The following is a 72,089-nucleotide window of genomic DNA, read 5'->3' on the forward strand; positions in this document are numbered from 1 at the left end:
GAAACATAAAGAAAAGCTTATCAATGTACAAAGGAGGCAGAAACCCTAGATCTATGGAAAGTGAGAAGTGCAAGAGCTTACCCAAGCTTGTGGGCAAAGATGAATGGATGTACGATGGCGTAGATGTAAAACACCAGCAATGTACACTAAGCTTCACCGCTTCAAAGACTAATGGCAAGGAGCTAATGGCTCTACAGCCAAGCTCTAAAACCAACTCTCAAAATCCAATAAGTGGCCATGCCAATGAGAAGAGAATCAAGGCTATTGGCAAGAAGTCGAGGCGAAAGGAGGCACGAATGTCAATGGCAAGTGCCGATAGTTAAATGCATGTAGGCACTAAAACTGAGGCCGTAAACCTCAGCTCTAATACCAATGTTGGATGAGGAAGAAGATGTTATGCACACACACACACACACAAGCTTAGAGAGCGAGAGAGACAAAGCTCGCTGCTGGAAAGTACTCGATGATAATGATGATAAGAAATGAGTAGAATATAAGAGTACTAATAGAATCCCTAGGGGGCTGATGTGGCTAACACACGAGTGTGTTCACACATGCTAGCACAGGGTAAAAAGTGCTTGTGTGTAGGGTTGTTCACACCAGGGACTTCTAGGCTGACTAGGCTAACATTACTTTGATTAAAGAAGGATTAGAGTAAACATAATGTAAAGATTTTGAACAATAGTTGGTCCACGAAGGACAGGGAGGAGTTCTACCTCGTCCCCTAGTCCCCCCCTTTTTTCTCATTCTCCTCTCCATTCTCTCAATTTTTGATATTCGTGTGTGTTTCAACACTAATTTCCCACCTTTACACTCTACTCTCACCTCATATGTGTTTTTCAACACTAACTTCCCGCCTCCACTCTCACTACTCTATACTTTTCGGTACCAAGCTCCACCAAAACGAAGCCTTAGGGGGGATATGGGCTCAAAAAGATCCTCATATGAATGGATTAAGGGGCTTAAAAAAGATATTAGTGTAGAGATAGACCCATGAAGAGAGTTTTAACTCTCAAGGTAATCTTATCCCCCTACTCCTCCCTACTTTTCCAATGGGCCCATGGCTAGAAAAAGTAGAACTTTACTACTTTCTTTCCTAGCTTCACCCCCACTTTTCTAGTGGACCCCTAGTCTTTTTCTCTACCCCCCTCCTACTTTTTCACCACTTCTCTCTCCCCCCTCCCACCATTGAGTCCCATCCTCCATGCCACCTCATCAAGGTACCCAAAAAGTAACCCATTTTTTAAAAACATCCCACCAAAAAGTAGCACATGTCATGCTACAAACCTCCCAAATACTATGTATAAACCGAAATCACATTTTTCACCTCAAAATCCACATCAAAATCCACACTAGATGCTCAAATCTTTTACATCTTCAAAATTTTCCCCCTTTTTCTATCTACAAGATCCAAAACATACAAAAAAATAGAGAAAATCTAGCATTCCAATTTTTAATCTCATAATCCTCATTTGAACCATCTAAATCACACCATTACAAGATTTCTAACCATCCGCTCCACTCATTATATATTTTACTATCAATTCTTTCTACATCTTCAATCAATAAACTCGTGTTTTTGCATAGCTTCTCTTGATGGCCTTTTGAAATGACAAAATCCTTAATTTTCTTTGCATTCCTCTATTTTTCATTTATAATCTATTCCTCATTCATGTCCTTTGTTATAGTGTTTAACTTCTAATTGTTGCCTATTTATTTGATTACTTAAATTAGTAAGCGATTGGAAGAAGACACCCAAGTCCATGATTCATGTCTTACAAAAGAGCAAGAGTTATTTGTTAGTTTGCAACAAGACTATGAAAGTATCAAAGCAAAATAAGAAAAACTTCAAGAACAGAACAAAAAGGTGAAATCTAAGCTACCTCATGTAAAATGCACTCTAATGGGATACAAACAAAGAAAGCGACAATTGCTTCCCATTGCAAGGAGGTGTACAAAGGAGGTGTGTTGTGGGCCTTCAAGTGAGAACATTTGTTTATGAATATTATTTGGTTTTCCCTACTGTTATATATGTTTACAATGTTATATTCATCATATCTTCATGAATAATATTTTAATGTGGTTTGTTATAGGAATTGCTTTCATGATACCAGTGGAGAAGATGGGTATACGATTCTAGAGTTGCTAAAGGCATATTCAATCCAGGCTAGTTGCTTTGAATCTTAAGAGATCCTAATCACAAGAAACTTCATCAACTTCATCAAGAAACACTAAATGAACTTATAGGTAATGTCTTGTCATGTTTGGAAGTGGATGAAGTGTATACAACATGTGAGAATGCCGATGTTAGCCACCATCAAGGCTATGAAGCAATTTTTGCAGTGATAAAGATTCCCTTGTTCAAAATAATATAAAGTGTAAAGTTCTTTCAATTCAACATAGATTGAGGGTTGCAAGGAGGAGACAGAATATTTAACAATTTCAAGTTTCATTGGAGAATATTTTTCTATTGAATACCATATGGAGATTATAGGATCAAAAGCATAGAAGTAAATTAATTATGATTATGATAGGTTCAATAATATTTTTTTTAATCTGATCAAGTTACAATCTTCCATGGCTTACTTTTATAAAGTGTGGCTTTCAGCAGGCAGGCAGGTAAGATGCTTGTCATATATTATTGGCAGGTAAGATGCTTGTCATATATTATTGGCAGGTAAGATGCTTGTCATATATTATTGGCTTCAATTCACGTGCTTGCCATAAAAGTTCTATTAAATTGTGTCTTTTTCTTTGCATTTGTAAGGTTTAAAAGTCATCTTGAGTTTGTATTGAAGCTAGATAAATGTTAGATTATAAAAGGTCGTAAGATAGAAAGAGTTAGTTTGACATTGATGAACTCTACAATGAACTTTACAAAAGGAAATATGATGGTTGTTTGGCAGCTTTCAAAGTCCCTAAAGAAACCCACAATGTATTGCAATGGGTTTTTGAAAATGCTTGAACCTTAGGAATCACAAACATGCAACCAGAACCATTTGCAATTAAGATAGCGGATCAACAGAGGGAGAGACACTAGCCAAAATTATCGATGGTCACATTGTCACTTTCCAGTATCTTCTATGGCCTTGCAGTTTTCTAATCCATATTCAATGCTTTTGGGCCATCCCTAGGTGTGCCATGAAAAAATACGACATAAGTAGAAAATTGACTAGACCACATTACACTGTGGGGCAAGTAGAAAGTTAGAGTATCATTACTTTCAAAAGGAAAGGTAGATACTCTTCATGTTGAAGGTGTAAATTGGCTAGAAGAAGTGGAGGATGATAAAGAACAACTGATTTTAAAGGAAAACCTAGATTTTATTTCCCTGTTTGATGTGGATGTCCGGATTGTCTTCCATTATGAGTCGAAAGTCATGTCCACATAACCGATCTTGTTTTAAGAAAATCACAATATATGGGAGAATGGTATTGACCAATCTACTGTGCAAGCTCTCCAATGCAGAAAATAACTACTCCAAACTAAGAGGGAGGCCTTAGGAATAGAGTACTTAGTTTAATAAGTTCTAACATTATTTTATGGGCAATCATTTTGTGGATCATTAAGCCTTCTTGTGTTTGGTGAATGAGCCAAATTTGAAAGGAAAGTTGGCAACAAGAATGTTACTCTTACAAGAATTTGCACAATCCCCTCCTATAGGCCCAGTAATGAACCTATTTTTACTGATTTTTTGTCTCGAATAAGTTTCAGTGAACCTCCACATGGTGTGCCATATCGATTTTTGAATGTAGATTTATTTGCCCCTGTAACTTCCTCGAACGGATTGGTTCAATGAGATGATGATGATCTTGTATATACTGATAGAGAATTTCCAACAAGAACGTAGATCACAAGAAGAGATTGGATCTCCCTATAGATAGCAAGACATTTATGGTGGTTTTGAGTAGTTGTACAAGATGGGGATAGACAAGGTATTCCACACAATAAGTAACCTGCAATTCTTTGCAAGGAGGCACATCAAGGAGTGAACGGAGGTCACTTTTTGAAGACATCACATGTCAAAATTTTTTAAAGGAAGATTATCGACAATCCTGATAAAAGATGTATGGTAGCACACTAAAGCATGTGATTTTTATATGAGGTTGGGTTAACCTAATTATTATCGACAGGATGCTACATAATCTAATATTGCGCTTAGAACCCTTTTAGAAATAGGGACTAGAATTTGTTTAAATAGAGAATTGGCAAAACATATGTATTGGCTTACAGATTTGGGTAGAAGCCAATGCCCTCAGAGACAATACATCCATGGCAAAGTTTTTACATGAGATCATTATGACCAGAGTTGGGTGTCCGATCAAGTTAGTCATCTCAATGTTTAGGGTGGAGACTTTCTTAATGAAGTGATTTGAAATCTTACTCTTTAGCATATATATGTTGAGATATCGAGCTCATCTAGTGAAGCGGTGATGACCCGCCTAGGGGATAGGCCCCACACTTACACCACTGGCATGGTTGGTGAGATCATGGGTGATATGTGGCCAGTGGGATGACAGGCTGTGTGACAGCCATTCTAGAGACTGGCATAGTTATAGCGCCAGCTCATTTAGTTGGGTTAGAGAACCCTAGTATGTATTTGGTTGAGTACCTTTTCATATAGTGTGTATTCTTATCTTTGTATATGGTGTGTTGAGTGTTGTCTGAAGAAGAAGAAGATTTTCAGCCTCTCACCTTGTGTGTTCTCTTTTAGGGTTTTGTGAGTGTGTGTGCTTGCAAGAGCTCAAGCTCTCTTCTCCCCTACATCTTTTCATGGTATCAGAGCCTGGTTCATGCTAAGGGCTGAGCTACAAGCAAGAGAAGCACAGGAAGCGGTACGAGGGTAAGAGCTTCAACTACTCTTCCTCCCTATTTGTGTTGGTGGGCGATGACGACTACACCCTTCGGTAAACGATCTGTGATTGAGGAGCTTTCTTCACGGGAGTAAAGCTATAGGGCAACTATATTATCCTATCGAACGGAATTTTTCGGGCTAAAAATGCGTTTCGGGCGCGTTAGGACCTCTGTTTTTTGGAAAGCAGGCGATTTCGAGCACTACGGGTAAGTCATCGATTCTTTGCAGAACTCTGTTTTAAGAATTGCAGGAAGACTGATTGTTTGTGCAGACATTGTGTGTGCTGCAAGGAGGTCAACAGTTGCCATTGGGTGTATGTATGCACATTGAGGTCACTGGTTGTTGTGACACTTGAGTGTAATACAGTACCGCTGCAGAAAATACAGCAGTTTATGCAGGACAAACCAGAGTGTTGTTTCTGGTAAATTTGTGTGTCTAGAAAGATGTCAAATGATAGCATAAACCAGATTGTTGCTGAGAAGCTTGATAAAAACAACTTCCATGCTTGGAGGTTTAGGTTGACAAATTTCCTGATGGGAAAGGGTTACTGGACTACATAGAAGGTGAGCATGAAGAGGCACTGGAGATACCGGAGATCAATCCGACTGCTGCTGCAGATGTGAGAAGAGTTCAAGGATTGGGACCAAGGAGCCAGAAAAGTTATGTATTGGCTCTTTATTAGACAGGACACCATGATTGGGCACATACAGGATGCCAAGTCCCCCAAGGAGGCGTGGGACACCTTGGTAAAACTCTATGAAGCGAATACCAAGGCACGAAAGATATAGTTGAAGAATGAACTTCATACCATGGAGAAAAAGAGTATGTCTATAAATGACTATGCATTGAAGATCAAGGGTATTGTGGAATCCCTTGCATCTATTGGCGTTTCAATAGATGATGATGATAAGGTGGAAGTTTGTCTACGTGGTCTCGGGCCACAATACAAGGCGTTCAAGACATCTATTCAGACTCGGGAAAACATTCCCAATTTCACAGATTTGGTGTCTATGTTGATTATAGAAGAGAAGAGCTTGGGTGAAGACCAACAGTCTTCACAAAATAAAAACAGTTCAGAGCAACAGGCCTTCTACACAAGTTTAGGAAGAGGACGAGGTAGAGGAGGCCATGGGGACGCGGCCAAGGAGGTGGCCAAACAGGTAATCAGAATTATGGCCAACACAGCAACAACAAAAGTCCCAGAATTATGGCCAGTACAGCAACAACAACAAAAGTCCCAGAATTCACAACAACAACAACACGCAGGTGGAAGAAGCCAATTCAGAGGCAAGGGGAGTCAAAGAGGTCATGGAAATCAGCAAAGGCAGTATAATGATACACGTGGATGCTTTTATTATGGTAAGCCTAGACATGTGCAGGCAGATTGTTATAAGAAGCAGGCTAACATGCAAAATGGAAAATTACAGCAAAACAACTATGCATCCTCGAGCAAAAACAATGAGAATAATGAAAGGTTGTTTGTTATGCAGCATGTCGTTAATGATATGTTTGAAAATGTTGAAGCAGCACATAAAGATGATGTATGGTACATTGATTCAGATGCTTCGAACCACATGACAAGTCATGGGGAGTGGTTCAAGGAGATGAAAAACCTTGAGAGACCAGGTTTTGTGGAAACAGGGGATGACACTGCTCATCCAATTGCCCATGTTGGAGATGTTCCATTATCTATGCAGGATGGCAAAGTGAAGTACCTTGCAGATGTACTTCATGTTCCGAATATAACAAAGAATCTGGTTTCAGTTGGTCAAATGATTGAGCAGGGTTTGCAGGTTCACTTTAACCCTGATGGTTGTTATGTTGAAGACTTTAAAGACAAGTACAGGTTGGTTGCAAAAGACAACAGAGTGGGCAGAATGTTTACATTGAATGTAAACATGCCTCAAGTGAGTGCTGTGATGTTTGCAAATGGTTCAGGAATTGTTGCAGACACAGACATTTGGCATAAAAGAATTGGACATGTGAATGTGCAAAGAATGAAGTCTATGCAGACTAAAGGAATTGTGATAGGCTGCCAAAGTTTAAAGTTGAAGGTATGCAGAAAATATATGAAGCATGCCAATTTGGAAAGCAAACAAAGCATGTATTTCCACGTGATAGAAATGTGAGTAGAAATGCAATAGATGTTATGCATTCACATGTATGGGGTCCTACGAAGACCATGTCTATGGGAGACTGCGGGTATTATGTGACATTTATATGACCACACAAGGAAAGTGTGGGTATACTTCATGAAGGAGAAGAGTAAGGTGTTCACTCATTTTCAGAATTTCAGAGTTATGGTTGAAAAGCAAACAGGGAAATATGTAAAGGGCCTAAGGTCAGATGGAGGGGGAGAGTACTTCTCCAATGAGTTCTCTGATTTTTTGAAGAAGAATGGTATTCGGAGACAGTTTACATGCAGATACACTCCCCAGCAAAATGGAGTTGCTGAGCAGAAAAACAGGCACATTGCTGAGATTGCGTGAGCATTGATGTGGGAGAGAAGAATATGCCGCATAGCTATTGGGCTCTAAGGCTGTTTTTACAGCAGTTTACATCATGAACAGGACTCCAATTGCAGCCATACATGATGTAACTCCAGAGGAGATGTTTACTAGCACAAAACCTGATTTGTCTCATCTGAAAGTCTTTGGATGCATTGCATATGTGCATGTGCCAGATGAGCTGAGAACTAAGCTGGATCCAAAAGCTGAAAATGTGTGTTTATTAGATATTCCCTTGAGCAAAAGGGATATAGGTGTTATAACCCTGCTACACGTGAGTTGCGGGTAAACAGGGATGTTGTTTTTTATGAGATGAGCAGCTGGTATGCTGCTGAAAAAGAAGCTGTTGGGGCTGATGTGAGTGGAAGTGTGGCTGCACAGAATGCAAGTCAGCAATCACAGTCTTTGAGTGGACCAGGGGAGTCCTCATCTAGTGGTTCAATTGATAGACCATGGAGTGGCAAGCTACGTCGTAATACCAATCCTGCAAATGTGATTAGTACATCACATAAAGGTAAAGAGAAAGTGGTTGAGCCCCTTAGTATGCTTGATATTTCTGCAGGGCATTCTCATGTTGATGTTGGAGAGTCTAGTGGCTCAGAGATGAGCCTTGATGAGGATCTTGGGATACCAGCCTATGAGAACACCTGGTGTAAAGAAGGCTATGGAAGCCATGAATGCAAAGCTGCGAAGATCTGGAAGAGTGAAGAATCCTGTGTAGAGGTTTGGTTTACCTATGATGGTTATGTGGCACATCACTATGCATACATGGTAAAAGTTGTACAGGTTGTAGAGCCCACATGCATTGATGAGGCTGTTGGAAATGTGTGTTGGGAGAAGAAAGCTATGGATGAGGAGATGGATGCACTATATGGAAATGAGACTTGGGATTTAGTGCAATTTCCTAAAGGCAAGAAAGCCATTGGATGCAAGTGGGTGTACAAAGTAAAACATACCAGTGATGGAAGCATAAGCAGGTACAAGGCTAGATTGGTAGCTAAAGGATATGTGCAGACATATGGCATTGATTATGAGGAAACTTTCAGCCCAGTTGCCAAGATGGCAACAGTGAGAGTTGTGATAGTAGTGGCTGCATCAAAGCAATGGTCTTTACATCAGATGGATGTAAAGAATGCATTCTTGCATGGGGATTTACAGGAAGAGGTGTATATGTTGCAGCCACCTGGTTATGAGGATGTGAGTCACCCCGAGCATGTTTGCAGGTTGAAGAAAGCCTTGTATGGCTTAAAACAAGCACCAAGAGCATGGTCTGACAAGATTTTTTAATATCTTGTCACTATTGGCTTTCATGTAGCCAATGCAAATTTCTTGCTATATGTGAGAAACAGTGATAGAGGGGTTGTGCTTGTTGTCATCTATGTAGATGACCTGATCATTACGGGGGACCATGATGCAGAGATCTTTGATGTAAAAATCTTGCTTAGATAGAAGTTTGAGATGAAGGATCTGGGGGAGCTCAGATATTTCTTGGGCATTGAGGTGATTAGGTCACCACATGGTATTGGATTACTCTAGAGACAGTATGGCTTAGACATGTTGTCCAAGTATGGTATGACAGGTTGTAAGCCTATCTCAGTGCCATTGGATCAGAATGGCAAGTTGAGTGCAGATTCAGGAGAGACTGTGGAGGATCCTACTATGTATAGGTGCATAGTAGGAAGCTTGATCTACATGACGATCACCAAGCTAGATTTGAGCTATGCAATTGGGTTGGTGAGTCAGTTTATGCAGGTTCCTCGGAAGCCACATTTGGATGCATTGAGACGCATACTGAGATATGAGAGGTCTACTTTGCATTGTGGACTATTTTATGTGTACTTGGGTACACCAATGTGGTGATTGGGCTGGTAGTATCTCCTCAGAGAGAAGATCTACTAGTGGCTTCATGTTTTCTTTGGGGAGGAGTACTGCTGTGACTTGGAGCAGCAAGAAGCAGCCTACGGTTGCTCTATTCAGTACTACAGAGGCCGAGTACAGAGGTGCTGCTATGGCAGCATGTGAGGTAGCTTGGTTGAGAAAGCTACTTGCAGATTTGGGTCTATCAGTGGATAGACAAGCTGTCATTTTCTGTGACAACATTAGCAGTATACAGTTGGCCAGGAACCCAGTTTTTCATGCTCGCACGAAGCATATAGAGGTCCACTACCATTTTGTCAGAGAGAAGGTTTTGGTAGGAGACATTGACCTTGTTTATGTCAGCACCACACAGGATCAGGTTGCTAACATCTTCACCAAAGCATTGGGTACAGAGAAGCTTCGTAGATTCAGGGCTTCGCTTGGTGTACATGAGATGGAGTTGAGTTCGAGGGGGAGTGTTGAGATATCGAGCTCATCTAGTGAGGCGGTGGACACTGATGACCCACCCCTGGGGGATAGGCCCCACACTTACACCACTGGCATGGTTGGTGATAACATGGGTGATATGCAACCAATGGGATGACAGGCTGTGTGACAACCATCTAGCATAGTTATAGCGCCAGCTCATTCAGTTGGGTTCACACTATAGAGAACCCTAGTATGTATTTGGTTGAGTACCTTTTCATATAGTGTGTACTCTTATCTTTGTATATGGTGTGTTGAGTGTTGTGTGAAGAAGAAGAAGATTTTCAGCCTCTCACCTTGTGTGTTCTCTTTTAGGGTTTTGTGAGTGTATGTGTGCTTGCAAGAGCTCAAGCTCTCTTCTCCCCTGCATCTTTTCAATATATGTCCCCATAAGAAGTCCATAGTGTATTATCCGTAAGCCAATGGTCAAGTAGAGTCTACTAATCATAGGTGTTGCAAAAAATCTTGAAGAAGATAGTCAAGGAAACTTATACAAATTGGGATAAGAAGTTGTACTCTACACTTTGGGCACTCTAAATAGCTTATAAGGTAGCAACAAATCCCTTTTTCACTAGTATATGGTCTAAAGGTTGTTCTACTAATGGAATTTGTCGTTCCAAGCTTTAGAGTGGAAATTTTTACTCAAATTTCTCTAGAGGAATTAATATAAAATTGTTTCAATACCTTAGGGTCAAAGTACATACACCTGAACTTTTAAATAAATCATTGCCCAATCAGTAGGATAAAGGAAAGCAAACTATTTCAGATCTGGATGAGCTTATTACTAAACATGAGCATGAGAATCTTCTTATTTGAGAGCAAACCAAATCTTTTGCTTACAATGCGAAAATGCTCAATGATAAGGTGCTTGCATTGAAAATTGCTAATTAGAAGCTAAAAAAGAATAATACAAAGATGCTAGAACAACAAGCTGATTAAACTCTTATAGAAGAAGCTAAAATACAACAATGCAAAGATGCTAGAACAACAAGCTAACAAGATTAAACTCTAATTAGGAGCCAAAAAAGAATAATGCAAAGCTGCTGAACAACAAGCTGACAAGATTAAACTCCCATAAAAGAAGTCCACTACATCGAATTAACTGCATGTAGCAATGAATAAGTTGGATGATATGAAAATCTACTCAGAGATCTTCAAAATGCTCATACATAAAATTTAAAGCACATAAGGGAGGTATAGCACATTAAACCTTACAAAGAATTTGTAAAAATGCTACATTTTTTAGATGGAATGTTACACCTCTCAATCATTGAAGCCCCACTTGTAAAAATTATGGAGAGACCCTTAAGATCTCGACGGCCACTTTTTCTCAGCAAGAATTTATCCCAACCAGTAGTCCTTCATTCTGTACATGTGCACATAGCTGTGGTGATATTACTTGGCTACATGGTCAAACTATTGATCCAGAGTGGATTCATTATACTAAGCAATCTAACAATATAGAGTCAAAATTTTTTGGAGTGGATAAAATTTCATTCATAAGTTATTCATCATTAGCTTAGTCTAGGGGTAGCTTAGGAACCTTAAGAGTCATTCCGAATAGACATGCTACAAATAAAAGGTGACTCTCTCTATTTTCAGGTCCTATAATGATGTATTTATTGTGCACTAAGCACTAATGGGGGGATGATTATGTAGAATGCTCAATTATAATGATGTTCATTAATTAGTTGTTAATCCCATTTTGGATAAACAAACATGATCCTCCAATTGAGGACATTAATAAGTGTCATGAAACGATACTATAAAAGTTGTACATTATGAGATATTGGCCACCCAAGGCCTAGTAAGTAAGTTTTGGGTGCCCAAGTGTGAATAAGGGTCAAATGTATATAAGGCATTTTCTCATAATGAAAAGACACAACCCCCTCTTTGTGCTATAGAGAGCTCTCCCTTGTGTCTTGAGAGAGATTGAAGGAGAGAGAGAGCATTCTAGCATTGTTCCTCTTTTATGCTTGTGTGATTCATGCTTGTGTGAGAGAGTGAGAGAGAGTGAGAGAGAGTGATTGCCTTATGCGACGGTGTGAGCAACTCTAGGTGACAGCGTGGAGGTGGAGCTTGGAGGTTGGACCTTAACAAGCGAGCTTGGAGGTCTCAAGGGACTCAAGTTAGAAGCATTGGTAAGTGCCCTACGACAGTTGTGATCTATTGCTCATCCTTAAGGTGAATGTGTTGAGTTCCCTCTTGGCGGTGTGGTAGCCCATAACATTTTTGGCACCACTACCAGGAAAACACCTTTGTTTCTTCCATCCTCTTGGAGTTTCAGCTCCCATTGCATAAGATTCACAGAACTATACGCAAAGTGCCTCAAGCCCTACGACAAGGGGACCAAAAGAGGAACAATCACCAAAGCAAACGGCACTACCGAACAACTCCTGATCACAGAGGAACTCATTCAAGAGGCACTGCAACTTCTAGCCACCGTCAGGGTCCACGGACACACCATTGACAAGATGCCTCTGGATACCATGCTCAAGAAAAGTTCATACAATTCGAATGGGGCCAAGTATGAAAATATCCAAGATGAGGCTATAGAGAAAGTTTGCAGGAGCCCCTGCAACAAGTCACTCCTCTAACAAGCCCATCACAACTCATATTTACAGATCTCTCTCCTCTCAAAGAATCAAATCTCTCTCCTATTTACAGATCTCTCTCCTCTCAAAGAATCAAATCTGGCAGACACGCCAACAGAGACAGCTCTCAAACAAGCAACACCAATACAGGTTGAGGAAAGACAAGGTGTTGAGCAGGCCACAACTCCAGTACAAGAACAAGAGGCCCCAATGGACACAAGAAAAAGACAAAGAACTCCAGAGCCATCCAGTCCAAGCAAGAGAAGACGATTAGAAGATGAAGAAAGACTACCCCACCTGGCCTCCCTGTTGCAGAACATAGACTATCAACAATTCTTGCAGGAGACCATGGAAGGACTTGACGAGCTACTCAACCAACCACAGACTAGGCTGGAAGCCGAATCAAGCACAAATGCAATGTGGGAACAAGAACAAAAGGTTTGGCGATGTCACCGCTTGACAATACATATATATGCTCCACAACTGTAACACCGCCCTCTGGAAGCAATAAAAGATGCATCCACACAGGTACAAAGGATATAAGCCAACTTGGAAGTAGATAAGGCTACCCACAAAGATGTCATCTCATGAAGAGTTTGAAAGCTATAGAGGAGCAGGAGAAAAGGCACAATGCCCTGGAAAATAATAGCATGGTCTTAAGCCAAACAATAGTGCAAAGAATCAAGGAGAATGTTGACCTCAATGCCAAATTGGAACAAGCAAAGGAGCAGCTCCAAAAAGAAGTCACCCACACAAAGGAGCTCACTACACTTCATGCACAACAAATACAGGAATTCCAAGCTAATGCCAGGGCCAACAAAGAAGAAATGTAATGCCAAATCCAACAGCTAACAGCACAGCTCAAATTAGAGGAGGAAAGGGCAAACCATTTACAACATGAAAGGGAACAAACAAACAAGGCTCATGCAGAGAAGATCATAGCACTTAATGAAACAATAAGTGCAAGCCAGGACGAAGCACAAAGAAAAGAGTTGGCACACCAAGAGGCAGTGATGCGGCTTACACAACAACTACACGACACTCAAAGGCTAGCTACCCAAAGGCTCCAATAGATTACCCAAGCTCAGGACAGGGAAGCAACGGCCCGACGGGCCCAAGAAGACGCAACAAGAAGATTCGAAGAATTAGATGCTACAAGGATGGTCATAGAAACATCAATTTCAAACCTCCTTAGCAACATAGACTGCCACCTCCAAGTGTTAAAGCATCAGCTGTGGCAGTCCAAGAAAGAAGTCAGCGGCCGGATCCTAGTGATGATCTCCGTCTCCTCCTTGAGCGCGCCTCCGAGTTCGGTCAGCTGTGCCAGTAACTCCTCGGGCCCCTCCTCAAACTCTTTCCTTGTTTTTGTCTACGCTAACACTCTCTCTACTTCAATATAACATAAATCTATCTAAAGATATAGGCCTAGGAGAACTAACATTAATCAAACAAAATACTGAAAGAGATGCTGATCCAACCATAATAATGGGAATTTTGAGGGGAGACTTAATATTAACTAATTCTCAAGACATCTTTTTCTACCCTCTACATCCTATAGTGCTAAACCTTCATAGTTGGTGTCGCGCTCTCCAAAATTCAGAAATTTTGGACAACAGTGTCAAAAAATTAGACCTGTTTGTCCCAGATGACATTCCAGAGACGCTCGCCAGCTATGACGTAGTAGCACATAGTTACCAATGGGTTATAAGTCATGGGTGGCTAGAGGTCTATAACACTCACCAACATCTAAATTTATGTGAGTCCACTCTATATCATCCTTTTGGCATTCTAAAACTCTACTCTAATATTTACAAACATTTAGAAGCAATGCTAACAAATGTACATACAATTTTGATGCTACCCACATAGAATATCCCACTATCAATGTCAAAGAAATTCTAGACTTACAAGCGTTTATTAAGTCTCGTAAGCCTAGCCACCCACCCCCTAGCACACGTCAGGGTCAAGAAGAATCCTCTTCTTCATTTTCAAAATCAACTTACCCTGTCTATTCTAATGTCGCTAGTAAGCTACTTAACCCATATCCTAACACACCACCTACTAACACCTCAAGTTGACTGCATTTTCTCATCTTTCCATTCTCTCGAGATAGATTTTCCCACTAACCCTCACCCCCCTAAGGAGGTACTGGCACCTCACCCATCTCCACCATGGCACTCTCAAGAGGTACAACATCCTATCCCGTAAGATAATCTTGAAGTATTCATTGATGATACCATTTTGGATTCTTTATCAGCTACAGAGTACGAGGGGTTCATTCGTGCGAGCAACCCTCTGTTGAAGCCAAAGTTAATGTTTAAAGTCCTCATGCAAATAATTCCATTTGAGCCCACAAGACGAATCATGCCAGAAGCTTATTCAAAAATCACTCCAACAAAATAGCATAATGTACCATGTCCTCTTCACGCTCCATGCTCTGACTTAGAAGAACTACTTCCATTGGCTGGAGAGGGTAAATTATGGGCAAATGTGGCAAAGCACACAAAGCTGGAAAATCCTCAATGTGCGCTTTTGTCGCACAGGTCGTAGCTGGGGACTTGCCAGACACCGTATGCGAGCCACGAATGGCTGCAAGCATACAACCAGGGAAGGAAGCTCAAACAGAATGCCAAAGGATGTGTCACTCACCGCTCAACCGCCGCCTTGAAGGATTCCCGCGTCGCAGCCGTGAAGGAGGAGCCGCCGTCGCCGCTCTACCGCCTCTCCGCCGCCGCCGTGCCGCTACACAGTGCTCGATCGCTCTCTCACTCACTCTCTCTCTCTCTCACAAACGCAGGAGAAGGAAACCAAAGAGATAAGGCAAGAGCACTCTTGTATTCACAACACATGAGAATGAGGATTTTAGGGTTACATTTGACTCATATAGGTGACTTGGCCGTTCACACTTGGGCGCCCATACATGGCCGGCCGACCCTAACCCTTATCCTACTGATATCCAAGGTGCGCCTCTCATCGGCGATCACCCAATCCCTTCATCCTTAACATATGGTGCCGACAAGCCCGGCCCATGACTCAGAATATTTAAATTAATGACGTAAAATATCGTACGTCGCCATGTCCGCCATGGGTTAACATGCCCCCCTTCCTGATGTAGATTCCGTCCTCGGAAGCTATGGTATGGTAAGCTCGAGAGGGTGTTGTGGTAGACCGTCTGCAAAACAGGGAAGTAGAGTGAAGGTATGCTGGAATTCAAAAGATATAAAGTGTATAAATTCAAGCATGTGAGACCACAATGGATGTTGCTATGAGAACTTAGTTTAAGGGTCACATGAGTGAGTTAGTGTAGCAAATTAATAGGAGTTTAAAATTATTGAAAGGAATTCAAGAGTTAGCAAGGTGTCAAAGGTTAATCAAGGTTTATAACTGGCCTAAGTCAAGGAAAATAACCAAGCTTAATAAATAAACAGATGACCACACTGTGTCTACTCTAAGAACAAGTTAATACCACGCGTCTAGGGACACAAGAAACATTAGAGTTACAGGAGCCTTTTGCCTTTTTTTTTTTTTTTTAATGCACATGACAATTTTTACACACAATGGCGACCTTCCTAAGGCAAAACTAACATCGATCCTGGTACCATGTTTAACACAAGGCATTATCCAGGAATCTATTAGCTCACTTTAGGCAAGGCTACCCCCTACCAACCAAGGCATCGGTCTGGAGTAGAATACTCCTCGCCTACCAAGTATCAATAAGGCGATAGGCCAACATTAAAGCACATTATAGACTTGTATTGCCATTTATTGTAGGCTTTTTTTTTAATCTATTTCTTTTGATCTTTGCTCCTGAACTATAATTTGTCTTGCATCCTTTCGACAAAGGGGTAATAGCTATGTCCTAGAGGTCAACACACACATGGCCAAGTGTCAAACATTAAGATGGTTTGACCCTAGACCTAAGACAATCGTATTCCAAGGTTAACTAAAGACGTCATGCTGCCTAGGAATATTTCCAATAAAGTTAAGCTCATTAATGATTTACACTAGCATGCAAGCAACTTCAAAAACTAAGTAATACATTGACAATTTCCATGTGGTCATGCCTTATAGTTTATGAAATTAATTGAACAGTAAAAACGAAAGAGAGTGGGTATGGAAGAATTACACCTGTAATTGGAGATCTCCTTGATTTGACGAGACAGCTTGCAATTTGATGTAGATATATTTTGATGAACGTTGCGGCAGTCTCAGGACTTGAAAGCGAACCCACCTCAAACCTTTTAACCTGTACAATCAACTAACAAGCACTATACCTCGAGAGGCACATCAGTGTGGAAAATTTCAAGACTCGTTTAAGGAATCTAAACTAGAAAAAACCTGAAAACACTAACCTACCTACCAGTCACCACACTACTACTGAGGATACGGTAAGAGGATGTTGCAGAGTCCTGGCTCTAGCCCTAAGGCTAAGCCTCTATCCGCATCATCCAAATAAATAAAATCAACCTCAGTAGTGCCATGAGTTTCATCCGTCCATTCATCATTGTCAGATATTTCCTTTTCATTTTCCCATCCACATAGACTCATCAAGAATGTAACCATGCGAGGATAGTCGTCTTGTGGAAAAGGAAAGCATTGGGCTATCGGGGATATGTCCTCTACGGAGTAGGGGTCAGTCATGGTCAATAGGCGAATTAGCCATTCTAATTCCTCAATATTTTCCTCTCTGGCTAGTACATCTATATGATCCCATTCAGTTTCAATTACAGGATAGCACATGTGGAATATCTGAGAAAGGTACAGATGATACCTCTCACCAAAGGTAGGAGTGGATGAAGTGTATGATGATCGTGCATCTGCCATATCTGCAAACACAGATATAGCATCAGTAGGTTTGTGACAGGTCAATCTAGTTCTTGATTGTATACGGATATCTCTGCTCTTAACGTGCTCTTGCTCTTTTTACTATTTTTTGTTTTTCTTTTCTTTGTTTTTTTTTAAAAAAAAATGTATGAAGCTATATATATACATCCCCTTGAATTTGGCAATTACATGGTCAGGGGAGAAGGTTATAAGGAGGAAGCATTAGAATGTCGAGCGTGAGTACATGCTCCCTCTTTCCTTGGGTAGATCATATTATTTGCAATGATGTTGCAGCCTCTTGGAACCAATTTGTCCAGCGGGTCATAGGTTGTGATGTGGGCAGATAGCTTTTTATGACCCTTGTGGCCACATCCAATTGTAGAGATGGTAGTGTACGCTCCCATTGACGAATGGAGGAAATGGTTTCCGATGATACTATTACAAGGGGAGACGTAGACTCATCGGTTTTTTGTTGGGTGTTGGCAAGAGTAGGTGTAGAGCATGTAGAAACTTCTATATCAGCGTGTGCCTGGCATGAGGAGCTAGAAGCTTCATGTGGCTCCCCCCTTCCTGAGCTAGGTGGTAATGATCGATATCGTTTGGGAATCCAAACTAACTCTGGAAGAAGTGGTGTGGAGCACTCTGTTACCTTTCCCTTACCACGATCTTGAATTATCGTTGGGGTGGCAACAACTGGTTTGCAAGGTTTTACAGGTGATGTAGAGGGATTCAGCTTATGTTTAGGGACCCAAATCTGGTCATTTCCCTCGTAGTACCCTTGGGCTACTAATAACTTTTTAGGGATCCATCGCGATGTTACATTGCCCTTTCTCGGGTGGGTAGCTACTTTCCTTTTACGAGGCTTCTTGGTGGCTGAACGAGATTGAGCAGGGGAAGTAGCTGTTAACGAACCTTTAGGGACCCATTTGTATGTACTCTTTGGCATAGTAAGCGAAGCTTTAGGGACCACCTTGCCTGTTTTCACTCTTGGCGTTGAAGCGCTAGAGGGGTGGCCAACAATCGAAGATGGTTTTGCCACTGGACTTTGTGATTTTTCATTATCTAATATTTGAGTGGATGACTTAGGCGCAGGATTTTGAGCGGTCAGACCTAGTGTTGGTTCTTGCATTGTGACTTGTCTGGTTGCCCAATCGATATTACACTTGGTGGCCATCATCCATTTGCGCCCTAAGATTACAGTCCCTTCCATGGTACCAGCAGGCATAACCAAAAAGCTTTGAATAATGGTTCCCTTGTCATAAGCAACCGGAGTGTGCAGAATTCCTGAGACAGGGGTTTTCTTCTTGTTGATTCCTTGAACTTGGATAGAACTCTTGGATAAAGGTGGTTTTCCCAGTTGACACCACACGCCATATGATAGCAAATTGTGTTGAGCTCCTGTATCCAATAATGCATTATACAGCACCTCCCCGTAAGGACTCTGTAACTCAATTGGGTATCTTAGAGGTGGGTCAGATTCCAATGCATCCTCCTCTGCTTCCTCGAAAAATACTTGCGTAATTCCCAAGTTGGCTTCTCGTTGTCTCCTAGCACGCTGTTGACGTTCTTTGGCTTCGACTCTTGCTTGTATCTTTTTAAGCTCAGCCTGTTCTTTAGCTACCTTCTTTTGATGGATTGCGTGTAACTCCTCCTGGCTCAGGGGGTCATAGTATCTTTTGAATTTACTCCCATTAAGGAATCCAATGGTTTCAACTCCGTCGAGAGTCTCCACTCTGATGGTACCTTGCGGTGTAATTTCACATACTCTATACGGTCCCTTACCAGCATATTTGAGCTTCTTCTTTTCGTTTCGTACTCCATACATCAAGACTTTATCCCCAACCTTGATGTCCTTGTCCTTTAGATGGCGATCAAACCATTTTTTCCTTCTATCCTTCTCCACAAGGGCATTGTATACAGCCAATTGTCTTTCTTCGTTTAGCCGCTCAAGGATATATAGATGCTCTACTAAGGGATTACCATCCCAACCCTCTTGAGTAGCAACACGAAGACTAGGAATGACAAATTCCCATGGCATGACTGCTTCTTGGCCATATACCATTTTGAATGGTGTGCAATTAATAGCCACTTTGTACGCAGTACGATAGGCCCATAAAGCTGTCGTGAGCTTTAGATCCCAATCCGTGCGATGAGCTTCAACTGTCTTTGTCAAAACAGAGATTAATGTCTTGTTTGTACTCTCGGCTTGGCCATTCGCTTGCGGATAATAAGGAGTAGATTTATGATGGGATATCATGAAATTTGTTGTGAGCTCCTTAATCACTTCATTTATAAAATGCGTACCATTGTCGCTCACAAGTTCAAAAGGACAACCGAAGCGTGTGATTATATTTTCAAAGAGAAACTTGGCTGTTGTCCTCGCATCTGCCTTACGTGTCGCTTTCGCTTCAGCCCATTTGGTCATATAGTCAGTGGCCACAATAATATAGCGAGATTGTGTGTTTCGGGCCGCTGGGCTAATTGGACCTACAAAGTCTAAACCCCACTTTTCAAATGGTTGGTTTACTTTGATTGGATGTAGGGTCCACATTGGCATGTTTTGGCTTGTCTCCTCAGGGTTCTTGGTAGGGTGTCCTTCCATGGCTTCTGAGTCAGAGGACGAGTCACTATCCACTATTCGTGGATCTTGGGTTGCACTCCCTTGGGTTCCAGCCGAAGGCCAAGATGCCAACGTGGAGGGATGGTGTGAGCCTGCGTAGACTGAAACGCTTTCTAGTGGTTCAGGCTCTAGCACCCGACCAGAACGTAGATGCATGTGACGTGGGTACCCTACGTGCGTTGGTAACTACCCTTGAAGCCCACACAAGTGGTTTCTTGGGTATTTTGCACCTCGTTTTTACTTGTTTTTAGATTGTTTTTAACTCGTTTTTGACCCCCTTACTTACGATCGAACTTGGACTAGGGCGTGTGATAGCTCGAAACGAGCGTATCGTTTAAAGGGTCCTAGTGTGCTTTACAGCACCGTGTTTGCCTATCTAGAGCTCCTGTAGTCCTCAAAATAGTCCGTTTCCTTTGGGGGGAAGGGGCAAAAGCCTATTTGCTTGTGGAGGAAAGGGTGAGGGCTTTATCCCACATGCTCACTTTACTCCTTGGGGAGTGGGCTACATATAGGGCACGACTTCCCATAAGCTCTCACTTGAGAGAAAGCTATGGAGGCTCACTCTCCTATATATATATATCAAAAGACCGAGACCGGGGTCGGGGTCGGGGTCGGGGTCGATTGGGGTTCTTTCTTTTCAAAAAAATTTTCTCCAATTAGAAAATCTTTCCTCTCCACATGTTTGGTTCTTTCTTTGAAAATAAAATTTATTTTTTTTCTTTTTTATTTTTTATAATTTTTTTATTTTTTATTTTCTGTTTTTTTTTGTGAGATAAGTTTTCTGGGGTTTCCTTAGGGTTCAGCCTTGGCCGCGGTGCAGTTCGCACACACAGCACAGATCTGCTGGGGATTCAGAAATCCCTCTCACACGCGGAAACTAGATAACAGAACGCACGCCCACACGCGGAGCAAGAATATAACAAAAGAAACAGCAATGCAACACAGAAACACCTTAACAACAAACACACAGTCGCTTTCCTACAGTGTAGATTAAACTTCACGCAGCAGCCGAGCTGCAAACTGGAGCTTGGTGCAGGGCAACTCCCCGACAGCGACGCCAAAAATGTGCGCTTTTGTCGCACAGGTCGTAGCTGGGGACTTGCCAGACACCGTATGCGAGCCACGAATGGCTGCAAGCATACAACCAGGGAAGGAAGCTCAAACAGAATGCCAAAGGATGTGTCACTCACCGCTCAACCGCCGCCTTGAAGGATTCCCGCGTCGCAGCCGTGAAGGAGGAGCCGCCGTCGCCGCTCTACCGCCTCTCCGCCGCCGCCGTGCCGCTACACAGTGCTCGATCGCTCTCTCACTCACTCTCTCTCTCTCTCACAAACGCAGGAGAAGGAAACCAAAGAGATAAGGCAAGAGCACTCTTGTATTCACAACACATGAGAATGAGGATTTTAGGGTTACATTTGACTCATATAGGTGACTTGGCCGTTCACACTTGGGCGCCCATACATGGCCGGCCGACCCTAACCCTTATCCTACTGATATCCAAGGTGCGCCTCTCATCGGCGATCACCCAATCCCTTCATCCTTAACATATGGTGCCGACAAGCCCGGCCCATGACTCAGAATATTTAAATTAATGACGTAAAATATCGTACGTCGCCATGTCCGCCATGGGTTAACACTCAGTTAGCTGATCTGCTGGAGATACGGATTGTTATATTTATGATCAGCTATTGTTTCTGCAAGGTGGAAGAAAGCAAACCATGTGCACACTAGAGGTGGCTATGCCACCATGTCACCATCACTGAAGAGCACCCCCGACTAGAAGACTTTGGAATACAACCAGACTGGAGGAAGGAGTACTTGGCAATTTCGAAATACAGCCAAGTGTATATGGGCGCGCCACCAACACTGTGGGTCGATCCTTTGTACATGCCAGTTAAAAGAAGATGGACACCGCTAGAATTTCAGGAAGCCGAGGCGCGACTCACATGTGTGCTACAACTTTTCCATTTTCATACTAGCAACATTTGCAAACATTTAGGAGCAAAGACAACAGATGCTTACATGGATAAGGGCATGGCGTCGAATTTTAGACCCCGCTATTGTGGCTAGCGTCAGATTGAAATTGGTGGTGGTACTTATAGACCAACCAAAGGAGCCCTACGATGGCTACTATGAAGTAGAACACCTGAAAATTGACGTGAACCAAGGGCCATCCGATAGGGGTATCATGCTTTACTACCACAGACTGCTATGTCTTCCCGGCTACATGCATATCACTTTCGAAGACATGGTGGATACAGGCTTCTGGAGATCACACTCAGAATTCCAACAAACACTCAAAAAGCTCCAATCTAGGAGGAACTTCTACCGATATGAGTTCAGTGATGACTGGGTCTTTAGACCTCGGTAATAGGTCCTGCGCGGACAGAACCTACATTAGGAAAGGGGGGATATTAATCCCATTTTGGATTAACAAACATGATCCTCCAATTGAGGACATTAATAACTATCATGGTGGATACGGGCTTCTGGAGATCACACTCAGAATTCCAACAAGCACTCAAAAAGCTCCAATCTAGGAGAAACTTCTACCGATATGAGTTCAGTGATGATCGGGTCTTTAGACCTCGGTAATAGGTCCTGCGCGGACAGAACCTACGTTAGGAAAGGGGGGGATGTTAATCCCATTTTGGATTAACAAACATGATCCTCCAATTGAGGACATTAATAACTGTCATGAAACGGCACTATAAAAGTTGTATATTATGAGATATTGGCCACCCAAGGCCTAGTAAGTAAGTTTTGGGCACCCAAGTGTGAATAAGGGCCAAATGTATATAAGGCATTTTCTCATAATGAAAAGACACAATCCCCTTTGTGCTATAGAGAGCTCTCCCTTGTGTCTTGAGAGAGATTGAAGGAGAGAGAGAGCATTCTAGCATTGTTCCTCTTTTATGCTTGTGTGAGAGAGTGGAGAGAGAGTGACTGCCTTATGCGATGGTGCGAGCGACTCTACGGTGACAGCGTGGAGGTGGAGCTTAACAAGCGAGCTTAGAGGCCTCAAGGGACTCAAGTTCGAAGCATTGGTAAGTGCCCTATGAAAGTTATGATCTATTACTCATCCTTTAGATAAATGTGTTGAGTTCCCTCTTGGAGGTGTGGTAGCCCATAACATTAGTTCTTTGATTCACTATGCTATTATATTATGCATTAAGCACTTATGGGGGGACTCAAGTTCTAAGCATTGGTAAGTGCCCTATGAAAGTTATGATCTATTACTCATCCTTTAGATAAATGTGTTGAGTTCCCTCTTGGAGGTGTGGTAGCCCATAACATTAGTTCTTTGATTCACTATGCTATTATATTATGCATTAAGCACTTATGGGGGGATGCTTATGTAGAGTGCTCAATTCAAATGATGGGGGATGCTTATATAGAACGCTCAATTATAATGACATTTAGTAATTAGTTCTTTCATTCACTATGCTATTATACTGTGCACTAAGCATGTATGGGGGGATGCTTATGTGGAATGCTTAATTATAATGTTGTTTAGTAATTAGTTCTTTCATTCACTGTGCTATTATGTTTTATCTCAAGTACTCTCTTTATTATCTTCAATATCTGGATGTCTGTTAATTATGTGTAGCTTAATCTTTAATTTGTAGCTTTGGTGTTGGTTTATCCACCAGTCAACACTCTTGCATGTATGCACACACACACAAAAACACACCCAATAGCATGTGCACACACACTAAACACACTTACACGCATGTGCACACTCTCTAAACACACATCTGCACACATGCACACTTCTAAAACACTTGCATAAGAATGATTCCTCTCCACAGTTACCAGTGCATGCCCACTCTCTATACACTTGCACATACATTCACACACACAAAACACAGTTGCATTTCGTGGCTCTACAGCAAAGTGCCCGTACAATTTATAACACCAAAGAGATTCCATGGTGGCTATGGGAGTGTAGGTAGAGCTTCAATCACCTTGATGGAGATCGAGAGAAAGCTACCGACACTATGGATCAATCTCACAAGAGGTGGAAGGAGGGGGGAACCTAATGTAAGTGAGATCCTATAATCAAACCTAAGCATGCATCCACCATCTATGTAAAGAGGTGAAAGGAGTGGGGAAGCTTATGCAAGTGAGATGCCTAGTGTGTCATTATATTTAGCTCAACATCGTGAGTGATGCTGAATATATGCTTGCATTGATTTAGGTTGTTGGGTTTGTGCTTGTACCATACGTGTGAGAATTGATTTGTTGAGCAAATCCAAACAATTCCATATTCACATAATAGTAGTTGGTTATGAGTGAGTCCACTTAATTGCCATATTCACATAATAGTAGTTGGTTATGAGTGAGTCCACTTAATTGCCACCAGATATTAGTATTAGGTTATGAGTGAGTCCACTTAATTGCCACCAGATATTAGTATTATTTTGTTGAGTGAGACTAATTTAATTGTGACCTAACGTTGTGGATTGTATAATTATAGGCTATGAGTACAAGGATGACGATGATGGGCACTAGACATGAACACCTGCTTAGGTGTCTGGATTATTTTTGTCTAAGTGCATGTGTGTACTATTTTGATTTATTATGGTTAGGCCCATTCTCGAGGAATTCACTTTCCATAGAAAGGGGACGAGAGGGGATGTCACCTGTGTGCATGATACTCATAAAAACCCCCTTATTAACGTTTCTCTACAAAATAAACTATACCCATTTCTAAGCATATGAGTCCCGATTATGAAATTCGAGTACCCCCTATTTAAGGTTTAAAAATCAAATAGCAGATATTGATGTTATCCATGTAACAAGTTACAACCCATGTAAGTAGCATGGATGTAAGTGCTAGAAGCACAAAGACCTACATGTACTCTCCAAAAAATGTTCCATGTGTGGTTAGCTTAAAAGAGTAGTAAACTAATCAAGTTTTCAAACTATACCACTAGATCACATATTGTAAAAATGTTCCATGTGTGGTTGGCTTGAAAGAGTAGTAAACTAATCAAGTTTTCAAACTATACCACTAGATCACATATTGTAAACTACAAGAAGAAATGAAACCCTTACTTTCATTCTCCCCTACTCCCTTGTCCCCCCCCCTCCCAGCATAAATCCCCCTCACCTCCTAACTTATTAGCTTAAGCCCCCATTCCAAAAACTCCCCTCCCTTACACTCACATGATACCATAAGATATGGCTTGTGAATCCCCCTCGGGGCCCATTGAACATAATTGTTGGAAAAGGTTATATTATTTTGATACCTTACACATTGGATAAAGGTTACTTTTGTAAAATAAAAAGCCCAATTTTGGAAAAGCACTCTATTATTGGCTCCAAGAGTTATTTTTTATAATATAATTAAAATACTACATGTGGGAGAAGGAGCCACAAACACCATGGAGTGGGGAGATTCCACCCACTCTTGTGTTTTTTATCATTATCTTATGTGTTTATTTTTATGTTTAGTGGAAGGTTTGGTGTTCCGTTCATAGTATTTAAATTCTTCTATTTAATTGGTTAATATGAACAAGGCAAATCTCCATGGACAAGATCCTTTGGATAATAGTATCAAAGCATGTCAAATTTAATTGAGCGTGGGGGTTTATGAATAAAAAGCAAAATTTCATTTTTTGGTGAAACCACAAAAGATTTTGAGCAATTTGTGAAGCTTCAACAAATTAAAATTTTCTTACACGTGAAGAGGCAAAGCCTACGGGGCCAGCAAAACGGGAATTACATTAACCTCAATGTCAAGTACACGTTTATAGTCTCAAAGGCAAAGGTTTTTTATCCATTGGTTCTAGTGTGGTTATTACCCAAAGGCTAGAGAAAGGTGGATTTGCATGAGCCCAAAACCACCCTCTTTCTTCAAAAGTGGGTTTTCCAAATCCTCAACCTCATTAAGATCAGGCTCCATGAATGAGTTCAGCAAGTGGTAATGTCTAGGATTCCAAGCTCAGAAGAGAAAGTAACTACAAATTCCATTGATTCCTTCATGGATGGTCGACAATGAATCACATATCCTAAGAGGCAAGGCAAGGTGATTTTTGCTTTGTGGTATTGCTCCAAAAGTTAACCTTTAAATTATAAAGGCTGATAAAGCCTTTGCTTAAAGGTAATGAAATGGCTATCAAAGCTTTAGTCCAAATCTTTTAAGCATCAACAAAAGCCCCAAATAGGTTCAATCTCTCTTGAAAAATCTACCAAAAAGGGGACTTCAAAATTTTAGAGAAAAACAACTATTCCTAAAATTCCCAAAAAGGGGGAAGAATTGCGCTGCTTCAATTTTCCTTCTTTTTTGGGGGGGGGGTCAAATCAAGGCAATTCAACAAAATCGGTTTGGTTGAGTCTCGTGTGCCACTCGGATTCTTATATGTAAAGATTTGTGGGTCCATTTTGGCACCAGCAGTCCAAATTTATTTACCTTGGGTGGGATTGACAAGTCAAGCCATGCCATTTATCTTATGTAAATTAAGAGTGACAAATAAGGAATTCTTATACTCCATATTTGATTATTATTTTCATATTTGCAAAATGGTTTGCTTCTTTTGCATAAAAGGTGAAGATGAGCATCTTCATAATCTAATTATTCATACTTTGATAAGGATCATATTTGTAGGACAGTGCGGGCTACTATTAAAGCTTATGAGTCCAAGAAGGAGAGTACGGTTAGCAAGAAGGCATTTATAAAGGCAAAAAGGATATACATGTATTACTTTCATGGTTCAACTAACGTGATGATTATTTTTTGTGGGATAAATTTTGTGACAAGGATAAAGTCAAATGTGCTAGTAACCATTTGAGTGCAACCCTTTGGTGGAACGTCACTAGACTGAGTAGATGTAAACCTATGACTTGAAAAGCTGTCAAAGATTGATCGAGAAAGATTATCTACCACCATATCAAAAATGTAAAGCCAGGCAGCAATGGGATATTTTCTGGTAGCTAGAGAAGGAGAATATATCTGCTTATGTAGATAAATTTTGGCATACCTTGTTGTAGCTTCAAGCTTTAGAGAAAGTGCAAGAAAAAGAGCAAAAAAGAAAGTTTGCAGGAAGCTAACGATTCGAGCCCAAGTGAATATTTTTCACCCTCATTCTCTTAGCATTGCAATATCTTTAGCCATTAATTGTGAGAAGAAAAATGGTATCCCCAAGGAGTTTAAAGCACCAGTTCCATCTACATAAAAAAACCCCTAAATCTTGACCATTTTGAAAGATCCAAATTTGGTAGTAGTAGCACCAACCAACCACATATGAGTGGCAATAAGCCAGATACATCTACAAAGGGAATAAACCAAATACATCTACAAAGATTAACAATGAGCCTCACAAGCCTTGTTTGGTAAAGTGTTGTAGGTGAACGACGAGGGCCACTATGCTCATGAGTGTCCAAAGAATAATAAAAATTCAACAATGTTTGGTAAAGTGTTGTAGGCGTAACAAAGAGGGCCACTATGCTCATGAGGGCCACCATGCTCATGAGTGTCCAAAGAATAATAAACATTGAGAAATGGAGAACAAAAATCGAGTGTGGTGACGATTGTGCACATGATTAAAGATGAAGACGATTGTGCACATGATTAAAGATGAAGACGATGACCATCGTGCAAAGCAAGAGGGTAATTCTAATAACAAACAAACTATTTATGAAGGTAAATTCAAGACTCAAGTTCTTTCTGTTCATTCGCTTTTAAAAGTAAAAGGATAGAAAATTGTTGTTCTATATGGTGACAAGTGTACGCATGATTTTATATATGAAAGAGTTGTGAGAATGTTTGGTCTTGAATCTACCTCATCATTGTTTAGGATCAAAATTGCATTCACAAGCATGACGTATAATTACACAAAAGAGGTTAAAGACCTAAGTATTAGTATTTAATCGTACGAGGACAACCAAGATTTCCTTATAGCACCTTTTACAGGGAATATATGTGATCTTAGGCATGCCTTGACATTATCAATATAATCCACAAACAGATTATGATACTTATGAGATGTGGATTCAAAAAGATGGTAAGTCCATTTGTCTAAAAAGCCAAAAGGAAAGAGAACTATTTCCTTTGCTTAGCCATACACAAGCCAAAAGAGCTTTGAGAACGCAAGAGAATAAATATTTGTTGTTAGTTAATACAACCACTACTTCAAAGATAGCACAAACTAAGCCTTCTCACCTTCCATTTCTTTCCAACCTCTCACACTTTTTCTTAGATGAACTACCACTTGGACTACCTAGCTGTAAACATGTTGATCACAAAATTGAGATATTGCCAGATAATTATCTTCCTTGCAAAACACACCCTATAGAGTGAATATGCTTGAGCAAAAGGAAATCCAAAATCAAGTAAAATAGCTTTTAGCAAGAGCATTGTTATGACCTAATAATTCAACATATGAAGCACCTATACCTTTAGTGAAAAAGAATGGTACATAGAGTATGTGCATTGACTATCGTACATTTATCAAAATTACATTGCAAAATAAATATCTTATTCTTAGAGTTGTTCAATGTAATCAATCTTCATCAACTAAAGTTGTTCAATGAAAAATTATTCCTATAGTTGTTCAATGTATGATGAAGTGGATCTTCCTTAAGCGTCAAAACTTTGTGGTTGTTTTCTTCGATGATATATTAGTTTCTAGCAAGATGTCAAAGAGCATGAAAAACATTTGGAGTTAGTATTCTCTCACCAACTCTTTCTCAACTATGAGAGAGTAGTTTATTTCAAGATCGGATTGAGTACTTGGGCCATATTTTTTCTATGAGCGGAAGGAAGTTGATTTTAAGAAAGTTAAGAGTACTTGGGCAACATTGTTTTTGCCATAAGGAAGTTGATCCCTAAGAAAGTTGAGAGTAACCTTGACCTCGTAACATACACAATGTTCAATTATTCTTGGGTTTATGTAGTTACTATAAGAGGTTTGTAAAGATTTTTACATATATTGCATATTCACTTACCGATCTCTTAAAGATAACTAAAACTTACTAAACTCTTAAAGAAAACTAAAACTTACCATATATTGCTTATCCACTTACTGAACTCCCAAAGAAAACTAAAATCTTGCAATGGTCTAAGCGACAAGATAAATATTTTCAAGCTTTGAAAGAAGCTCTCATAATTCCACTACCTAACTTTGATAGACCTTTTTTTATAGTTATGGTGGCCGATGCTAGTTTTCAAGCTTTGAAAGAAGCTCTCACAAATGTAGTTGTGTTGCAACTACTTACCTTTGATAGACCTTTCTTTGTAGTTATGACCTATGCTAGTGGTCATGGCATTAGGGCAGCTCTTATATAAGATGGGCACCCTGTAGCCTATGAGAGCTACAGGTTAAGGCTAGCCAGAGAGCAACTATGGTAAAGAACTATTTTTTAAAGAAGGCGACTATGTATCCTTGAGGTTTAAAAAGAGATGCTTACAAAGCATGGAGAAACATCTAGTTGTAAAATTGGCACCGAGGTTTTATGGACCATTCAAGATATTAAAAGAGATTACTAACCTCGCTTATTGATTATCATCACATTGGAAGATTCATAACTCTTTTCATATTAGTCTTCTTAGATCTTTCAAAGGACCTTTACTTTCCCATCCAGTTTATGAAAAATCCTTTGATTGTTGAGATGAGCAAGAAGAACTTATTCCAAATACAATCATTGATCACATTAGCAAGCTACATTATGGACCATTCAAGATATTAAAAGAGATTACTAACCTCGCTTATTGATTATCATCACATTGGAAGATTCATAAAGGTTTTATGAACCATTCAAGATATTAAAAGAGATTACCTACCTCGCTTATTGATTATCATCACATTGGAAGATTCATAACTCTTTTCATATTAGTCTTCTTAGATCTTTCAAAGGACCTTTACTTTCCCATCCAGTTTATGAAAAATGTCCTTTGATTGTTGAGATGAGCAAGAAGAACTTATTCCAAATTCAATCATTGATGATCATTAGCAAACTACATTAATCATTAGCAAATTACAACAAGAACATGTAATGTATATCCAATTGAAGATCATCCAAGTATCTTATGACTTTCAAGAAGCATCCAATAGAAGATGCTAGGTGGATGCCTGAGCTATTTTTCAATAAAAATCCAGATCTTATCCACTCAGATCATCAGACATGCAACTGAAGTTAGTTGCAATCCAAGCAAGAGAGAATGTTAGTTGCAATCCAAGCAAGAGAGAATGTTACATGTGATGTGTACTCTCTCTGTATGTTACATGTGACATGTACTCTCTCTATGGTGCACTAGGGACCTAGTGTGTCATTGTGTTTAGCTCAATATCGTGGGTGATTTTATTTAATACTTGATGCTAAATATATGCTTGCCTAGTGTGTCATTGTGTTTAGCTTAGTATTGTGGGTGATTCTATTATTATGGGTGATTCTATTTTATACTTGATGTTAAATATATGCTTGCATCGATTTAGGTGGTTGTGTTTGTATTTGTACCATATGTGTGAGAGTTGATTTGTTGAAGAGTGGATCCAAATAATTTTGTATTCACATGATAGTAGTTGGTTGTGAGTGAGTCCAATTAATTGTTACCATATATTAGTATTATTTTGCTGAGTGATTCCAATTTAATTGTGATCTAGTATGAGTACGAGGATGGGCACTGGATGTGAACACCCGCCTAGGTGCTTGGATTATTTTTGTCTAAGTGCATATGTGCACCATTTTGATTTATCATGCTTAGGCCCATTGTACATAATTGTTTGGGCAAATGTTAGATTATTTTGATACCTTAGACATTGGACAAAGGTTACTTTTGTAAAAGAAAAAGCCCAATTTTGGAAAAACACTCTATTAATTGCTCCAAGGGCTATTTTTGATGATATGATTAAAATATCACGTGTGGGAGTAGGAGCCACACACGTTCGCCACCCCCGCGGGGGGGAGATTGCACCTTGCATGTTTGTTTTTATGCTTGGTGCAAAGTTTCATATGATATTTAAATTCTTATATTTTAATTGGTTAATATGGACAAGACAAATCTCCATCTACAAGATCCTTTGACAAAGGAGGTGGAAGGAGAGGGGGAAGCTTATGCAAAGTGAGATTCTACAATCAAACCTAAGCATGCATCCACCATCAAGCTATGCAAAGATTCAATAGAGAGAGTAGGGAGAAGAGGGAAAACAACTCACAAGAACTCTTTTGCAAGGGAAATTGACTTATACACAAATGGCTAGTGTTCACACGTAGCTGCCCATAGCTTAAAAATAGTATAGGGCCACTATTTCTAGCCTTACATAAAGACATACAGGAAGTTTGTGACTTCCGTATTTGGCATTAAGTTGAAGGTAAGGCCGCTTCATAAAGTCCAATGCAGTCTTATAAAATATAGGCTTCCGTTACATGGGGTTAAGATGGTTATGATAGGACAGGCATACGAAACCATATTAATCGATAGACTGGTTAACTAGTATGTAAAAATTTGACCATAAATTCAATCTAATGGTGAAGATAAAAAAGAAAAGAGGTTGGGTCTTTTTAAAATGGTGTTTTTTATGACCATATAAAAACAAGATAATTTTTGGAGGCATGTATATGTGTGTGTGTGTATGTATATATATATATATATAGCATGGACCGTAAGATCGTCAAGGTTGATGTATTGAAAGCCGTTGGATTTTAGCCAAGACGACGTTAATTTTTATTAAGAAAACCCGACTATGGCACATGCATTTTGGTGTTCCCATCAATCAGTCTGTGTGTAAGTATTCGCATGCAGGACTTGCTCCTCGAGCGAAATTAGGGTTTCTGCTCTGGCGCTCGCAGATCTCCGCTCCTCCATCGCTCGGGAGTCAAGCAGGTTGGGGTTTTTGTGCTCTGAATGATTCGTATCTTGTTGATCCCTCGAAAAAGCATTCTGCTTTTATCTGATCTTGTTACCAAACCATTTCTAGGGTTTTTCTGATGGTTCTCGGGTTTCTGTTGCTCACCGCATCGGCAGCTCCCAGATCGGGTGAAGGTAGTATTTTGCACTTCTTTAATCTGGATCGAGGATCGGATTAGGGTTTCCATTGCAGCGAGCCAAGAGAAAACAGGGTTTCTGCGTTTGGGAGCTCTTAGATCGGCTGAAAAAAGCATCTAGCGTTTCATACCACGGGTTGGATTAGGGTTTCAGAAGTTTTCTGTTTCAAATCAAAGCAAAGGCTGAAGAGATTCGCACAATGTTGACCAAATTTGAGACCAAAAGCAACAGGGTCAAGGGGCTCAGTTTTCACACTCGCAGACCTTGGATCTTGGCCAGCCTTCACAGCGGGGTGATTCAGCTATGGGACTACCGAATGGGGACACTGATTGACAGGTTTGATGAGCATGAAGGGCCGGTCCGAGGGGTGCACTTTCACAAAACTCAACCTCTTTTCGTGTCTGGAGGTAAGGGTCTTCACTTATTTGATGAGATTGTCTAGCTATCAATCATGAAAGACTTAATACTCAACTATGAAATACTGTGCTTATCGTCATTTCAAATTTTTTCTTTATATAAGTTTAGAGCATTTTAGAGGTCCAGTAGGTACGGGGATCTGTGTTCTTATTGATCTCTCTGGAATGTGGAACTAGTTTGGCTGCTCATGCATAGATAGACTGCATCAGATCTGCTCATTTCGATGTTATAATCAATCACATTGTTTCTGTTGATGCAAGACATTATTCCCTCTTGAGTGAAATGCTCAAGGGTGGCCTTATATTCCGTAATCTGCTTTGCACTTTTGCAGGGGATGATTACAAGATCAAAGTGTGGAACTACAAGATGCGAAGATGCCTGTTTACACTTCTTGGTCATCTGGATTATATCCGCACTGTCCAGTTCCATCAGGAGTACCCGTGGATTGTGAGTGCCAGTGATGACCAGACCATCCGGATCTGGAATTGGCAGTCTCGAACTTGCATTTCTGTCCTTACTGGTCACAATCATTATGTTATGTGTGCTTCTTTTCATGTCAAGGAAGATTATGTGGTGTCTGCTTCTCTTGATCAGACTGTTAGGGTTTGGGATATCAGTGCTCTAAGGAAGAAAACAGTAGCTCCAGCAGAAGATATTTTGAGATTGACACAAATGAATACTGACCTCTTTGGTGGAGGTGATGCTGTGGTCAAGTATGTGCTTGAGGGTCATGACCGAGGTGTCAATTGGGCTGCCTTTCACCCCACTCTGCCATTAATCGTGTCTGGTGCAGATGATCGTCAGGTTAAGCTTTGGAGAATGAATGGTAAGTATATATTTTTTACAGTATGTCCTTGATAGTTTTTGCAGAATGGCTGGACTGGGATATATTTTCATGATTTTCAATCTAGTTTATTTCGGGGGCTGCCTGGAGCTGCATTTGGCGCAGGCTATTTGTGACAAATTACTCAACAGTTTGCACTTAAAATTGTGACGAGTTTTCTGACTCCCGCTGCATAGGCAAGTTGAGGGCGAGCTTGAAATCCCACGGCAGAGGTGTTGGGTCCGAGTCTCACTGCCTACAGCCAAGAGTGCTATTGAAAGGTGGTGGGGGAGGGCCCGTACATGGGTGCATGTGTGTAATTACTCTCAAAAAAATTGTGAAGAGTTTTGTAAGCCTATTGTTTTGGTTTGGTAAGGAAGGTGATAGCTCTTGGAAGGAAATCTGTCCTCAGCTTGTAGTGAACTCCAGAAGAGCTAGTGTATACATACTAGTGTCAGTTTCCAAACCTGCTTCGAAGCATGGAGATTATGGAAGGCTTGAGGTTGAGGGGTTCCACCATGCAGATGTACAAGCTGAAGGCTGAGACATCCTTGGTGGCTTTGGTTTTCTAGGCAGTAGACTCATGCTGATAAGCAAGCCCAACTAAATCTTATTTTTAGTGTCAATGCACAATGCTTTGCAAATGAGTTTTGAGTCCCAAAAATATATCAAAAAGCTCATTAAACATGTTCATATTGTGCACAATTTATGTCCCATCCAATGATGCGCATCCGGGCGCCTATTGGGCAATCAAAATTGCCCCAATTGGTCCATACATCCCTCGGATCGTGCCTCTTAGGAAGTTGCAAGAAAGGTCCTTGTCCACATTCCAGGCCATTAACGTAGTGCACATCTTCCTTAGAGTTGACATCTCACCTGGATTTGTTGGCTTGTTGGGTATATGCTTCGTGAGCTTTGGCAAGGTGCTCCTTAACTAACTAAATGATTTTTAAATTTTTTTCTGTTGTCTAGAGACGGTGCGACCAAATGTTGCCTCATACGATGTTTGGCCAATACGCAAGGAGTGAGTATCGTTTAGGATTGCCCGAAGCAATGGAAGATATTGTTCGCATTTCGACTGTTGGTCATGGCAGTATGAATCGAGAATTTCAAAGCACAATTGATTGTATTTTTTTGTTTGGCCATCTGTTTTTGCTTTGCAAGAAGAAGGCTGGTTGTGTTTGTGCAGTCGCATGAACAGTTGTGTGAGGAAAAAAAAGCATGTTCGCTTTTGTACGAGAGAGAGAGAGAGAGAGAGAGAGAGAGAGAGAGAGAGAGAGAGAGAGAGAGAGAGAGAGAGAGAGAGAGAGAGAGAGAGAGAGAGAGAGAGAGAGAGAGAGAGAGAGAGAGAGAGAGAGAGAGAGAGAGAAGTGATCGATTGGCTATGCGTGGTCGTGTTCTGGTCGTGGGCTACTGTAAACCGGCCTTCAGAAACCAAAGGGCGGTGGAACAAACACTCGCACATAAAACACTTCAACGCCATTGAGGACCTAGAAAAGGAAAACAAACAGGGGGAGCTAGAGTGCTCCTGCAAAAAGTACACGGACACCGATTGGCCCCAAATCGCAGTGGCGCCCCTTGCGGTATTTCTTTAATTGATTATAAGAGCTTTGATTACAATATAAAGCTGGTAATTCAGCCGTCCCAGTAGAACACCTGAAGCCTGCAAAGAACCTGCATTTGGCTTCCTGTCCACACGGCATCCACAAATAAATCCAGCCATTGTTCACATCGAAAGACTCTCTCACATTGAGTCTGCATACAGAAGCTTTCTCCCATGATCAAGGCTGCCACAACCATCCATAGCCTCTCACACTATGAACAGCATCACACCCTGACACATCCAGTGCTCCTGCATCACAACACAGACTCCCAAACTGTCTCTCAAAAGAGTATCACAGCACAGCATACCATACAGTCGACACACCTGTACAAACCCTCTCTACCTTCCAAGGATACTATCCATCTCTGTCATGGATTTCCTGTCCCTTGTCCTATCAGTAGCAAGGCTGTACCATACATGTGTCCACTCTTGTACCTTCTGCCTGCATGTGACCTATCTCTTGGAGAAACCCAAACACATGTCTCGTCGAGAAAACCTACGACCTGTTTCCACATGAAACCCTTAGGCCTGTTTCCCTTTGAAACTTCTGTCCTGTTTCCATACATCTAGTTACCTGTTCCCTCATGAAACATCTGGCAACATAGAGATGCCCATAACTGTAGGTCCCTCTGTTCCTTTCTAGCAGGAAGAAAGCCATCTGCTCCATGAGCACGCAGCCATGCGAGCTTGCATCACTCCCATGCCAAGAAACATAACCACAAGACCTGTACTTGCAGTCAAAAACCCAAGCACATAGCTGAATTTGCGACCAAACAAAAACAGCCCATAAACTGTCCCAAAACAGTCCCGAATCAAAGCATAGAAAGGCTGAAAGTTCCATCAGTTGAACGCCATCGACATGATGTCTATGTTCATGGAAAAACAGCCCTTGTCTACCTTTGTGTCCAGAGAAAACCAACCCTTGTCTACTCTTCAGCAGAGGGAGAGAGAGAGAGAGAGAGAGAGAGAGAGAGAGAGAGAGAGAAAGGAGGCCTGTGTCTCTGTTCTGAAGCACAGCACAGCAGCCAGCCCTTTAGTCTCCAAAAAGCATGCGCCTGAAGCTTCTGTAGCATAGCCCGCCTGCAGCCCTTCCAAAAAGCATGATATGACCAGCAGCGCAGACTTCCTGTAGCTATACCTGACTGCGCCACCTGTACTTGCATCGCCTGAATCTGCATCTGCAGAGCAGTCAGACCTGCCACGTGGGCTGTACCTGCAGACAGCAGCCGTACACAGACCTGCCACGTGGGCTGTACCTGCAGACAGCAGCCGTACACTACCTGCATAGGCCTATCCATGCGCAGCCAGCATGCAGTCCACCTCTTCCCAGAAAAGCACACGCTTCCTCTTCAGATAGGCGCCTGAATATCCAGATGAGCAGCCCTCCTGACTGGAAAAGCACACCCACACAAAAGATAGGCGCCTCCTTGCTTTTTCTGCCGCGCAGGCGGCCATGGACACCCGGCAGCCAGGCAGACAGGCGGCGCTAAATCCAGGGGGGGGGGAAAAAAACCAGTAAAAGCATTGACACGCCAAATTCACTGCTTTCGTTTTTTTTAAAGATTGACCTTTTTTTAAAATAAAAAGAGTTTAAAGGCTCCCTAAGGTTTAAAAGTGTTTTTTTAAAAGAAAGCAGAATACATACATACATACATACATACATACATATATATATATAACATACATACATACATACATACATACATACATACATATATATATATATATATATATATATATATATATATATATATATATATATATATATATATAAACACAAAAGCAAAAGTTCAAGTTGCTTTTGGGGTATGCTATATAAACCCCTTAAGTGGGCTTCTTGCCACACATCTCTCAAGTTTTCAAGCTCTCAAGCTCTCAAGTTCCCTTGCACTTTTATTGTGCGAAGATCGAATTTTCTCTCCACTTGTCCTCTTCACGATGTCGATCCAAGAATTGGAGTTGGAGCCCCTTGTCGAACGCGAAGGCTTGCCGGCTACGGAAGATACCGATGCCGATCTTTTTTACGATTATGTGTCAAAATCTGATTTCCAAGAGTTCAAAGTAGCTCTCGAAGCTTCTTCTCAGAACGTCAGGCACAAATCGCCGCGCAGATGCAAGCTTTGCAGAACTCCATCTCTCTCTTGACCACTACCCTATCTACTCTTTCGGGTATGGATACCTTGGCCTCTGGTTTAGGTCCCAAAATTACTCCGGAACCGTTGGGGGGCGAGCAAAAGCAGCGTACCAAGGAGATCGTGGACACTTGGCTACATAAGTGGTAGGTCCATTTTCAGTTTCATTCATATGATGATGGAAAAAAGATCCAGTTAGCAGCAGGTTTCCTCTCAGGCAAAGCTTTGCTTTGGTGGAAGGAACTCAATCCTAAGCCAACAACTTTGCATACAATTCGAAGACGTCTTCAAGAAGGAATTCCTCAAGAAAGAGGACGATTATGATGTTGTTGCCCGGTTTACCACTTTGACCATGACCTCGCAGCACCTCACTTATGAGGTCTACCTCCAGAAGTTTAGGGACTTTCAGATGAAAGCTACAAAGATAGATCCCACTACTCTTTTGGGGTTTTTCGTAGCTGGTTTACCAGACTCATACCGTTTACAGGTTAAAAATAACAAATGCAAAACATTGGACGAAGCCATTCATTGAGCTCGTATCTATGATGATACAATGGTCTCTTTCAAGTCTAAACCCGTTACCGAGCAGGGGAACAAGCATAAAAGAAAGTTTTCCACACCTATGTGGCTAACACGACTGAAGGAAAGTCTTCGGACCAACCTTCGAAGAATTCAAGTTTGACACCAGCGAAGAAGAAACGACTCCTTAAGGCTCTAAAGCTCAAGAAGGAGAGACGTTTTATCTGCGAAGAAAAAGGACACATGTGTAACGAGTGCCCGAAGCAAAAGGGTGCAAAGACCAACGCAGGACCTAAGCCAAAGGTAGCTAACCAGTTGTCTTTGACAGGTACGTCAGTTACTGTACTTTCTCGTCCTAGTACATGTTCTGATTGTCTGTTCAACTCTAAAGTATTTTGCTTGCATGATCTTCTCCGAGTTTATGGAGAAGTGAATGGCCATAGAATTCACATTCTTCTAGACCCTGGCAGCTCACACAACTTTGTTAACTACAAACTTGTGCAGAAATTGAGTCTTGATACGACACCCAGCGATCATACCTATGAGGTACGCCTACTTGCGGGAAGGCAAGTATGGGATCGAAAGGTGGAGATGCTACCAATCCAGATTCAGGACTACAAAGATACTCTGGAATGCTATGTTATGCACCTAGAAAATGTAGACTTGTTATTAGGGATTGAGTGGTTTAAGACTCTTCAAGTCCAGATCGATTGGTCTAGTCATATTTTTTCTTTTCAGCATAGGGACATCTAGTATAGTATTTTAGGTGATTGTATTCATCCCTCTCAGGGACCTCTTGTAAATACAATTGATTTTGGAAATATAATGGATTTTTCTTTGTATACCGCTTTCCATTGTGTATTGATTCCACTTTCTTTCTTTCTCATCCCTTCCATGGATGTAAATGAATTAAGTGTGTTTGAAAGCAAAGAATTAAAGAAGATACTTGATTCGCTTCACGACGTATTTCCTAAGGAATTGCCATCGGGTTTACCACCTGAACGGCCAGTAGATCGTCGTATTGACTTGATCCCTGGTGCCCATCCTGTCAGTATTCCACCTTACAAGATAAGCCAAGCTGAGGAAGATGAGTTGGCTAAACAACTCGAAGATTATTTGAGGATGGGCCAGATCCGTCCAAGTAAATCACCTTGGGGTGCACCTGTGTTGCTTAGGAGAAAGAAGGACAACACCTGGAGAATGTGTATAGATTACAAGAGATTGAACAAGCTGACAATTAAGAACCGTTATCCTCTCCCTGTTGTTTTTCTTCGGAAATCTGTGCGGGAGTACTCTCAGCTCACACTACCGATGATCGACTTATTGAAAGGTCGTGGACGTAAGTCTAATCAGCCTATCACTTGGAATAACGATTTGGATATGGCTCCAAGTTTGTGGTATTGGTATTGACTGATCATCAGTCAATCAAGTATGTGTGTGACGCGGATGATTTGAGAGGAAGGAAAGCTCGTTGGGCTGAGTCAATGCAAGATTTTGATTTTGAGATCTGTTATTGGAAAGGGTCCATTAATAGTGTTGCAGATGCACTTAGTCGAATTAGAGAGGTGAATACTTTGTCATTCACCGAGATTTCTACTGACTTATTTCAGTCATTGAGAGGGCTTTGCAGGACTGATAGTTATTTTGGTCCATTTTGGCAGAAGATCTAGGACGGGAGCTCATTGATTGACCAAGACTCAATGATTGAGCAGTCTACCATTCAGGCTGCAGGAGGCCAGTGGATGATTGGAATGGTTTACTATTCCGCAATGATAAAATTTGTGTACCACAGATCCCGGACATTAGGTCCAAGATTCTTAAGGAGTGTCACGACGCCCCTTCTGCTGGACACCTTGGGGTACACAGGATGCTATCGTTAGTGAGACACTTTTTATTGGCCAAAGATGAAAGGGTATGTAGAAGATTATGTTCTCAAGTGTCAAATTTGTGAAGCAAATAAAGTTGAACGCTTTAGACAGGCTGGGTTGTTGCATCCTTTGCAAATCCCAGGTAATAAATGGAAAAGTATTTTCATGGATTTTATTACCGGATAGCCAAGAACACATCAAGGCCACGATTCTATTTGGGTTGTGGTAGATTGCTTGACAAAAATGGCTAGATTTTTACCGACCTAGAAGACTATTACAGCTATGCAATTAGCACGGCAGTTTATCGAGCAATTGTTTAGACTGTACGGGTTACCGCAGGACATAGTCAGTGATAGGGACTCTAAGTTTACGTGTGATTTTTGGAAACTTGTTTTTGAGAAGTTGGAAACAACTTTGAATTTGAGTTCCTCAGATCATCCTCAATCTGATGGCCAGACAAAAAGAGTGAATCAGATTTTGAAGGATATGCTTCGAGGATATGTATCCAAAAGACAGAGTTCACGGGAGGATTATCTTTCCATGTTAGAATTTGCATATAATAGTACTAAGCATACGAGTACAGGTTTTAGTCCTTTCATGCTTATGTATGGTTTTCAACCTAAATCACCTGTTACAGTAGGATTCTCAGGACTTCAGGATGATGCAGCACGTAATTTTTTGCAAGATATGCAAGAAATGTTACAAGTTGCGAAGGAATCTATTAGAAGACATCGTTCACCCAGAGAGTTCTCCGAAGGAACGATGGTGTATTTGCGAGTTCTGAAAGATTCCGAGACTTTACTGACAGGTCGATCTCCGAAATTATCCCCTAGATACTGCGGACCATTTCGTATTACACGAAGGATTGGTTCAGTTGCATATGAATTGGATTTGCCTTCTCATGTGAAAGTTCATCCTGTATTTTATGTCAGTAGACTTAAGGAAGTACTGGTGGAATAGACCAGTTAGTTACTCCTCAAGAAATCATAGATGTCGAAGACATGACATTTGTTCCGCACGAACCTGAAAAGATTCTTGGATTTCGTGAAAGAAGATTGTGTAATACGCTTATCACGGAATACAAGATCAAGTGGAAGGATCGTGTTGAGGAGGACGCCACATGGGAGACATTGGCTACTCTTCAGAGAGATTACCCTGGCTTTTTAGTGAGCTCAGGAGTGAGCTCTTAGAGGAAGGGGAGTATGTCATGTGCACAGTGTGTATCTACCGTGTGCTATACGCACACAAGACTAGCTTTGAGGTTTGGGGAAGCTTGGAGCTAGGCAGGCTGATTGACGAGCTGAGTTAGGGATAGACTAACGAGCGGGAACCGAAGTATGGACGGGCGGGCGTCCAAGTGTGGACGCCCGATGACCGTGCCAGAGCCTATAAAAGAGTGACCAAGGTTAGTCATTAGTCATATAGAGTCCCCCCTGATTTGTGAGAGCTCTATGGTCTGGAGCCTTGATCTAGTGCACACGTGCACCTGCTTTACGCAGCCGAGGCCGGCAGCAATCTCGAGGCCCGCGAGGGTAGCTTCGTGGCGGTATGGGACGTCACGAGGTAGCAATTGGTCGGTACGTCATCCTAGTTAGCTCAGCTCGTGGCTCGGTGGGGACATCCATGACTGTGGGCTTGCCCACGGCTGTCATGTTTGGGAGGTGAGTCAGGCCTGCATCCCCTTGTTGTTTGTTTGTTTGCAGGTTTCGAGTCTCGAATCAAGAGAGTTCTACGAGGAGATCCGATGGGGATTTGACATTTGGTGCTTTTGGTCTTTGCTGTTCTCAGTCCCCTTATCTTGGGTAGATGACTTTTGGTGGGGCTTAGGGTTAGAATGTACCTATTGTGGAAGTGGATGCCTTGGGAGACTTTTCAGCTTGAAACTTAGTGCAATCTTTATTTTTGTGTCCCATAGTGTGGCAAAAGAAACAACGATTCTCTGCTTTGTACCAATGTCTTTTTATCCGGTTGGAGGTAACCTCCAGTGATGCCCTTCTTAGTTTCTTTCTCAAGAGTCTTCTCTTGGGTGTAGAATCTTTTGTATTGCCTGATTGACCCTGAGAAGTTTTCTTTTGGTCCTTTTGGTCTTTGCTGTTCTGAGCCCCCTTACCCTGGGTAGATGACTGTTGCTGGGGCTTAGGATTAGACTGTACTTGCTTGGGCTTCCCTTCGTTCAACATCAATTCCTGATTTTGAGCGAGTTTCAGTGTTTGTGCGCAAGTCTGAGGCTCAAAATTCCTTTCTAAAATTTGGAGAGAATTAGATTGTACTTGCTTGGGCTGTCCTCCGTTTAGCATCAATTCTTGATTCTGAGTGAGAGTTAGTGCTTGTGCATAAGTTTGAGACTCAAAATTCCTTACTAAAATTTGGAGAGGTTTATATGACGGTGGTGGTAGGGGCGGTGGAGGACGAGGTATTTTGAGGCGTCTGGGGAGGGATGCCAGAATTTGTGCTATCGTCTGCTGATGTTGGATTTGAATAGCCTCTCAGTTGAGTCTTTGCTGAAACTCTCGATTGCAGCTTCTTGACGGTGCTGATCATTTGCATGTCAGCTTCCTTATCCCTTTGCTCCTCCGCACGTCTTTGTTCTTCTTGATTTTTCCTCCTCCTTCGTTTCTTCTTGCTTCTTCACGTGTTTTCGTTATCTTTTCTTCTTTGTTCCTCCAAATCGAAGACATTTGTGCCGGATCTGAGAGGCCTTCTTTGGGCTTCTCTTTTTCTGCGGCAAGCTGCATCTTCACTGAATTTATTTGCTCCATCATTATTCTCAGGAGCTCTTCTGTGCTTTGCGGAAGCATACTTTCTTTTGGTTTGTCGCTTTGGAAGCTTTGTGCCTCCATAACTTCCTGCTAGCTTTCTTCTTTGTCAAATCCCCACGGATCTCCTCATAGATCAATCATGAAACACAACTTGAAATTGCAAAACAAAGCCAAACAACGTGTAGGGAGTGCAGGCCTGACTCACCACCTAACCATGACAGCCATAAGTCTTGGCTATTCCCACCGAGCCATAAGCTAAGCTAACTAGTAAGACGCACCGACCAATCTCTACCCCGTGACGGCCCATACCGCCACGGAGCTACCCTCGCGGTCCTCGAGATTGTTGTCGACCTTGGCTACAAGAAGCAGGTGCACGTCTGAACTAGATCCAAGCTCCTGACCGTAGAATCTAGATGTAATATGACTACTATGCGGAAGCGTGCTTAAATGATGACTAACGCAAAGCAATAAAGACTAACGCTAATCACATGCTCATGACATAGAGTAGAGAGAAGGAGAAGAGAGAGACTCTTTACCTAACCTACTACTATATATTACTGAATGAATGAGTAATTACAATGATTGTCATAGATCCAATGTAGATCTAGACTATGAATGGTATGAATGAACATATGCTTACTGTTCTCCACGTGCGTTAATGGAAAACGCTGATTTGGAGATGTACTTGGCTGATCCAAACTATTAGATTGCATGTCCTTGGTCTTGGCTCTGCAATCTCTGTCTTTGAATGATTATGAATTATCCATGACTTGCCTTTATATAGGAAAGTGATAGCAAGTCGTAATCAGGTCGGTTTTCACTTTTTCAAGCCATAAAGAGTCATCAAAAATGTCATAAAATGTGTTCACATTGTGCCCATAATATGTCCCAACCATTGGTACATGTCCCGGGCACCTCCGGGCACCTATAGGGCCACCAAATTGGCTCCAAACTGCCCATATACGACCTCTAACTTTGCCCTTAAGGCGGCTGTAAGGAATAGTCATGTCTACGTGGCATCGGATTAACGTGTGCATGTGATAGTAGAGCTCTCGCAAAGACTCGCGAAAGTCTATGACCAATTGATTGACCTTGGCCACCCTTTTATAGGCTCTTGGTCGGTTACGTCTTGGATCCTCTGCCAATATGGACCAAAATAACTATTAGTCCTGCAAAGCCCTCTCGATGATTGAAATAAGTTGGTGGAAATCTCAGTGACCGACAAAGTATTTACCTCTTTGATCCAACCAAGAGCATCTGCTACACTACTCATGGATCCCTTTCGATAGCGTATTTCAAAATCAAAATCTTGCATTAGCTCTGTCCATCTAGCTTTTCGTCCACTCAAATCATCCGCATCACACACATACTTGATTGACTGATGATCAGTCAATACCACAAACTTGGAGTCATATAAATAATGCCTCCAAACCTTGAGAGCGTAAATGACAGCATAAAGCTCCTTCTCAAGGGTTGGCCAACGAGATTGAGTGTCGTCTAGCTTTCACTCTCGAAAGCAACAGGTCTACCATCTTGGAATAGAGCAGCCTTGATCGCATAGTCACTTGTGTCAGTCTCAAGAACATAAGGTTGACTAGGATTGGGTAGTGCTAAGGTAGAGGCTTCCTTGACTTCATCTTTGAAAAGTTTAAAGGCTATATCCAAATCGTCATTCAAGGGATAGCTTGATTCGACTTATGTCGACGACCTTTCAACAATTCGGTCATCGGTAGTGTGAGCTGAGAGTACTCTCGCACAGATTTCCGAAGAAAAACAACAAAACCGAGAAAAGAACGAAGTTGTCTCACTGTCTGCGGTATCGGCCAAGCCAAAACCTTTTGAACTCGGTCATAGTCAATGCTCAATCCGTCTTTTGTGATCTCGTGTTTCAAGTAAATAATTTCCGTCATAAAAAACTCACATTTACTTAATTTAGCATTTAGTTGATTCTATCTTAAAATAGTCAAGACAATGGTGAGGTGTCTAACTTGATCCTCAAGAGTATGACTATATACTAAAATATTGTTCGGGAACACAACCACGAATTTTTCCAAATGTTCACGAAAAAGATCGTTCATCATTTGCTGGAAAGTGGTTGGAGCATTGGTCAACCCAAAGGTAATACGAGAAACTCGTAATGGCCATACTTGGTCCGAAAGGTGGTTCGTTCGACATGCCTTCCATGAGTAATTGATGATAACCATTACGTAAATCTATCTTTGTGAAATACTTCGCTCCGACTAAACGGTCAATCAGGTCATCTGATCTAGGGAGAGGATAGCGGTTCTTGATAATCACTTTGTTCAATCTCTTGTAATCTACAAACATTCGCTAGGTGTGGTCCTTCTTTCTCTTAAGTAACAGAGGCGCACCCCAAGGTGATTTACTTGGACGGATCTGACCCATATTTAAATAATCTGTGAGTTGTTTAGCCAACTCATCTTCCTTAGCTTGGCTCATCCTGGAAGGCGGAATGCTAACAAGTTGAGCACCAGGGACTAGATCAATACAATGATCCACTGCCCTTTCGGGTGGTAAGCCCAATGGTAGCTCCTTAAGGAATACATCTTGAAACAATTCAAGTAACTTCTTTAATTCTTTGCTTTCAAACACACTTATTTCATTGACATCCATAATAGGTATGAGAAATGAAGAAAGTGGAATCAAGACATAGTGGAAAGCAATATACAGATAGTAGTCATTGGGCAGGGTCGGACAACGCATGTGACACGTGGCAGTGATGACATGGCATTCGGGTAAAGGTGGCCAATAGTAGTACCATTGGCCGACTAGGAGCATTGGTGCATATGTGTATGTGGGTAGCTAAATTGTCATATTTATTTGCTTTCCTCAATGTTGGACTTGGACCTTGTTAGCACTTTCATCCCCAGTTTCTGCTCTGTATGGTGCCCATTTGGTCCCCTTTTGCATGGCCCTTGTTTGTGGGCTGGCCACCCCTTTTTTAGTATTTTTCTGGGATTTTTCCCAGCCTTTCTGGCATTTTTCTAGGGAGCCATGTCCAACAGCTCCAGTCGGCCTGTTTCCATGCTCCAGTCGGCCAGCTCTTCCCCACTATAAATAGTGGGTGCTGGCCTCTCATTTTTCATAGAGTCTTGTAGTTATTTGCTCCCTCACTTATGAGACTATCACTGTCTCTTGCTTGGGACCGTTTTGGTTCAGTATATTCAGCATAGTTTGCTCCATATCTCTCTCTCTCTTGCACTCTCTGTTCAGCACATTCTAGTGCCACTCTGCTTCCGCTCTGTGCACTCTTTCATGGTATCAGAGCTCTAGGTTAGCAACCTTTCTGCTGCCCCAGTTCAGCCCTGTTTTCAGCACTTCTCCTCTGCGTTTTCTTCCAGATCCATAGCTTTTTGCTGCTGCGTTTTCTGGACAGCACTCTGCTGGTCGGTTCCTCTTCAGATTGGCTTCACCGATTCAGCCGTCTGGCTCTTGGAGATCAGTGTTTCATTGCCCACTTGGAGATTGGACTGCAGGCGGCCTGTTTTCTACAGGACAGCACTTCTTCATTGCTGCGTTTTTCCTCTCCAGTGGTTCTTTCCCTTTGCAGAGGGGGCTTGTGGTGTTGCAGGCTTTGGTGGCACACTTGGTACCTGTGGAGGACACTTTTTTCAGAGATTGTGCATTTCTTGAGATTGAGCCCAAGCTCTTGTGATGGCTGCTCCCACTTCTCTTCATATGTTTGCAGAGTCTGCCAAGTTGGATGGTTCCAACTACACCCTATGGAAGGTGAAGGTGAAATCGGCCTTGCGTGGCGTGGATCTCTGGGATTGGCTTGTTACACCAGCCAATGCCACCCCTCCCACCCTTGCTTCCGGTGGTGTGACTCAGGCACATATTGATATTTGGCAGTCGAATGATCGACGTGTTTTTTCCTTTCTGATGTTGAACTGTCAGGATGCTGTTCTCTCTCATGTGCGTACAGCTGATGCTGCACATGAAGTTTGGAAGGCTTTTGCAGATCTCTATGAGATTAAGTCTCCGGGTCGGATTTTGGCATTGGAAAAGCAACTTATGAACTTATCAGTTTCTGCGTTTCCATCTTTATCTGCTTTCATCTCGAAGATGAAAGATCTCCGGGACGAGCTTGCTGTTTGTGGCAAGGACATCTCCACAGAGGATATGGCTATTCGGCTGCTCTCCAAACTTCCAGAGAGGTTTGATGCATACTTTCAGTCTCTGGTTTCTTCTCCTCGTCCTGTTCCAGTTACTTGGGAGGATGTTCTCCCCTCCATTATGCAGATAGAGTCTCGCTTTGAGGAGCGGACTGGCACCTCCGGTGGCCCTGATGGAGCTTTGGCAGCACGAGATAAAGGGAAGTCTCAACAAAAGAAAGGTAAAGGGGGTTCTGACAAGAACTCCAAGGATTCCGATAAGGATAAAGACAACAAATCTTCAAAGAATAAAGACATTGAATGTCACTATTGTGGCAAGAAGGGTCACAAGTCACCCCAATGTCACAAGAAGAAGCGTGATGAAGCAGCAAAGAACTCTTCCTCAACGGCGGTGTCTCAACCCAAGAAGGATGATGGAATACTTCTCTTAGCAGGTACTCGGCGTATACTTGCTCTTGTGACTTCTCAGTCACGGTCTTGGATTGTTGATAGCGGTGCTACTGCTCATATGACACCCCATCGAGATTGGTTCGAGGACTTCACTGCCAGATCAGGCGAGATCACTCTGGGTGATTCTTCTTCTGTGCCAGTGCATGGTCATGGCACTATCCCCATCTTCCGTTCTGAAGAGGACAAGAGGTACTTCTCTGACGTTCTGTATATTCCAGATTTGGCTTTTAACCTTTTGTCAGTGAGTGCTCTTACAGCTCAGGGTGCGGAGGTGATCTTTTCTCGTTATGAGATTACCATTCGTGATAAAGCGACTGGTAGCATCTTGGCTCAGGGAGTCCAAGATAGTGGTCTCTACAAACTGACCGCTCTGCTTTCTTCTGGTGCTTCTTCTGCTCTTTGGCATGCTCGGTTTGGCCATTTGAGCTATCAGCTTCTGCAGCGAGCTTCGAAGGATGGGTTGGTTGATGGATTACCAACCATCAAGGCTCCGTCTTCTCCTTGTTCCTCTTGTTTGCAGGGGAAGCAGCACCGAGCCGCCTTTCCGAAGGAGGCGACACACAGATCTTCGACATCACTTGCTCTCATTCATGCAGACTTGTGTGGTCCTATGAGTACCGCGTCTTTGAGTAAGGCGTTGTACATGCTCGTGATGGTGGATGATTTTACCAGATATACTTGGGTTTTCTTTCTGAAGACCAAGGATGAGACTTTTCATCACTTCTGTGATTGGAAAGCCGAGGTGGAAAAAGAGACCGGTCACTCGGTCAAGGCTCTCAGGACCGATGGAGGGGGTGAGTTTACATCCCAGGAGTTTAAGCAATATTGCAAGACACATGGCATTCGGAGACAGCTTACTACAGCATATACTCCATCTCAGAATGGAGTTGCCGAGAGGAAGAATAGGACCATTATGGAGATGGCCCGTGCTATGCTTGAGCATTCTTCATTACCTCGACGTTTCTGGGCTGAGGCGGCTTCCACTGCTGTCTACATTCAGAATAGGTCTCCTACTGCTGCTCTTCCCGACAAAACTCCATATGAGGCTTTCCATGGTGAGAAGCCCTCCGTTGTTCATTTCCGGATATTTGGATGCACCGCGTATGTTCATGTGCCTAAGGAGCACCGCTCCAAGTTGGACTCGAAGTCTCAGCGCATGACTTTTCTTGGATACAGCACTGTGTCCAAGGCATATCGTCTTTATGATCCTCAAGCCGGTAAAGTTATTGTGAGCCGTGATGTGGTGTTCGACGAGACTCCTACTTCTTCAGAGGGGGGTGGTGAGCTTGGTGAGCTTCTTCTTCCTGCACCTCCTTCTCCTCCTCCTACTCATCCTCCTGCTCCCGCTGTTACTGTCACACCTCCAGCTGAGGATTCTCAGTCAGATGATGATGACCCTGCTCCTCCTCCGGCGAGTTCGAGCAGATCTGTACCTGGTTGGTATTATCAGACAGTTCGTGACTCTGGGTTACGTGAGCTTCCTTCTGCTCCTCCGCCTGGTTCTCTTCGGCGTTCTTCCAGAGTTACAGGGAAACAAATTCATGAGGGCAACATGTTTGTTAATTATGCTCTTATGTCTACAATCATTAATGGTCCTTCTGATCCCACTTCTGTAGACGAGGCTCTTTCACATGAGTCTTGGCGTCATGCTATGCAGACAGAGCTGGATGCTATCGAACGGAATGGCACTTGGATTTTGGTGCCTCGGCCTCTGCAGCGTAAGGTGATTGGTGTGCGTTGGATTTTCAAATCAAAGTTCCGAGCTGATGGCAGCTTGGACAAGCACAAGGCGAGGTTGGTTGCCAAGGGTTATGCTCAGCGCCCCGGTGTCGACTTCGATGAGACTTTCGCTCCAACGGCCCGAATGACTACCATTCGTACCGTTCTTGCACTTGCAGGACATCATAGATGGCCCGTTTTCCAGATGGACGTCAAGTCGGCTTTCTTGAATGGAGAGCTTACACAGGAGGTTTATGTTGATCAGCCGCCAGGATTTGTTGTTCCGGGCAAACAGGATCATGTGTACCGGCTGAAGAAGGCTTTATATGGTCTAAAGCAGGCTCCGCGGGCTTGGTACCAGCGGATTGATGAGTTCTTTCAGAAGCTCGGCCTGCGCCGCTCTCATGCAGATTCGAACCTTTATATCCTCCTTGAGAGGGGGTTGATTGTTATCATTGTGGTCTATGTTGATGACCTCATCTTTACAGGTTCTTATTCTGTGCGGATCCGTTCTGTTATGGATGCTTTGGAGACAGAGTTTGAGATGACGGATCTGGGCCTCTTGCACTATTTTCTTGGCTTTGAGATTTGGCAGACCTCGAAGGGCATTTTCTTCTCTCAGCAGAAGTACACTCGGGAGATTCTCGACAGATTTCAGATGACTGGGTGCAAACCAGTATCTTCTCCTTTGGATATTGGTGAGAAGCTTTCTTCACTTGATGCTTCTCCAGGGACTGATCAGGGACAGTATCGGGTTCTCGTCGGTTGTTTGGTATGGTTGACCTACTCCCGATTGGACATATGCTTCGCAGTCAGTTTATTGAGTTCCTTCTCATCCAAACCCCGTCAGCAGCATTGGCGGTGTGCTCTCAGAGTTCTTCGGTACTTACGTGGCACTCTGGATTTTGGCATCTTTTATGGCCAAGGACGCACTCTTGTTGGATGGTCTGACTCAGACTGGGCTGGAGATCCAGATACACGGCGTTCGACCACTGGTTGTGTTTTTTCACTTGGGTCTGGAGCCATTTCTTGGAGCAGTAAAAAGCAGCCTACTGTGGCGCTTTCCTCTACCGAGGCGGAGTACCGTGCAGTTTGCTATGCTGCATGTGAGGCGATATGGTTGCGGAGATTATTGGAGGAGCTTGGCTGTCCTCCTACCGGATCTACTCTTCTTTGGTGTGACAATCAGAGTTGCATCGCCATCGCCAAGAACCCTGTGTTTCATGCTCGTACGAAACACATTGAGATTCAGTATCACTATGTTCGTGAACGGGTTCTTGCTGGAGATTTGCGTTTGGAGTATTGTCCTTCCGCGGAGAATGCTGCAGATTTGTTCACCAAGCCGGTTTCTCAGGCTTCCTTGGCTCCTCATCTTCGGATTCTCGGAGTTTGTTCAGCATCTGGTGCTGAGAGGGGGTGTTAGCACTTTCATCCCCAGTTTCTGCTCTGTATGGTGCCCATTTGGTCCCCTTTTGCATGGCCCTTGTTTGTGGGCTGGCCACCCCTTTTTTAGTATTTTTCTGGGATTTTTCCCAGCCTTTCTGGCATTTTTCTAGGGAGCCATGTCCAACAGCTCCAGTCGGCCTGTTTCCATGCTCCAGTCGGCCAGCTCTTCCCCACTATAAATAGTGGGTGCTGGCCTCTCATTTTTCATAGAGTCTTGTAGTTATTTGCTCCCTCACTTATGAGACTATCACTGTCTCTTGCTTGGGACTGTTTTGGTTCAGTATATTCAGCATAGTTTGCTCCATATCTCTCTCTCTCTTGCACTCTCTGTTCAGCACATTCTAGTGCCACTCTGCTTCCGCTCTGTGCACTCTTTCAGACCTCATAGAGCGTTTCTCTGGAGGCGAAGTGCTAGCAAGGACTGTACAATAGGTCATAGGGCTGTGATTTGATGTCTTCATTCTGAGCCACATGTTGTACTTGAACTTTAGTTGTATTATTTCGTTGTTGTACATAACACAAAGTAGTAGTTTAGGACTTGTGTGTGTGCTGAATGTGTGATTCTGCCGCACTCTTCTTTCTATCTCTGGAAAACCCTAGCACATAGGCGCAAGTGTTCTACATTTAGGATGCTTGCTTGTGGTCAAATGTGTTGTGGCATTTGATTCATGTTAAACTATTTTAAGGAGTTTTTGAGTTGAACTGCATATTGACTCAACGGTAGTGACATGTGAATCATGTTAAACGCTTATAAGGTGGTGGTGAGTTGAATGCATATCTTGTGGTAGAGAAATCCCTGATAGCATTTTGAAGTTGACTATGCTCTCGTGGCAGTCTCTGTGACTATTTTAAGCAAGTGTTGGTTTAATGGTTTGTATCTTCTTGTGCTACAGTTTCTTCAGCTATTAACAGCATTCATGGCTACAAAGCAATCCCTTCTTCTTACGTGTTTCTTGGTGGTTTATGTTATGTATCCAGATACTAAAGCTTGGGAAGTGGATACTTTGCGTGGTCACGTGAATAATGTGTCATGTGTTATGTTTCATGCCCGGCAGGATATCATTGTGTCAAATTCTGAGGACAAGAGCATTCGAGTATGGGACATGTCGAAGCGCACTGGTGTTCAAACATTCCGTAGAGAGCATGATCGCTTTTGGATACTTGCCGCCCATCCTGAGATGAATCTTTTGGCAGCTGGACATGATAGTGGGATGATTGTGTTTAAGCTGGAAAGAGAGAGACCAGCATACACGGTGCATGGAGCAACCCTGTATTATGTGAAAGAACGACACCTTCGTAGCTATGACTTGGCTTCAGCAAGAGAAACTTCCTTGATCTCCATCAGAAGGCCAGGAGCAACAGGCATGAATCAGGGTCCTAGATCAATGAGCTACAATCCTGCGGAAAATGCTGTTCTGATATGCTCAGATGTTGATGGTGGCTCTTATGAACTGTATACAGTTCCAAAAGATACATCTGGCAGGGACACTCAGGAACCGAAGAGAGGCCTTGGGGGTTCTGCAGTATTCATAGCTCGAAATAGGTTTGCCAGTATTGACAGGGCTGCAAATCAGATTGTCCTAAAGAATCTGAAGAATGAGGTGACCAAGAAGTGTGCCTTACCTGTACCAACAACGGATGCTCTTTTCTATGCTGGCACAGGTAACCTGTTATGCCGCTCAGAAGACCGTATTGTTCTCTTTGATGTACAGCAGAGGACAATCTTAGGTGAGATCCACACACCTTTTGTGAAGTGTGTGGTATGGTCCACAGATATGGAAAATGTAGCTTTGCTGGGCAAACATGCAATTACAATTGCTACAAAGAAGCTTGAACACAAGTGCAACTTGCATGAGACCATTCGTGTGAAGAGTGGAGCTTGGGATGAAACCAATGTGGGTGTTTTTGTTTATGCAACCTTGAATCACATCAAGTACTGTCTGCCCAATGGAGACAGTGGCATTATAAGGACTTTGGATGTACCAGTATACATAATAAAGGTTTCTGGGAGTACTCTTCACTGTCTGGATCGTGATGGGAAGATCCGCACCTTGCAGATTGATTCAACTGAATACATGTTCAAGCTTGCTTTAATCAGGAAAAGGTTTGATGAAGTCATTCAGATGATCAAGAGTTCCCAGCTTTGTGGACAAGCCATCATTGCCTATCTTCAGCAGAAAGGTTATCCAGATATAGCTTTGCATTTTGTGAAGGATGAGAGGACTCGTTTCAATCTGGCCATTGAGTCTGGAAATATAGCTATTGCTGTAGCTTCTGCCAAAGAGATTGATGAGAAGGATCACTGGTATAGACTTGGTGTTGAGGCTTTAAGACAAGGAAATCATGAAATTGTGGAGTACAGCTATCAGAAAACCAAGAATTTTGAAAGGCTTTCTTTTCTCTACCTCATAACTGGCAACCTGGAGAAACTGAAAAAAATGCTCAAAATTGCTGAGATGAGAAATGACATCATGGGTCGCTACCATAACAGCCTTTACTTGGGGGATGTTCAGGAGCGAGTGAAAATATTGGAAGAGTCAGGTCACTTGGCCCTTGCATATGCCACCGCTGCAATCCATGGGCTTGCAGATGTAGCAAGTCGCCTGGCTGAAGAGCTCGGTGACAATGTTCCATCACTCCCTGAGAAGTCTGAACTCCTTTTACCCCCTGCCCCTGTGCTACTTGATGGCAATTGGCCTCTGCTCCTAGTTAGTAAAGGACTTTTTGAGGGTGCATTTGGTGAATCTGGAGCTGTCGGAGAGGAAGAAGATGAAGTTGATGCTCGAGCTTGGGGTGAGGAGGTCGAGATCTCTGATGTCACCGAAGGCCAAAATGGTGATGCAGTTATGGTCGAAGGCGAGGAGGCTAAAGGAGGTGATGATGAAGAGGGAGGATGGGAAATGGAGGATCTGGAGCTTCCAGCTGATGTAGGCACCACTGAAAGTGTAACAACTGTAACAACTGCTTTGTTTGTTGCTCCTTCCCCAGGCGTGCCTGTTAGCCAAGTCTGGACACAGAGGTCTTCTTTAGCTGGAGAGCATGTGGCTGCTGGGGCATTTGATACTGCTATGCGATTATTGAATAGGCAACTGGGCATACGGAATTTCACACCTCTAAGACCCCTCTTTGAAGATCTTCACATGGCCAGTCACACATTTTTGCCTGCTTTTGCCTCAATGCCTGTGGTTCCATTGGCTTTAGAGAAGGGCTGGACCGAGTCTTCAAGTTCCAACTTGCGAAGCCCTCCAGCCTTGATTTACAAGCTTTCCTTGCTGGAAGAGAAATTGAAGATGGCCTACAGAGTCACCACGGAGGGTAAATTTACCGAAGCATTGAAGCTCTTTTTAGGCATACTCCACATGATTCCACTTCTGGTAGTGGACAACAGAAAAGAAGTTGATGAGGTAAAGGAGTTGGTGGGCATTTGCAAGGAGTATGTTCTTGCCATTCGTATAGAGTTGAAGAGGAAGGATACCAAAGATGATTTTGTTCGTCAACAGGAGCTTGCTGCGTACTTTACCCACTGCAATATTCAAAGTGTGCATGTGAAGCTCAGCTTGCAATCAGCCATGGCCCTTGCTTACAAAGGGAAAAACTTCAACACAGCAAGTACATTTTGTAGGCGCCTTCTTGAGCTCAACCCTACTTCGCAGACTGCTGCAAAGGCCCGCCAAGTGTTAGCTGCTTGTGAGAGGAATCCTCGGGATGAGATTCAGCTGAACTATGATCCAAGAAACCCATTCACTATTTGTGGAGCTACCTTCACACCCATCTATAAGGGAAGCAAGGATGTCTCCTGCCCATACTGCACAGCGCGCTTTGTTCCAGATATTGCAGGTGGTATCTGTTCCATCTGTGACTTGGCTGTCGTTGGTGCAGATGCTTCGGGTTTATTGTGCTCTACAACTCAGGTACGGTGATCCTAGTCCTTGTGGTGACAGGTTCGTCAGTGTGCTGCTATAGCTGGATGCAATTTATAAGTGGAGGCATTCTGGTCAAGTTCTGGCCAAATTAGCTTGAGTTTTCTATAACTTTTATGGTAGCGCATGAACAGTTGTCAAGTGGGGAGGATTTGCCTAGCCTACACTCTTTAGGGCTACTCTGTTTTTTCAGGTTCAGTGCCCAGGCAGTGTTGCACTGTTTTTTTCCCTCCAATATTTGTGCCTAAAGCTTAATTGCTGAGGCATACTTCCCATAAATGCAGTGTTGCACTGTTTTTTGTTCCCAATATATGTGCCTGCAGCTTAATTGCTGTGGCGTACTTTTTTACTCACTTTGTAGGGCTAGCATTTGTGTTGGGAGTCAGTACTTTACTGCCTTGGTTGGTGGGGCTGAGAAGCTGGGTCAGTCTGTTTTTCCTGAATTGTTTGCACGGGAACCTTTTTCGATAAGAGTCCATGCTTTTGCTTAAGTAGGGTTTTGAGGTTTTGAGCTGTATATGTTTGCTGCTGGTTGTTGTAACTTGGATAATGAGGTTTGGCCTTCATTAGCCTAACAGGAAAGGTGTTTACATACTTGTGATTGGTGTATGTGAAGAGGTCTGACAATGGGCAGTGGAAGTTGTTCATTGACGGGCAGTACTGCCTTTCCTCGTAGCATCTCCTTCCCACAGTCTCATGTGGATGTGTGGAGGGTGTGTTTATGCACGTTCCAGAAGTGTCAAATGGGCAATGTGTTTGTTAGGAAAGAGCTCATGAATTGCCTGCCTTCCCCGCTCACCGCTTTTAGATGTGTAGAGGAATGTTGTTGCTATTTTTAGTGGTTGGGTTTTAGTAGGATTTCGATTAGTTGCTTTGCTAGATGCCTGTCTTTGTGCTTTAGTCGTGTACTCTCAATAGGCTGTCTTTTTTGTTTTCTTTTTGAATTAAAATGTTGCCACTTTGCTTATGCAATATTTGATAAGCTGTAGTGGTACTCGAGGTAATAAACTCCCTTATTTTTCTTATTGCCCTTATAATCGATTCACTATGGCAGCCAAGTAGGACAGGGGTGCAGTTGTCACCAAGACACGCTTTTCAAACTAGTCCACCCCCTTATCCACATTTTAATTATGCACACTCGCTTTATGAGTGTACACATCATGACGAGCAAGGAGTAGCATGCAATCCTGATTAGCTTCGTGCTTCTATCCTCTATCCAGATTTGAAATTTTCTTTATGCCTCCAGTGAGCGAGTAGTGGGCATAAGTGTCTTTCTTCAGTAAAGTCCCAAACAACTAATGTGCCCAAAGGATCTTTGGTTGTAAACCCTTTCTGATATCTTGTGCATACATGTGGTTAGGTAAACAGTCTGGTCTCCTAGTTCCTATATGGTTAGAGTGAACAGTCTGGTCTCCTAGTTCCTTACGCGAAAACGATTGTGACACACACGCTTTGTTGGTAGTACACACTTGCTTAAACCGTAGGGACACGTGTGGTTAGGGTGAAAACTGAATGATGAAAAGGGTGGTGTGTCATTGCTGGTGCATGTTTACTTACCGTGCGTACAAGCATTGTTACTACCCTTGGTAATAAGTGAGATCCATTGGTGGCATACGATTGCATTTCATCTCATAGGTAATAGGCATGTGAGTATGGTGTGTGGCTAGTTGTTTGTCATGCAACTAATATGATTGTGAGAATTTTAAATGATTTGTTTTGATGCATCATACCAATAATGGGAATGCGTGCTTCTCATGCTTAAAAGGGCTATGTTGCAAGATAAATTGAGCTTTGTGTTATCATGAGTCTTAACATTGTATTAAGTTGGTAAGACTTAGGAGCTCAAGCAATTAGAAAGACTTTAAAGGTCAACGAGGCCTATGTATGTTAAGTCGACAAGACTTCAGGGAATCAAGGGGACCTATGAATTCACATGGGGTAATTTGTGAAGACACCTTTGATTCTTGGATTGTGCGATGAAAGAACCTGGCACGGTCAAGAGTTAGATCTTGGTAATAGTAAGATGGCTGGCCATGCCCGTGCACATTTCATTTTTTTGTTAAACAAGAGGCACATAAGTGAATTAGGTATCATTTTCATTACGTACACTTCATTTCTAGTACAATCCAAGTGGAACTTGCAAAGGATGTAAGTAGCAAAGACTTGTATGCATGAAGTGATTTGGAGTTGTGTTAAAGATTGAGTGGCAAGGAATTTCAAACGCTAAGGAATTGTAAAGCTTCAACATGAATAACGTAGATATTTTGAGGGGGAGTACCATAAGAATTTTTTATTTTTGAAATTCAAGGAGTGCAGGAGGCAACCTCTTGTCTAGTGTCCTTTACAATATGGGATAAGATGCCATGAGAATGAAACCATGCTTTCCGTTTTTAGCATTACCAAGCAAAATAATAGGGCTATAAGAATCATTTCATCAAAATTCTTGTGGTGCTTTGAGAAATGAAGTGAGGCTTAGGGTGCTTTAGGAGAGTTTAGATACCAAACTTGGTATTCTTTTAAAGAAACAACATGTGTCTTGCTGTAAGCTTAAGACCAAACTAACTACTTAACTCTTTAAATTACTATAGTGTGCTAATTGATTGAGGTGTTACAATGGGATATTGTGTGGGAGCTTCATAAAAAACACGGATTGAGCTCATTTTGATAGCGTACTAATGAGTGATATAGCTTATAACAATAAATCATGAGCAAAGGTCATATTTACAGCTTTTTACAATACTAGACTCTTTGGTTTTCCAGAGCCTTTTTTTTGGGGATTTTTCCTCTCATAGTACATGTAATTGAGAGTCACAACTTGGCTTCTTTCACTAAGGTCATCTCGTCGTGGGGTAGTAAAAGCCACACTTCAGCCATTTGCATGAATGTTGTGATACGAGGTATCAAGCCATCTTAAGGGTCTTGGCAGGTTGCGTTGAACCTTGGCTTCCATTAACTCCATGGCTTGTTGGCTTACCTCTTCAATCCTTCTCCACAGCCTTATTGGTTGGACCATCCTTGATGCAAACTCTGCAAGCAATGATTTCTAGTTGGAGGAGTTTGTTGGGTGCCGTTCCCTCCTAGCCTAATCCCAGTCGTCTTGCACTTTGAAAGTATGTCAACATTTTCTAGCCATATTCTTTGTATCACACAATGTGCTTCATGTAAATGATTATGAGAAATCTATGAGCTTATGACTTGTGCAATGCCGATAGTGTATACTTAGACTATAAAATTTGCCTAGACTATAGCTTTTGGGCCCTCAATCCAGATATTTTGACTAATGATAAAGGACATAAACCCATTCTCACAATTGAGTTTGAGATTCATGCTCTTGTGATTGAAGTTGCTTGTATGCTTTCTTTTCTTTGCTGCTTGCAGGATTGTGTGGATGATCTCTCCCTTTCTCCTTCTGTTTCCCTTCTCCCTCATGCTCTCACTCACTGAGGCATCGAAGTAGAGGGGGATGCCCATTTTTCGAGCAAACATTTTCGAGCGTCTGAGCGAAGAAAAAAAAAATTCATGTTGATTGGGTCAAATATATTATTTGGCACATTCTCCAAATATAGTTTCACTAAGAACTATTATTTTATAGTTGTCTCGAGTAAATAAATGTTGATCCTAATAGATTTGGTTAAGTGACAATAGAATATTAGATAAGCTAGACAAGAGGGGCTTATAGTGTTTCTGTTGGGTAGGAGGGAAGCTAGCCTGCACACACACACACACACACACACACAGCCTCAAGCACAGAGAAACGTGAGAGTGCTGGAAAAGATGTACTCAATAATAATATCAAATGAAAGTACAAGTGAGTACTAAAAAGCCTAGGGCAAAGTGCCCAACACACATAAGTGTGTTCACACGGGGAAAAAACTTGTGTGTCTAGTCACAGGGAAAAAGTGCCCATGAGTAAGTTGGGTTCACACCTGAACTAGCCGGAAGTGGACATGACCAATGTTGGGTAGGAGGGAAGCTAGCCTGCACACACACACACACACACACACACACAACCTCAAGCACAGAGAAACGTGAGAGTGCTGGAAAAGATGTACTCAATAATAATATCAAATGAAAGTACAAGTGAGTACTAAAAAGCCTAGGGCAAAGTGCCCCTGGATCCATAACTTATTCATCTACGTTAGTATTCCAACTATGTAATAATAAAACTCTCACCTCTTTGCCAACAAGCATCTCTGGACATATAACTAAATCATGTACATTAGTATCTAAACTATTTAATAATAAAACTAATCAATCACGAGCAAAAGAATGCCCTGCCTGTATTGCTACATGACCCACTCCGTCAACTTTTGGGGTTGCCTCGATCCTTTGAGTGCTATCCTCAGAATCGCTTTCGTCATACTCCAATGCAAAGACATAAGAGTCATCGTCTTCCTCTCTCGTGCCTTTGCTTTTTTCTCTTCTTTCGTGGCATTCTTCTTTGGCAATTTTTCCCCTTCATCATCATCATCCTCCATCTCATCAGCCCCTTTATCTTCATAAGACCTTTGCCCTTATCTTGAACATGTGATTGGTCACGTAGAATTCTAGTCTTGATTCAAAAGGATATAAGAAAAAATATTAAAATAGAACTGAGATATCTAATTATATAGTACATACCATCTTTGATTGCTTTGGTTTACAAGCCCGAGTAAACATCTCCTTCTCACTCTTGGAAAAATTTCCATTTGGAAAGTGAAGAAATAATGAGCATCTCTTCTATGTCCCTGTATTCCAAAGGTCTCAAAGTTGCTACTGTGTATACATTGTGCTCTCATGCCATGGATCGTGTATGCCAGTCATTTATGATGGCATAGTTGTAATATATTTCTCATCATGGCACTTACGAATCCATCTACATATAATTTTTTCCGTTCAGTTTATGAATATAAGAGCACAATAAAGTAGTAAGTAGTCTTTCTAGAATGTTACACACCTAAACACAACACGCTTAGTAGCTTTGATGATAGTAGGGTTTGAACCTACCACGCCTTGTTTTTTCAAGGACCTCACCATTTCCTCAAACAACTTCCTAAAAGAAAGTCTCTTGAGATCGGCGAGGTCCTCTTGAAATGTATCCAGGAAAATTATTTTGTACTTATCTATTATTTTTATAAGGATGGCCACACCTTGCGGTGCCATATGACTTCTCTTCTTAGCCAATCCTGAATAAACTTGCATTTGCTGTGTTGCCATTGAAATGATTATTATTATAAAATATAGTGCTTTATATATATTAAGAAAATAGGGAAAGTAATTATTACTTACTTTTAGGGATTTGTAAGTCCTTGAGCCTCTGCAAATCTCCATCAATCAAAAGATCTAAAATCATTACTTTCTAGTCATTTGGCAATGAGCTAGATGCTAAGCTATATAGCTTATAGTCCGTCAAATAATTTGGTTTCTCATCCTAATATACTTGCACTAGTTGTTTTTTAAAACACAACACCAAAATTAAACTGCAACATTAAAACCATAATATGTCGTTGCCTACCAAAAAGACAAAGAGGGAAGAGTGTAGGCTTTCTTACTCAAAGAAACCTTCTCCTTGTGCAAGGTTTGCAATCACGGCCAACCCGTCTAGTAGCATGCCTCCACTTTCTCTCATCTTTATAAAATACAGTTCTCCATTTGTCTTCAAACTCATTTGCAGACAAGGTATCTACTAGGGGTTCAATATCTCGCATGGTTGCCAGGTACTTATCCTATTATTCATAGGTTACTACATTAGTTTGACAATATATAAATGTTGATCATATATTACAAATGTTAGAAGATAGAAGATTGTATCTGGAATACTATTTTTTGGGATAGTTATGAAAGCTCACCAGTTGTACCAGGATGGGTGACCCTTTTTTTCTACATCGAGGCATCCTTCGAGCCATTCATGCATTTTGCATTGCTCTTCTCTGCTTCATAATTGTTTCTTTATTTTCTAATCCAAGCACCCTAATGAGGCACACTTTATCCACTAGAGATAACAAAACATAGCCCACTTCATTCATCTTATGGCAAAGAAATGACGAGTTATGAAGAAAGATAAACCATATTGCACTTGGAACTTCCCAAGTCAAAGAGATTTAAGACATAAAATTTCGTAATGCGTATGTTCCCTTACATGTTTAAGTGAGCTATGACTATGAGGACCTCCCCCCAGCTATTCTCATTGAATTCAATAAGGATAGCGTCAACACGTGGATGTCTTGATACAACATTCTTGAATGCTACAGTCAGTGCAAATTTAATTAGTTCCAAAACTATTTTAAAAAACTTAACATCACGTTCAAAAAGTAGCAATTTAAGATGACTCACATTTACTAATCTCCTACATCCATGCCACAATACGATGATTGCCATCCCACACATAAAACATCTTGTTATACATAAATGCCCACTCTGTGCCTTTGATAACATACTCGAAGTCCTGATTTTTAATTTGCCATATGTCATCCCATGCACAAACATCATCTTGCGATACTAATAGGATTGTGGGATGAGGAGATAGAGTAAATGAACTTACATCGATCGGCAATATAGCCATCTGTGTAGAATTTCCTTGCCATCTTCTTGTACCTAAACTGCACTCTTCGTATAGAGGGGTTAGTCAACATAAGTCTGCACAAGGAAATAAGTGGCAAAGGAGTGGATTTCTTCACCTCCTGCAATGTACACACGAAAAAACCTTATGCAAGATTACTTAAAAAGTGGATAGCAATTACCTTTACTCTATTTCGATTGTCCTGCAAGAGTTCTAGTTGCATGTGTGACCATGAAGTGGGTCTTCATTCTTGCCTTCTTTTTCAGTTCCCTCTTCCACTTCTCCTACTTCCCTTGTTTCTTTCATGGATTTCAAAGAAGAACCTTTTTTTATAGACTTAGAAGATTGACTTGGATTTCTTCATGGAGGCTCTTCGTGGAGAAGCCCATTCATCATCATCATCTTTTTCTTGCACTATTTTCCTCTTCTTCTTCATACTTGTTATTTCTTGGATTGCTTGTCTACGTCTAATAGTGATCTTTAAGCATTGTGCACGCTTTGGAGATTTAATTACAAGCTGGGTTTCCATTGAATGTGGATCAATCTAAACATATTGATATATACAATACAAATTAATCACAACAAAACCACAAAAAAGCATAATTACAAAAGTAACAATAGATATAGCAACACTTACACAATCTCTTGTTGGCCATACAATGATGTAGCCTTTGCTTTGATTTAACATGAGGATATCACCATCTTCAAGGGGAAAAGAAAGGGGTGGATTTCTTCACCTGCAATGTACACCCAGAGGTTGTGCTTGCCAGTCATGAAAAAACCTTATGCAAGATTACTTGTGCATAACAATTACCTTTACTCTGTTTAGATTGTTATGTAGGAGTTCTAGTTGCATGTGTGACCATGAAGTGGGTCTTCATTCTTGCCTTCTTTTTCAGTTCCCTCTTCCACTTCTCCTACTACCCTTGTTTCTTTCATGGATTTCAAAGAAGCACCTTTTTTTATAGACTTAGAAGATTGACTTGGATTTCTTTGTGGAGGAGCCCAATCATCATCATCTTCTTCTTGCACTATTTTCCTCTTCTGCTTCATACTTGTTACTTCTTGGATTTCTTGCCTACGTCTAACAGTGATCTTTAAGCATTATGTAGGCTTTGGAGATTTAATTACAAGTTGGGTTTCCATTGAATGTGGATCAATCTAAACACATGGATATATATAATACAAATTAATCTCAATAAAACCATAAAAAAGCATAATTACAACAGTAACAATAGGTATAGTAACACTTACGCAATCTCTTGCTTGCCATATAATGATGTAGCCTTTGCTTTGATTTAACGTGAGGATATCACCATCTTCAAGGGAAAAAGGAGGGGTACTTTTACCACTTCGATATCTTCAATCAAAAAGCCAACATACCCAAGTGACAAAGGAATTTCACGGACGGTATTGATAGTGGGATTTACATGCAACAACATGGTGCGAGTTGCTACTTTTGTACCGTTGAAGAACGTTAAAAACACTCGTGTCCCTTTTTCAAGTTGAAGAGGGGTCATGTAGAAAAGTGGAAAAGCAAGAGAAGAGAGAGAAAAGTAAGATATTTCTAAATAAGATCGAAAGGAAGGAGATTGAAAGAGGAAAGAAAGAGAACAAGCAAACAACAATAAAGAGATTCAAAAAGAGATATAAATAGAGAAAAAAAATAAACTTTTAGGGTAAATAGATAAAACTAGACAAGCAAAACAAAATTTTAGGGTTTTTGATAAAAATAGATATAAAGAGACATGAAATAAAAAAGAGCAGAGAAGAAAAAGAAAAAAAGAGAAAAAAACAAGAAAAAAGGAGAGAGAAACAGAAAGAGAGAGAGTAGGGGAGGCATTTGAGAGAGAGGGGAGGTGTATAGGGAGAGAGAAGGGAGAGACATTGATGTGTCGGGGGGGAGACTTGCCTCTATAGCCTGTCCGACCATACCACTATGAGGAGGGAACAACCACCTAGCCCCACCACCCAACACAAATACCAAATGAAGGTAAGCGAACGTCTCCTAATCTCCACCTGACTCAAGTGGATACCTGAACACAATCCAAACTCCTTAAAATGTATAGCTTTTTCTCTTTGATGGTCAGCTCAGACCTCACAAGTGTCAAACAAGATAAGACCCACCTTTCAATAGCAAACAGCAGCTGACTAAGTCACATACTCAGCTGACTCTGTCAGGCCCTGCTAACTTAAACACAAGCTAACTGACATTCAACACAAGTCAGGACTTCACTCATAGTTGGTTCTTTTCAACAAACTCCATCAAAACAACACAACTAAAACCAAAGCATAAGATTTCATCAATCCAACACAATCATGCTTCCCTCTATATATATAAAACTTAGCCAATCTCAACAACCTTGAGATTTTAGGATTGAGCAGAAAAAATAGAGAACATCATGGAACCAAGGGACCTCCACATGATTATTCCCAATAAAACCATGTATCTTCAATTCCACAAAGACCAACAACAACAACAAGAGTTGCATCTACACTGCAGATTTCCACCAATAAATACCACAAAGAATCATTAAGCAAGGCTTTGAGTTGGTCCAAGTTCCAATAGAGTTGCAGCCTCAGAGGTCCTAGGGAACCAACCTCCTACGAGACCCTCAATCACCTTTGCAACCTCTGCTTTGGGCAGAACTAAATCTTCTCTAACAATATCTCGTGTTTTCTTCTTTCCCAACAAAACAGTCACAAACAGACTTCCATGGAACTGCTTCACCCGAACGCCTCTTGGCTCTCTCACAACTCACTTCTCTCACAACTCACTTCTCTATTCTCTTCCTGTCCTTCTCTCTTACTGTCCTTCTCTCTTACTCTACCATTACCCCACACAATTCCATGCACTTCTCTCTTACTCTACCATCACCCCACACAATTCCATGCATCTTCTTATTGATTTCGTATACTACCTCCGACTCTAGCTATCCATGCAGCAATTCTTCCTTCACTTCATAGCTTTGATAACATTAGTTCACTAGTTGCAGGTGGCCATGCAACAATCCTTATTCTCTAAGGCCCTACATAGACGACAATTTATTTTCATTTCTTAAGGGTTGGAATGAACACATCACTAGGGTCACCTTAGGGGGGCGACCCGCCCTCACTGATGAGGGTGAAGGCCACTACCTTGGTGCGAAGGGATGCCCCCTTATTAAATTTTTAATAGTTAAAACTAGTTTTTTTGTTTTGTTTTAAATTAAAAAAGATTTTTTATTTTGTTTGAAAGAGTGAAATTAGTTTTTTGAAAAAAGGTTTTTTGTTTCGTTTTAAATGGTTTAAAAAAAGGTTTTTTGTTTCATTTTAAATGGTTTTTTTGTTTCTTTTTAAATGGTTTAAAAAAAATTTCGAAGCGAGAAAGAGAGAGAGATATTGATTCGGTGTGAGAGAGGACAAGGGAAAATGAGAGAGAGAGAGAGAGAGAGAGAGAGAGAGAGAGAGAGAGAGAGAGAGAGAGAGAGAGAGAGAGAGAGAGAGAGAGAGAGAGAGAGAGAGAGAGGACATCTTTTTCTAAGTGAGAGTGAAATTTCTACACCCGAAATTCTAAGGGGAGATGTCATCACCTGAAATTCTAAGTATTAAGTAGAATAATAGGCTTTCCACATCCAAGAATTATGATTTAGTCACAATAGTGTGACCATCACTCACGTACAAACTACATGTAGTCATGAAAATCCAAGAGAGAGAGAGAGAGAGAGAGAGAGAGAGAGAGAGAGAGAGAGAGAGAGAGAGAGAGAGAGAGAGAGAGAGAGAGAGAGAGAGAGAGAGAGAGAGATGGAGATGGAAGGAGAGAGGAAGGGAGGGTGGAAAAGGGAGAAATAGTGGGAGAGAGGGAAGGAGAAATGATGCATAGGAAGGGTGAGGGAGTGGGGAGGAGACATTATGCATAGGAAGAGTGAGGGGGGAGAGGGCAAGGAAGGAGAGAGGGAATAGGGTGGGAGAAGGGGGTAGAGAGGGAGATGAAGAAAGATAGGATGAGGTTGGGAGAAGGAGAAAGAGGTTGGGAGAGAGAGAGAGATAGAGGGAAGGAGAGAGATTGAGAGGGAGGGTGGATAAGGGAGAGAGTGAGAGGGGGAAGATGGTGGGAGAGGGAGAGAGACAAAGGGAAGAGGAGAGGAGAGATTATGCATAGGAAGGGAGAGGGAGAGAGTGAGAGAGGGTGGGAGAAGAAGAGAAAGAGGAAGAGAGAAAGGAAAGATGTTGGGAGAGAGATAGAGGGAAGGTGAGAGGGAAGGAGAGAGAGTGAGAGAGGGAGGGTGGATAAGGGAGAAAGAGTGAGCGGGGGAAGAGGGTGGGAGAGGGACAGAGAGGGGGAAGAGGGTGGGAGATTGAGAGATAGTGAGAGAGAGAGAGAGAGAGAGAGAGAGAGAGAAGGGAGGAGCTATGTTGGGCTAGAGGGGAGAAAGTGGGCTGGGGGCTGAGAGGTGGTGGTGGAGGTAGTGGTGGGCTGGGCTAGAGTTAGTGGTGGAGGGACTAGAGAGAGAATGCCCACACTTTTAAGAGAGAAGAGTTGCCACGTAAAAGCTCCCTCCACCAAGCTCCCTCAAAAAACACACTCCTCCTCACCCATTTGCAAAGCTTCGTTGTTGTAGTGACAACAAGGGAGGCAAGGTTGAGGATCCTAGCTCTCTACAAGAGAGGGTTGCTCTATTAAGAGTGGCTAGAGGTACAAGCCGATAAGACCCTTGCATTTGGAGTATTGATAGCCCGGTTGGAATGCAAATCCATTGGTTGGTATTGTTTAACTAATGTTTGTTGTTTGTTTTTTTTGGTTTATTTGATTACCTTGGTGCAATGGAGCATGGAGCGTGGAGCAACCCATCAAGATCAAGTTGCATGATTACAAGTAAGTGTTCTTTTCCATTTTTCTTGATTCAAGCTTCTTTCTTTTTGCATATACCAAATTTCTGAGTTTTGTTCATTTTGTAGGCATGAATCTCACTATTTATCCTTGTAGAAATGCCATTAGGTTACATTGAGCATATCAGTAGATAGGTTAGGAAAAGCTAAAACACCATATTAAATAAAAAACCCAAAACATGCACCATTAAGCAGGAATGCAAGACCTAGATTTTTTGATCAAACTAGAAAATTGTTGTTTGGTTTACTTGTGTATTTGCTCGACAGAGCCTGTGAAACGCATGTCTCAAGTAGGAACATAATTTCTTGGGTCTGATAGGGAAAATTTGCACAATATTCTCATTAAGGAAAAGTAAAAAAGTATTCCCTTAATAAATGGCCATAATGATAAAAACTGCTAAAAACAGAACCATCACGTGGCCCAAACTTCCACTACTGCAATTGGCAAAAACTCTAAGACTTAGGTACGAATGTACCAAAGTGAGAACGCACGTTTTGACTTGTGAACACATGTTCTTAAGTCAAACAAAAACCTGCCCCACACTTTCCTATCTTCTTTGGCAGATCCCCATGCATGTTCCCTGACTTGTGAATCCATGTTAGAAAGTCCAATAGGGACTTGGACATGCACGTCCCTAATCCACCTAGCCATGCACGTACCCATGCAAGAATGCACGTTCCCAACTTGTGAATACACATTCATAAGTCTAACAAAAACTAAATAACTTAAAAAACCCAGTTGAATCCAAAATTTCTATGGCCACCACTTGTTGGCAGTGAAAGAGGGTGTGCTCTAAGCTGATCACGCTTTTATGTACACAAGATCACGCTTTTATGTACACAAGATCAAGAAGGACTTTTGGAATCAATCCCCCACTAAAAGAGTGCCTCAAATTATGCATAATCAAGAGCACCTTCTTAAGAGGAATCATTGCATGCTTCACAATCTCTGGGACCTCATAGACACTAAGCACCCCTGGTGAGTGACTGACTATTCAAGCGATAGAGCAAGATGAAGACACTAGCTTGAGTGAGGCCTATTACTAGGAGTCTATCACTTCAGATCCTCATATGGTACAAGAGGTTTGAGTACCTGACTACCCTACAACCACTCAAAGGAGTTTCGTAGATGTGATTAGAGACATTATGAAGATAGGAGGTCCAACTAACAAGTGAGATTCAGAGAATCATCAAACTTCCCAGCAAGTAAGAGACCACTGGCTAGAAAGGCCAAGCGTGGAGCCATCCGTTCCCAATATGGACCCTATCCGGCCTAGTTTAGGAACTAAAAGTACCAATCCTATAAGGGAGGGAGTAATCCTTCCTAAAACCATAACTAGCACGACTGTAGCTAGGGACAATGGGTGCATCAGCAGCTTTTGGCTCAGCGAGCTCTAAAAACACGAATCTTGGAGTGTTTGAAACTACCTAAAGGCCCACCAAATCTTCAAGCTTTGCACCATTAGACCTCGGTGCAAGGGGTTTTAGGTTCCATTTTGCCACCGAGAGGCTATAGCAACAACCTGGGCCACTAGGGTTGAAGAGATAACCCAAGCCACTGGTTACACTATAGTAGGAACATTACATCAAGTAAGCTTTGGAATAGACTTAGAAACACCACTGGTGGGAGGAGCATACATCCCATAGTACTACCCAACCTTACATGGCTACCCTCATGTTATGAGCTACCACACCTCCAAGAAGGAACTCAATTGTCATAGGGCACTTGCCAATGCTTTGAACTTGTGTCCCTTGAGGTCTCCAAGTCACTTGATAAGCTCCAATCCTCCAAGCTCCACCTCTATGCTCTCATCGTAGAGTTGCTCACACCACCACACAAGGCAACTGCTCTCTCTCACTCCTCTTTACAAGCATACAACATACAAGTATAAAGAAGGCACATGTGCTAGAATGCTCTCTCTCAATCTCTCTCAAGACAAAAGCAAGAACTCTCATAGCACAAAGGGGAATTGTGTCCATTCATTATGAGAAAATGCCTTATATACAATTGGCCCTTATTCACACTTGGGTGCCCAAAACTTGTTGAGAAATATGGTGCCAAAGGGCACAAGGAAAATATGGAGTGAGTGTGAGAAGCCACATCACCAAGTGAGAATTATCCCACATGCAAGAGAAATGCTAAGTTGTACTCTCCTCATATAAAAAGAGGACATTTCAAGCAATGGAATACAAACACATCTCAAGTCTTTTTATGAGTACAAGTTTCCATCTTGTAACCTAACTGAACTTGAGTCTAAACCTTAATTTGCACACACTCATGATGAGTTTTTTTCATTTCTATCCACCTTAGATTAGCATTGTGATTAGTGTAGGATTAGTTTATGATTAGGTAAATGTCTTGTTATTAGGATGTGTAGCTAGGAGAGCTCGATCCATAGTCTCAATAAAACTTACTTAAGGCCTTGGTGGCTAATATCTCATAATGTACAACTTTTATAGTGCCTTTGCATATGACACTTATTAATGTCCTCAAATGGAGGAGCATATTTGTTAATCCAAAATGGAGGAGCATATTTGTTAATCCAAAATGGGATTAACATCCCCCCTACCTGATGTAGGTTCTGTCTTCAGAACCTGTTGACTGAAGCTTTTTAAGGGTTCTTCTGAATGCAGCGTGTGATCTCCAAAACCCAATGTCAACCATATCCTCGAATGTGACATGCATGTATGATGCTGGTTGACACCTTAGGCGATGATAATATAACATCATGCCTCTGTCACTAGGTCCTTGATTCATGTCAAATTGCAGCTGATTAGCTCCATATCCATCATATCTTTCTTTGGGTTGATCTATGAGGACCACAATCAATTTGAGGAACCGAACACTAGCCACAATTGCTTGGTCCGGAATACAACACCATGCATGTATCCAATTTAGCATTTGTTTTCTTTGCTCTCCTATATCTATAAATGTTGATGGCAAGAATATAGGGAAATTGTAGCAGACATGTGAATCTCTTTGCTTTGCCACTTGAAACTCCAATGGTGTCCACCTTTTCTCTTCAGTGGCATGTACAAAGGATCCACTCTCTATGTTGGGGGTACACACATATATTGATGGCTATATTTTGGAATTGTACTCTTTCCTCCAATCCGGCTCTATACTGAAATCTTCCAGTTTGGGGTTGGTATCATCTATGACAATCACTAGATAACCCCCTCTTGCGTGGGCTAGATTAGCCTTTCTCCACTTGCGAAAGTAGTAAGTGATCATAAATGTAATAATTCTGATTTCCAATAGATCTGCCAAGTGTAGGTTTTCCAGCTTTATATGTCGTGCTACATTGGACCATAACGTGCCCTCTTCAGCCAAAGGCAATAGCTCATCTAATTCTAGTCTTGGTGCATGGAGAGGGTATGGTACATAGTAGGTTGCTTCATTGGTGTGACATCTGAATAGGCTTCGAGTAGAATCTGCTGAGTAGGTTCAAAGGGTGTTATTTGCATTAACACCTTGAACATGAGCTTTGGCTTGAGTAGAGGATTCTCGGCTCTTATTAAACCTTTGTATTATGCAGTAGACAAGGACTCAAGAATAGAATCATCTCAGTAAATGGCTCAAGTGTATCTTGTGGTAGAGTGTGACTAACCTCTTGTGTTGGCTGTAGTGGTGTGTAGACAGGTCAGGTGACGGAAACTCCCCGGGGGCGAGAGTGTTAGTGGGAAATTCTAAGGGTTGAGAAAGAAGTCTAGAAAATATATAGTTAGCCTGAGATTTGTCAGTTGGTGGACCACTTGGATATGGATTAAGTAATTTACTTGCAACATTTGAATATACAGGGTAAGTAGGATTAGGTGATGAACTTGATGCTTCTTTTTGACTCTCTCCTAAACTAGGGGTTGGGTGGTTGGGTTTGTGGATATTTTGATATAGTTTGAGAATACCAAAAGAATGATATAATGTGGACTCACACAGATTTAAATGTTGGTGAGTATTATATACCTCTAACCACCTATGGCTTATGATCCATTGATAAGTGGAGCTACAACCTCGTTTTCTCTCTTTCTTCTTCTTCTTCTTCTTCTTCTTCTTTTTTTTTGAAAGTGTCAAGGTTAAATTTGATGGGAAGTGTGTTAAAAGTGGTGCGAGCAATTAAGGAGGTATGAACTTAAATTGAGAAGGTGCACATCATGATAGTACCGTGAGACGATAGGGTCCAAAACCTGTGAGGTGGGTAAACACCGTGAAAGTGCAGGTTTTTAGGCCATGAAAGGTGATTTCGTGAAATGGCCTAAACCCATGAATTGGATTTTTCGTGAAATGGTGTCTCCGTGAAAGTGCAGGTTTTTTGGCCGTCGTGAAAGGTATTCTCGTGAAATGGCCTAAACTCGTGAAATGGTCTAAACCGTGAAAGTAGGTTTTTAGGCTGTGAAAGGTATTCTCGTGAAATGGCCTAAACCCATGAAAGGTTATCCTGTGAAATGGCCTAAACTCGTGAAATGGTTTAAACCGTGAAAGTGCAGGTTTTTAGGTCGTGATGAAGGGTTATCATGTGAAATGGCCTAAACCCATGAAAGGTTATCCTGTAAAATGGCCTAAACTCGTGAAATTGTAGGTTGTGGTTTCGTGAAAGTGCAGGTTTTCTACCTTGTTTTTGAAAAGTGAATTTGATTCGTGTCTAATAACCAATTTTTGTGAATGCATGATGTAATTTACCAATAGAGTGCGGGGTTTGTGAGATGATGATAATGAATGTGATTGACGACACATCGAGCAATCAACCACTTTCAATCATGCAACGTATGCTCAAGAAGAAAAGAAAAGAAAACGTGAAAAGAAAACGCAAGGGCAAGGAGCTCTCCCATCTCAAACCCGGACATGTTGATTTTATAGACAGATAGACGGAAACCGAAATCAAAGAGATCCAGGCTCGAGGGTTGCGCACATGATGAAGGATGACGAATGCAAAATGCACAAAAAAGGAAAGAAAATTAATTTTATGGCATAGTCGTTGGACTAGGCAGCTGCCTAATAAAGAATGCCACGTGGCTTTCCATGGGTCAAGAAAATGTGATTGTTTCATGACGTGAATCCTTGAGGACTAGTTCATAGCGTGAACCTTTTAGGACCAGTTCATGGCGTGAACTGCTTTAGAATGTTTCACGACGTGAACCTTTTAGGACCAGTTCACGACGTGAACTATTTTGAACCAAGTGTGTGTAAGGTTGATACCCTACGTTCCTTTCATTCTCAGACACTCAATCATGCATTCAAAGATTGGATGAAGTGAATGATCCCCATTTTTACCTTGTATCCATTTTTGAGTAATGGATACCTTTATTTTTTAGTGCCATGGAAACCAAGGTGGTACTTTAGCACTTTTGGGCAATTGTTCTTGCAAGAGTTTTAACTCCGTGTGAGAGTGCTTGATCTTTCCCTCCATCCAACTGAAGAGTATTTTTACTGAGTCCTGCCCAGCTTCTCGATCGTGGGGGTTATAGGTAGCAGTTTTGTTATATTTAGCCCATCCTATTGGATTGGTTTCTTCCTCCACACTAGTGTTGTGCACTCCTAGCATTTGTTTTAGTTGGGAGTTGGTTCTGAATGCCTTTACTACCCTTTTCTTTGTATTTGTAGGTATTTGTAGGTATTTGCAAGAATGGCCATTGGGTGGAATTTGGACACCCATACTATTGTATTGCCCTGGTAATAGCCTTGTGTCACTAGCAATTCCTTTCAAACCCATTGCTTACGAGGGCTTTGTGGAGTGCTGTTTTGTTTGGAATACTGCCAGCTTACATTTGAAGTCCATTTCTATTCCTTGTTTGCTCTTTGAACTTTTTTCCTTGATTCTTATTGACACCCTTCTCATCTTTGTATAGCTGGCTTCCAAGTTGACCCTTAGGCACCCACTGCTGAGTACCTTGTGACTTTGGCTATTTTTGCGTATGGATTGTGGGGTTGATGCCTTCTTTGGTATGTGAGCTGCTGTTACCGTGCTTGGTGTTTCCATATCCTCAATCATGGCCTGCTTCCCTATGTTTATTGGGCTCCATAAGGGCACGGATATGATGTTGCTGCCCTTGTTCAGTTGTGCCGTCCTCTTGTGCCGTCCTCTTCTCCCATTGGATACTACAGTTACTCGCCCAAATCCAAGATTGTCCTAGGATCATTTCCTCCTCCATCGATCTTATAGGCATAACAAACACCTTTCCAAGCAAGGAATTATTTCTGATGGAAACATTAACACTTAGAAATCCCTCAGCCTTCGTAGTTGTCAAGTGCACACTTCGTACTTGTGCATTGGTGGCCTCAAGGTGCGGTTTATCTAGAGACTTCCACCCCGAGCCATGTTGGCTCAATGTTTAGTTCATCTTTGTCTCAAGGAGAGTTAGTGAAGCCATGTTCACATGCAACATCCTCTTCTCTGGAGTATCTGTTTGGCCTTAGCCTCTTCTTGAACTTGATGGATTTTTCCTTTTGCGAGCTCCTTTCGTTGTTTTAAAAGATGTTCTTGCAAGAGCATCTCTTGGGTCAATGGTCCAAAATATTTTTATGCTTCCATTGATGTAACCCTCCATTTGTACACCCTCAATTGTCTCAATTCTAACCGACCCTTGAGGTGCACATGCATACAATTTTCACTGAAATCTGGAGGAGGGAGTGATGCATATATTTCCATTTCCTCTTCCTCTTTGGCAATTTCTACCATGGGCTGGCATATTTGTACGGATGTGGTTTGCTCGGTTGTGATCGAATCATTACCAAACAGTTTCCCTTCCATGGGGTGTGCTCTCTATGTTCTCAGATCTATCCTTAGAATTTGCGAATCCCTGTGAACATACACATGGTCTCTAATGCCCAATCGTGCACCAATTTAGATTTCCTCATGAAGGGTCTCTCCAATATTGTGTCATATGAGTCTGGTTAACGCAGAAAGTTCATTTACGAATGTATGATGGTAGCAAAATGTAAAGAGTTTGAGTCTCACATAAACTAAAAGCCCAATGGGCCTTGTTTCGTCTGCCATTTTAACGATAAGATCCGCTCTTTTCAGATTGGGTTTTTCCCAAATTTTCCAACATCATTTTGTGATGATGCTAACCCCCGCCCCACCACCTAGGATAGCCAGTGCCTCGTATCCATTATGATGCATTAGGATCGTAGCATTAGCATCGTCACTTTTATAATAACGC

The 72,089-nt window shown here is 41.8% G+C and overlaps 1 protein-coding gene across 2 annotated transcripts; it reads left to right on the forward strand.

Annotated features, from left to right (window-relative positions):
• Nucleotides 1–31,360: 31,360 nt before the first annotated feature.
• On the forward strand, nt 31,361–53,873 carry LOC147618410 (coatomer subunit alpha-1-like). Of its 2 annotated transcripts, none has more exons than XM_086774847.1 (4): nt 31,361–31,570; nt 31,712–32,139; nt 32,481–32,975; nt 50,583–53,873. In XM_086774847.1, exons 2-4 carry the CDS (start codon nt 31,932–31,934, stop codon nt 53,522–53,524), a joined length of 3,645 nt encoding a protein of 1,214 aa, XP_086630973.1. In that variant the 5' UTR covers nt 31,361–31,570; nt 31,712–31,931; the 3' UTR covers nt 53,525–53,873. The 2 variants fall into 2 exon arrangements, with proteins under 2 accessions (XP_086630973.1, XP_086630974.1); XM_086774848.1 differs by having other exon boundaries at nt 31,440–31,570; nt 31,665–32,139.
• Nucleotides 53,874–72,089: the final 18,216 nt, after the last annotated feature.

The sequence above is a fragment of the Cibotium barometz genome, chromosome 35, assembly GCF_041138505.1.
Source record: "Cibotium barometz isolate CiBa-2024 chromosome 35, ASM4113850v1, whole genome shotgun sequence".
NCBI lineage: Eukaryota > Viridiplantae > Streptophyta > Polypodiopsida > Cyatheales > Cibotiaceae > Cibotium > Cibotium barometz.

Bases quoted from the DNA above. Each gene is read 5' to 3' on its own strand.
- LOC147618410 (XM_086774847.1), top strand. From the start codon at position 31,932: ATGTTGACCAAATTTGAGACCAAAAGCAACAGGGTCAAGGGGCTCAGT. The intron at 32,140-32,480 runs GTAAGGGTCTTC...GCACTTTTGCAG, and splicing joins ACCTCTTTTCGTGTCTGGAG to GGGATGATTACAAGATCAAA. The intron at 32,976-50,582 runs GTAAGTATATAT...TTATGTATCCAG, and splicing joins TAAGCTTTGGAGAATGAATG to ATACTAAAGCTTGGGAAGTG.